Below are 72089 nucleotides of genomic sequence, written 5' to 3'. Positions count from 1 at the left end.
TCAAACTTCAAGCATTATAAACATCAAAAGGGTCATTTAGCAAGGAAGCTTATCTTCTAATAAGTGTTTTATGGTTTGTCTAGAGCCTAAACGTGGTTCAGATTGTCCTCCAGTTTGCTTTTCCCATGGCTCTCCAAAAGCTGATCATATGTTCTGCTCTGAGGGACAGCTGTAGAATTTGATTCTCCCCAAATATCCATAAAATTACCCAGAGTGCAGCTTGACCTCTGTGTTGCTTTACGCTGGTCAGCTCCCTTAGATGGATTTAGGGTCTCCAGGAAGAAACGTAGGGACCCAGCTAGTCTCTTATTGAATCTGGAGCGGGTCCTGCTAGCCACAATACAGGTCAAAACAGGTACAGAACATTTATGTTTCACATTTATTTGCGTTTCTTTTGTCTTTTAGCTTGTTTGTTTTCCAAGCTCTTCCCCCTAATATGCCAATGCCAAAGATACTATCATTCAGGTGATAACATTTAGCAGTTTGACTCTAATCTGTTGTCTTGTCTGTACCAAATGTGTCACAATTCCTCTTGAATGAACTGGAAATAGTGCCATGCAAGTTATTATACGTTTTTTTAAATAAACCACTAATGAATAAACAAGAGAATTATTATACTTTGACCTAAATATACCACAGTACAGATTACAAAGCACTGGACTGGAAAGTTTTTGAGATAATTAATGAGACAAATATAATCAAGCTTTCAAACAAAACGGGATTAATGGTATCCCAGTCTTAAACAAACCTATTTATTTTGTAAAAGCAAGCCAGGCTCATTCATTAAAACCATCTGAACCATTGCACAGTGATTGTGGTTAAAGATATAATTGTTGACTAAAAGCCGTGCATTTCCTTGATAATTCCAAGTTTGGAGCTCTTCTAATTGGGATGTTTTGTACTCTGAGTATGACTGTGGGTCAGTCCAGGGTCAACAGTCCTTCAATTAAACCTTTTTTGTCTGCAGGGCAGCATACCAGTGGTGGACCAGAGCTATAGTTCAAGGGTGTGTTGCTCTTATGCAGCAAGCAAGATGTGCTTTTCTCAATCGTAGTGTCTTTGAACTGTGTCGGGGGAGGAGGCGGCTTGAGTTTGGGGGACTTCAGATTTAATAGCGAGGAAGTGCTTTATGATCTCTCTAATTGAGTCTCGGGAGTGTGTTTGCAGATTCTTATCTGCTCAAAGACGTGGAAAGGACTGTCTGGCTGGTGAAAGAGATGATCTGCTATACCTCTTAGTTGAGACGTGCTGCCACTCATAGCGCATGGCACCATAAAGTGAGACACTGTATTGTCTCAACCTTTCTGTCTCCCACATAATCTGAAACACATCAATGTCAATGGTTCTCCATAAATAAAATTATAATAAATAAATAAAATAAAAAGATAATATTTTTATTGTAACTGTGGTCTTAATTTCAGTGGTTTTATTAATGTTTTGGTTTAATATTTTGATGTATTTGATTATAGAAAATGTCTGAATGGATCAAATTGAATCTCGAGCCAATTTAAATAGTTCCTGTTGGACTTTTTTTGTGGATATCTGGTATTCATGTGCTTCTAAACATCTGAAAATACAACACACTTTAAATATTATCATAAAACAATGTTCTCTGGTCAGTTTATGGCGGTTTCCAACCTCAGGATTAGTCAGTAAAACTTGGAGACTGAGAGGTAGGGGTTGTGAACCTTTATAACAGGCTTATTTGCTATGGTAAACAGAAGAACAAAGACCATCTGCACTACACTACATACAGGCTTTCTTCCACAGAATATGTTCTCATTATTCCAGCTTGAAGTAGTCTATTAAAGCTATACTAAATACAAATGCTTTATATTTGTTTATCTTTTGATTACATGGGATTCATAAAGTTTTAATGTAAAGCACATTTTTCAGAGTTATTGAAGGTGTCACAAACAAAGCAGGCCATCTGCGGAGTGGAAAAATCTTCCTTTGACTTCATTTATTTGTTTGCCCTTAAACCAAACAGTTTGAGCCAAAGACCTGAAAACGATTCATACAAGATTTACAGATTCATTTTTGGCACTTCCATTGACAACTGACCTAGATAGACATTTATAGAGTTAGTTCAATGAAAAAATGTGTCATAGTTTACTCACCCTCATGTTGTTCAAACCCTGATGACTTTTTTGTTCTTCCGAAGCAGCGGCCACATTATAAAGCGTGCATATGCACGGATTGGATCATGGAGCATGTGTATGCAAAAGTCCACGGGAACCTTTATTTCCCTTTCTGTCGGTCTCTCAACGTTGTGTCGAACCGACAGATGGGGTTCGTCCCTGAGAACCAATCGCTTCCGACTTCTTAGAAAAGGCCAATGAAAATTGGCGAATGAAATTTGCATGCCGGACTCCGCCCCCGGATATCCGGGTATAAAAGGGAGAAGGCGTGCCTCATTCATTCACCTTTTGTTGTTTGGAGCCTTCGCTCATGATCAACAGACTTCACTTCAAGTAGCAACTACAAGACTGCCGGCTCTACGACGTGGTGCAGAGGACTGTCCCTTCCTGCAGCGACTTCCCCTGGGCGTCTCGCCGGTTCCAGAAGTGTTCGAGTTTTTTCTCTAAAAGAGCAAATTTCTCCAGCGTGGCATGTCCCGCTGTTCTCGTGGGTGCAACACACTCATCGAGGAGGGGGACAGACACGATGTCTGCTTCCAGTACGCTGGGGCAGATGTTGTGGATACGTCCTGCCCGCACTGCGGGTGGTTGACGATTCAGACGTTGCGTCACGGGTGGCTGTGTTCCCACGGGACTCAGCCACCACCTCGTCTGCTTCCCGTTCCATGACGGCAGGACTACGGCCCTGCCGCCCGCTACGGTGAGCAGCGAGGGTGATATGAGGATTACTGTGAGCGCTAATCCATCAGCCAATGGCTCGTGGACCGTTCGCACCTCGTCTTGCTCTTCTGACCGTTCCCCATGAGACGGTCCCACCGTCTTCTTCCTCAATCACGTATCAGACACGGTACGTGATGATGAGATGTCTGTAGCAGCATCGGAGGGTGACATACTGGCATCAGACTCCGACGATTCCTTGAAGCTCCCTCCCTTGGGGGGTCGAGATCAGGAAGAAGCAGACGTCGAAATGTCAGCCATGCTTTCCCGGGCCGCCGGCATTGGGTTGCGGTGCACCGCACTGCCTCTCCCAACGGATACACGGTACATCGGGCTTGAGAGCGGCTCCAAGCCGCACTCGCCCCCAGTGCCGTGTTCCCCCGGAAGTACATGAGGAACCTAGTACGACCTGGAAAGCCCCCTTCGGCGCGTACACGTCAACTAGTTCCATCACCTTTTCTTCCCTCGATGGTGGGGCAGCTAGAGGATACGTCGATGTCCCCCGGGGCTCGACCTAAACTCCCGTCCAAAGCACGTAGGCTTTTCGGCATCTGAGGTGTCGAGAGCTTACTCTGCTGCGGGCCAAGCTGTCCCCTCTCTCCATGCTATGGCCTTCCTGCAGGCCAATGCGCGGAGAGAGCTCCACGAGGGTAAGACCGACCCAGCGCTTATGCAGGAACTCCGCGGCGTCACCGACCTCGCTCTCGGGTGACCAAGGTGATCTTGGGCCCTAGGTCGGGCGATGTCCACACTTGTGGTCCAGGAGAGACACCTCTGGCTGAACCTTGCACAGGTGAGTACCGCCGAGAAAGTCCGCTTTCTCGATGCACCCATCTCGCAAGGGGGGGCTGTTTGGTGATACTGTCGAGCTCGACAATTAGGGAGCAGACAGAGGATATCAAGTATGTCATCCCCAGCCGCGACTCGACCGCCCTCTGGCCGCCGAGATCCCGTGCACCGTCTGCTTCCCAGCAGCCCTGGTCCTCTTCGAGACATCGAAGAGGAGACCACCACCCCGTCAGCAGCCACGGCGGAAGCCAAAGTGGCCCTCATGTTAACCTTTGACAATTTCAATTGAATAAGTATGATTTGGAACAGCAAATACCTCTCAATAAAAGGTGCAACAGCTGAAAATGCATATCAAAGTAAACACCAAGACATGAGGTCAAAAGAACTGCCAGTAGAGCTCTGCCAGGCACTGCTCCAGGCACTGCTCAACTGCTACCAGGCACTGCTCAACACCTGTACAGTACCATCTCAACAGTAAAGTGTGATGGAAACAGCATCATGATGTGGGGGTGTTTTTCAGATGCAGGGACTGGGGCATTTGTCAGAGTAGAAGAAAAGCTCAATGGCACAAAATACAGAGAGAATGATCATGAAAACCTAGCCCGGAACATTCAGAACCTCGGACAGGGCAGAAGGTTCATTCTCCAACATGACAATGATCCTAAGCACACAGCTAAAACAATGTGGCTTATGGACAACTCTGTCTATGTCCTTGAGTGGCCCAGCTAGTGCTTGGGCTTGAAACTGAACATTTCTGTTTAAACCTGAAAATGTCTGTCTGCTGATGATCTCCATCCAACCTGACAGAGTTTGAGAGGATCTGAGGCAGAAAATGGCCAAATGCAGATGTGTAAAGCTTGTCACATCATACCCAAATGTTAGTGTTATGCATGTTAGTGTCATTTGGCGGCTGAAATGATGGAAGAGCAGTTCTGTGTCGATGTTGGGCCAGTCTATTCTCGAGTTGAAAAGAGCGATAAAAGAGGCAGATTTTGCTGAGAAGGAATTATGATATTCGCAGAATAATGTACCCCCGTAACGTTGATTAAAGTCTGCCATTGTTGCTAAATAAAGATCTAATTCTTCCCTCCTATCTGGAAAGACTTGACACAGGATGTCTCTGTAAACACTGAAAGTGATCATGAATTCACCAAATGACAGGTTGAGTTGCAGTCTAGGATCAGAAGTTTTTAGACTTTTAGACTTTTAACTGCCACGTAGCCGCAGTCGACCATTTTCCTGTCGGCTGCAGGCAAAAATAGTAGTAATGTAGCCAAGTTAATAACCTTACCTTGGATGATATTGTTTCTTAGGAGAGGAGACACTGTGACTGCTGCAGGTGAAACAAATCACCTACCGAAAGATTGTGCTGGGACGGGAGTGGAGAGGGTGAATTGAGGCGTCGCAAGCGGAGCAGGGGCATCTTGGAAAGGTGTCTGGATTATATTAGTAGCTGCTACGGGGGTAGCTGTTGAAGGTATGCTCAGCGGAACGCTTACTCCGAGGGGAGGAGGAAGACCTGTTGAGGATCCGGAGCTCGTCTGGATATTAAATCCTGGGTTGGTGAGAGTGTTTTCAAAATTCGCCATCTTTGATTGGAGGCCTTTAACGGTTTCTGAGATATTTTGGACGACCTGGATTAGCTGATCATTGGCTTTGCTGGTTACTGGTGGAGGGAAGTGAATCCGTGTGGGCTGCGTGTGTCTTTTGGCTGGGCGAGGTGAAGAGGACTTATTGGTCCGCTTCCTTCCGGCTTGTTTTGAATGGGCTGGTGGCGCTGAAGTTGTTGAAGTAGCGTCTGCGGTAGAGGGAGGGTTACCCAGAGTGTTGAAGGCCAAGAGGAGCAGGTCATCTCTGGAAAGACCTGGGTTAGCTGGAATACCTGCGGCCTCGAGTGTGCTGATGATGTTTCCTGATGACCACTGCGCCCATGGAGAATCACGGCATTGGATCCTAGAGCTACGCCTCACATTGATAGGAGACGGGGGGGAAATTCTTCGTCAGAATCTGTATATTCGCAGACGACGTTAGCGTTCTGTGACATTTTTTGGTCTGCAGCTGAGCGCTATCAGTGAAAGTCGGCTGCTTCAACTGCAAACACAAACAGAGGGTAAGTTGCGATCTTATATACTCCAAGTGTTAGAAGATGATTGGTTAGGTGATGATTAGCTAGGTCTATAAGTAGTAAGTGACATAAGATTGAGTCTTCCCGGCAGAACTTGCGATGAAACTTACATTTCTTTAAGTGAATTTTCTTGAGGTATTCTGATTCACATACTTGGACTTTCTCATCCTCAATGAGCCCCTAATTACCCAGGAATTGAATATTTATTAAACTAACACAAACTTATATGTACAGTAGGTTCTGGTGTTCGTGCAATCAGCCGACAGGAAAATCTTTATGGTTCTGTTAAACAAAGCCAGGTCACTGAATGTTAATGCATGAGCACACGCTGCAAGCACATACCTTAACACATAATCAAACTATTAATGAATGGGAGGAAATGAGACCTTTGACCCCTCAATCTTGTTAATGGGCCCCTGAACACAATTTTAACCGTTTGCCAAAAAAGATTCAGAAAGGTTTGGATTGGAGTGCTGATTGAGAGGGTCGCAAACTAAGTTATTCACAAATGTTCGTAAACCAACATTCCATCAAAAACCCACAGGAGGATTGGGTGCTTAAAAACAGGTGTGCATATCAATATATCTTGAATATGGATTTCTGTGTAACATTCTTTGCTGACCTTAGATGAATAATGTGCCAAAGGAGAGAGTAAAGCAGTATCGTCCAAACTGTTTTAGTTTGGCTGAGATTCTAATAGCATTGAACACTAACCCTCCCTCACTCCACAGATTAATTGGATGTCATGGTAAATCAGGTTTGCACAAATTGATGGACTAACAATATTTAGTAAGATTCCTTAAGCACTGATTCTTGTACCTCTCAAGTGATTCTCAATGATTTAGTGAATGCCGTGGATTCCATCATGGTTGATAATGCTTGACAAATGGATTGTGCAGAGTTCTCGGTCATAACCTGGTGATAACAGGGGATGACAGATCAGACATTTTTCTTACTCTATTGGCACGTTTTTTCCCCTGTGTTAAGCATAAACCTCACACAATTTTGTTAGCTTTATTTGCCAATGGGGTTAAAATATATAAATCAATATGTCAATAAATAAATATATCAAGCCGTAACCATAAGAAAAATTTAAATGCTCAAAGTGCTTTTAGAAAGTGCAATTCAAATTTGTAGTAAAATCAAAACAATGTCTATTTGTACTTTATGACACATGATATATACCAAAACAGGAGAGGGGAAAACAGATGCATTGGCCGTGATTGACAGTTTCTCATGGCTCTGTCTGTCAACAGTAATAAAGCTCCTATAGAACTGAAGTGAAATTGACTCCTTTAAGCCTTCCTGGCCGAAGTCTATGTGTAAGATGTCAGCAGAGAGAATAGAGGTCAGGATTAAGTACAGTATACTGACAGTTGAGCTGTCTTCAACCCCTCCGTCTGGCCTCCCTTTATGTGCCCTATAGTGGCCTCGGGCCTGTCTCATCTCCTTGGCCTAATATTTACCCAACTCTGGAACTTTGCCAGCGGACTGATCGTCAAGGAAGAATCCTTGTGTAAAAATCAAACACAATAACCATCGAGAGGGAGTCAGAGACTATAAACCCATACCTGACACACATGCAAACAAACAGACACACAGACACACAGACACACACAATGAGCTGAAACTGACAGGTCAGTGAGACCGAAACCACCACAGAGTGAGTTTGTTCTGAGGTGTCACGAGGAAAAGAGGTATTGGTTACATGAATGACAGTGTGGTTGAGCCCAGGCTTTGGGAAATCCAGCAACTGGCCCTAGAGAAACACGGGGAAGGATGTTGTTTCACTAAATGCTATGGTGTGTCGGGTTTCTCTGTGGTGAGGTATGGACAGGTTGTGCTGTAGAATGGGTGTCTGTGTGGATGTGAAGATGAATGGGGTCTGCATGGCCTAGAGTCAAGGGTTTTTTATAGATGCACAGCGCTGCAAGGGCCAGTGGGTAAGGTAGCCAGTTATGAATGGATCTGAGTAAGACCCCATTAATAAAGAGTTATTAATTACAGACTGTGATAACAGATGATTGAGAGAAACTTACAAAATATTATGGTGAGAAAAATAATCTTATTTTGTCTTAGTCATTTACATTTCTGTGTTGATTTTTTTCTTTGATCATGAAAAAAATAAAACTCTTAAAAATAATTTATAAAATTGTACTGAGTTTAGAAAGATATGACAGAAAAAAATGTGCAGATCTAAGGTGGTGGAGAAATAAATTCATAATAAAATTAAAATTATAAAAAAAATATTTCACAAATCCATAGATTTTAATTTATACGTCATTTTACTGTAAAAACAGGGCACAATTTATAAAAGAATATTGCCTTTTGGTTTTCACCTGTATTTTGAATATTGTACTGCATTGAGTTGTGTGTTAGTGGAAATGTGCTTAAAAGTAATGGATAATGTCCTGGCAGAAAATTAACAGTACATTTCCTGCTGAGCCACTTCCTCAGTACACTTGAACTCTGGACCAAGCTTGTAAAGTTTCAGATCAAATAAATGATTTTGTCATTGAGGAATGTAAGATATTAGAAAAGCATCAATCTCTGTAACAGTGCAATCCTCCATCTTACTGTTAACAGACCCGCAAAACAATCCTTTGCAGATAAAGAGATTGAATTAAATACATCAAACTATAAAAACACAATTACGTACAATTTCCTCTCATGTGTTCACTGGGAAAGAAAAACATTCGCTAGTCTGATTGTGGTTCCTTTCACATACACTGGGTGGTTGAATTGATAATCTTTTGGGAATTTGAGAAAGTTCTCAGTGAACGAATGAGTTAAATGAATGATGTTGTAATGGTTGTAAACTCATACTGTATTACCTCTGTTTATGTTAAATCTATCTATAATGACTAAATCGATGCATCACTTCATTGGGACATAAAAAGCTGAAATGACAAGTTTAGAATATTTTACATCTAGGTTAGATTTCGTATTTCACTTTGTACATATTTGTCTTAACTGTAGGCCACGCATCCATGTCAGAATCTTTTGATTACTTAATAATTCCTTCTACAGAAAGAAAACTGATTATATCAATTCAACAATCTGTTGTGCAACAGAGATTTTTCAGAAATGAAATCATCTACACCAGTAAACTTACCTTTGCATTTTACATGTAATTCTGCACATAATATATGTTAAATTACTTCTGGTTGCCCTCGGTCAAGACTCTTTGGAGGGTTGCATGTTTCACTTAATTGTATAACTGTAATACAGGCAAGGAAGTCATTCCCGCGGTGGAAAAGATTTCATTCACAGCAGCACGTCAAGCATCACAATCGTGTGGTTCTGATTTAGACGTTTAAATGATTTTCTCTTATGGCAACATGTCACGTCTCAGTTCATCACATCTAAGCACGTTCCAATGAGTCACGCAGTCGAATGTCGTAAAACAACCACTTTAGCCCACATGTTCGAGAGGCTCTTGAGGTGCCCTTCAAAAGATGTTCTGGTAAAGAGAGGGCTGTAAATTAATTGTGGTTACAGCTGTGGGGATGACTGAAGACCTGCCGTTTGATCTCTCCCGCAGCATCGAGTGGAACTGGTGGTCGGGTGCCTGACAGCTTATTTTCCTGCATTTGAAAGATATGACAGGAAGTCAGACCGGATTGCTGTTACTTGCAGCGTGGCAATGAAGGAGTTTCTTTTTCTCAGCAGTCAGGACACAATGCCCAGCAATCTCCCTGTGGCGAGGAACATGTATGGAAGGCTGAAAGAAACCAAATGCAGGTCACCCTCCCTCAGTGTTTGAGATGAAGCACAGGGTCCTCTCTCTCTCTTCAATATCTGGCACTTTTTTGGCTCTTGCTACCATGAGCCTTTGATCTCTTTCTCAAAGGACTTCAGACTCTTGCCAACAGAGGGGCATGGAAGCCTATTATAATCAAATCTAATCTAGCCCATCTAACAGCAAAGATGGAGTGATATATTTAGACTGTGGACATAAGTAATGAATTAGTGCAGTGGGGTATGAGGGAAATGCATGGAAAAGAGCTAATCAAGCATTCAGTGTTTTGTCAGGGCTTTAGCGGTGAAGAGATTCACTGAAGTATTGCTTGCTCATTTGAAAATGATTAAGTGGATTCTTATGGTTGGTGTTAAAAAGAGGGAATGTTGTGTGTCAGTGGGTCTTTATATGAACAAAATAATCTGCACAATGCTGCACATTAAAAAACAATAAATAAATCTGAGATTTATTGACACATTTTGGTCATGCAGTTTGCCTTCAAAAGGTCACACCAACAAGGTCGCTGGGAAAAAACTATTCTCTATAAATTTGTCCTTATGTTTACTTGAGAAGAAACATTGCAGGTTTAGGATATTAAGCCATGTTTTTAGAGAAGTCTAACAAAGGTTTGAGAAGTTTATGTTTAAAACAAAAAAACAAACTATTTTGGGGTCTTTATGAACAAAATAATCTGCACAAGGCTGCACATTAAAAAACAATAAATAAATCTGAGATTTATTGACACATTTTGGTCATGCAGCTTGCCTTCAAAAGGTCACACCAACAAGGTCGCTTGGAAAAAACTATTCTGTATAAATTTGTCCTTATTTACTTGAGAAGAAACATTGCAGGTTTAGTATATTAAGCTGTGTTTTTAGAAAAGTCTAACAAAGGTTTGGGAAGTTTATGTTTAAAACAAGAAAACAAACTATTTGCCAAATGAATAAGAACAATGCATTTGTTTTCCCCTTGAATAAAGTTTATTTGTCTTACTCCATTGGCAAAGAGTTGTGTCTTGTTTAATTCACTAAACCTTACTAAATGTTGTTAGATTTGTCTAAAAGCGAGACAATGTCATGCCATTCTGTTTCTCAACTAAATGTGTGTTGTTTTAAGGACATTAGGAAATGAAAATGACGAAAAATATTTTTCACTGTTTCTCAATAAATCTTGATAAATATGTTGTTTGATTTTTGCACAAGCTTGTCTCACAGGAATTTGTGACTATTTTAGCACAATGTGAATCATACAAAAACGTACGATTATTATAAAAAATGAATACCTCCTCTAACCTCACCCTTGACATAACGTTACTACTGCGAAAGCAAATCGTACTAAAACGTGACTGTAATTTTACAAATTCATACGAATGAACCAACAGTTACGAATTCAGATTGTGTTGTTTTTGCAAGCTATGGCATTGTGAAATTGTTTCTCGTGTCCAATGATGGGCTGTTTATTTATTTATCTGCAGTGTGTCTCAGCTTCAGAGCTGCTTTAACTTGCTTTAACACAATGAAATCCCCAGAGCTTTATATTATTCTGCAGGAAACGTGAACATCCCAGAAGTGCTCTGTCAATGTGCAGACGCGATGGTGAAAGACATTCTATTTGTTAGGCGGTGACAGTATCAGTGAGCTCATATCATGTTTGCATATTTGTCTCTGTTTGACAGAGCACACAAAAGGCAGGGGCCTGGGGTTCAATCTTGATGTATTGAGCTTCCCAGACAAGAGGAGTGTGGAGTGACATGTTTCAGACCCCCATACATCACTCTCTTTCTGTCACACATTATGTCGGCCCCTTCTCTCCCTCGCGCTCTCTCTGTCATTTTCTTGATGTCTTTCTATTTCTCCTTTTATCTCAGTTTACAAGGTTTTTTTTCTCTTGGTTGTCTTTTACTTTTAGTTTGTAAATTCTACCTTTTGTCTTTATTTATGCTCAGTCATCCATTCTAAACATTTCTTTCATTTCTGTTCATTTTTCTCAGTTTGTCCATCAGTTGGCGTCATGCTAGCCACCCACTGGATGTTTATATGTCATTTTTATAAATGAGGATTCCAAACATCCCCAAAGGGAAAAGTAGCTAGATTTCTGGCCTCGAAACACACGTTTGGTTTCTATTATATGGGGACTCTCCACTTTATATTGTATCTCCTAAACCTAGCCCTCACAGAAAACTTGCATTTTACCTTTTAAAGTAAAGATAATTTAGTTTGATTTATAAGCTGTCAAACCAAAATTGGGCTCATGATATTTTATATTAATTTATTCTGATAGAAACCTTTATGCATCTTTTTTAAACAATATTTATTATATTTATAAATCCTTTGAAGATTACAATGGTGTTATGTGGATTTCCTATATTGTGCATTTTTGTCATTACAATGCACTCCGAAACACATAGGCACTGTGGGACAGTAGCAGGTGATGAGAAAAATGCTCATTCTCATCCTTAGGCCTTGTGGCCATCTGTGGCCTCCTGAAAAGACTCTGCTGAATAAACAAGTCTCATAGCCTTGTCTTGAAAGCCTCCATTTGTGCTTATATTACGGGCCACCTATATAAAAGCCCTGTAGGGAGTAAACCCTTCTGTCTATTTAACCAGTTTCCCTTAGTAACAGTGTCCAACATACACGGCGTATGGAAATATAACCTCTGACTGCAGGGTGAAATATGATAATATACAGAAAGAAGAAAAAGGCTCTGTTTTTATAAAATAGAGTGGACTAGAAAACGTTTTACAAATAATAAGACCTTCAGATTATCTCAAGTCCTTTCAAACTTTTTTCATGGCTTGAATGGTTGCAAATGTTGACATTCTTATTGACACATTCTAATCTGCTGACACACTTTTTCATCTTGCGTTCCAACAAATGGAATACTTTACCTCAGATTAAACATTGTGTTTGAAACTACAGACGTCTGGTTGCAAAACTCTGTACCCATAATAAACCTGTTTGGCAATAATAGCAAGGCAGGTGATGTCAAGGTTTTGGATTTCTTTGTAAAACTCTTCTTTAAGCAGAACTGCGCTCCCCTTTCAACCCTAACAGATGGGTTCCGGCCTCTGTGGAGCCGAGCCACCTGATGAAACCGAGTTTAAAGACAGGCAACCAGCCGCATCCATGATTCTGCGGGACCTTTTGTGTTGCCCACCAGCATGGGGATGCCACCAACAATCGCCTCACTTCACACTCTACCATCCAAAACGCTTGCAGAACCCAGAATGAATGAAGCAGGAAGTCTTTTCATATATTTATGCAATTAAAAAAACATCAACAGCTATGATTTTTACATACAGCCATTTACATTACAGCCATTTACATATTTGGCAGACTTGCATTGCATTATAATATACATTTGTATACATCTGAATATGCGCAGTCCCCTGGGATCGAACCCATGCCATTGCTATCGCCATTCTCTAACCACTGAGCTACAGGAAAGCATATCCAAACATTAGAGATATCCATAACACTAAAGTGAAGGGGAAGGGAAAATTTAAATAATGCAAAAAATAATGTTTGATCTTTAAAATTCCTATTACAGTAGATATTTTTTTTATTTTTATTTTATAGTCAAATTAAGTCACCATAAAACAGAATCCTTCCTGAAGCATGATATCAAAGAACACGGCTTTTGTATTTTAGATCTATTTTGCACCCAGAAACATGGCCAAAAGGGCAACATTCGCTTAAAATAAAGAAGGGACATTATTTAAAAATCACCATGATGTTCACTTTGTTGTGATATTTAAACTAACTAATATTACCAATATTAAGTAAGATTATTTGAGTGTTTAATATTTTAGCTAATATACATGCATGCAGGAATGACCCTTGTGTTTTTGTGCAAAGAGGACACAGCAGTAACTTACTGCAAGTTAATAGTAATGGAAAAAGCCTTGACTACTATTTATTTGCATTTCTCAGTATAAATAAAACAGACAGGGAGAAAAAAAGTTGTTTTCTTCTTCTTCAGTTTTCGGTCTCTTCAAGTCTGCTTGTATGTGCCCTCACACCACCACCTCGGAGTCATTTAGTCTGGGTCTCACAATGCTGGATGGAGGATGGGGCAGTTTGTGTGCTGAGGAGCGTGTCTTAAAGTTGACCCTCAGTGTCTCTTTTGAAGGAATGTGTGGGTCTGCTGCCCCACTAATCCAACACCTGCCTTTAGTAAACCAAGCCTGAGCCTGACCGCAGACCTCCCAGGTCAGTCGATCCCTCTCTCAACACTCAGGTGAGGTCTGCACAGATGCTGAAGGTCTTGCATTCATTCCTCGAATGAAAGGCTTAGAGGTATATTTTAGCGTAAAGTAAGGAGTATGTTTTCCTGTGGATAGGGTTTTAAGGATGTGTAAAAAATAACACATCAATCACATATTACCGTCATTATTCTAAATGTGGCAGGCAAAACTCTAAAAACAACCGTAAAGCAAAACATATATCATATGGCATGTGTTTTAGCACGGTCTATATGTTTTGTTTTGATAACATATTTCTTCCCCAGGTTCATTTTCAATGACTTTGAATGAGCTGAGCTGACTTACATAATGCTTACTCAAGCAATAATAGCCTTTCAAGAGTGTGCCAACCTACGAGGACTGTTTGAATTACCCCAAATGCGGTTAAACCAAATGTTATCCAACCAGTTCTTGTGGGACTTCATTTTGCACAAGCACATTTTTCACTCACCTCTAGCCATAGCCATTAACTGTTTTCTTTAAGATCCCATCACACCACAGTGTTTCTTCTGTACTCCCTTAGAACACAATTCACACAGTTTTCGGAAATTTAACATGTCTTGGTAGAACATTCAAAACGGTGCTTTAATGTTCCATCTTGATAAGAACTGCTTCGTCAAATTGTAATATCTACACCAATTGGGACATACCCATGCGAACATTTAGTTAACATGATAGGCTTTCTGTCACATAGTGGGATCTCAAAAGGTCAATGATCGTCTGCTAAAGCGAATGAGAGCTTCAGGATGTCACAGATGTCATATTCCCTGCTGTTCATAGCTGTAGGCAGATCTTAAATATGAGAAGGAAAAGAAAAGAGAGAAACCGAGAATATAGAAGGAGATATAATGAGAAGGAGAGCCGTATGTCCAGGTGCTGGGATCTGGTGTTGAGCGTCCACAGACGGCTCGGGGCAGTAGATTTCTCATTGTAACCTCTCACCTGATCTGAGGTTTAGTGTCCGCACAGTATCACTTGAGCATAGTGATTCTCCAGGTTCTAGTACAAGGTCATTCATTACCAGGTTCAACAGTTCAATAGGAAATACATTCATATGCAGAACAAGACTGATTGGTAACCTAGCAGATGATAGTTAAGCATCTATTTAGTCAAAGTTTTGACAGTTTAATGCCACATATTTAATGTTCAATTGTTTACTTATTGACACATCACACAACCCAAAATAAATGATATAAAATGGTTATACGGTTCTGGTCCTCAATTCTGATCGGTTGTGCAATGTTTTAAGCCGTTGTAAAATTTTCAAAAACATACAGCCGACCGCATTATAATGTGGCAATGCAGTAATGCTGTCTTCACCCAAAACGCGAATTGAACATTTTGAGCAAGTATAGTACATTAAAAGTCAACACTGAGGCATGAATAGATGCGAACTAGCGCAGGGCGACACGAGTGATGCGCAAAAAACATTGTGCGACATGGAGTGTGCGAAATTCTTGCTCGAGTTGAAATTTTTCAAGTGCGTGTCATTCGTGTCGGCCATCCCTTCATTAACTTTTTCTGTCATTTACTTGCGCAAATAGTTCAATTTGCATTTGGTGTGAACACAGCATTAGTATAACTGTGCCACTGTATGTTGCTGCATCTTTGTTACTTGGCAACTTTGCTTTGTTGTTTCTGTTTCTGAGGAACTACATTGTTTGGCGGAGCAAGAATATTTTTTACGTTTACACATTTGTCCAAAGCAACTTACATTGCATTATCCTATACATTTGTTTTTGAGTATGTGCAATCCCTAGGATCAAACCCATGACCTTGGCATTGCTAATGCCATGCTCCAACCACTGAGCTACAGGAAAGCCATATTAATTTTATTAATATCGCTACATTTTTTTTGCTGTGTTTTATTTTATGAAACCTTGCTCCATGTACTGCATGGAATAACTTTTATTTAAGTAATAAACACTATGAAGCCTTGGTTTGCATTGATTTCATAACAGCTAAGGGGCTTGCACTTAGCTGTTATAAAATCACTGTAAACCATGGCTTTTTGGGACTTATTGCTTTATTATATTAAAACCTTTTAAAATAGCTTAAAATGCTTACACTGACGCTATTAGCATTAGCATTTCAAATCTGTGACCATGTGGACATTTTAAAAGATTGTCCACAGGGTCAACACAACAACATAACAGTTCGAGATTTTAATTTAGAGCCCTATTCTTATTTAAGTCCCATGTTGTTTTGAATTGAATGTCTCCACACTTCTCACACCCTTTTTCTCTCAAGTCTTTTTTCTTATCACATTGCGTCACTCTGTGTCAGTGATTTAGCAAAGCATTAGAGAGCAGCTCTTAATGGCTTTACATACAATCCCGCACACTTGAGTGATGCCTCACAATCGCCCACTGCTCTAAACATGGATCTCGCCATAGCTAAATGCTGATAAGCAAGCCTGAGATACATAGTCCCTGATAACGAAGTAGAATTGAAACAAAAGTCCCCCCCCCAATTCGCAATGAAGGCAGGAATAGTAGGATTCAAAGAAAAGTGGCATGCCTGTGAAGAACTACTGAACCTGAATAAGCCAGTTTAACTGGCCTTATTGGAGATTTGGCAGTGTGATGTTGAACAAAAGGGAACGTTGTAACGAGATATGTAAAAACCTAAATGTGTAACTGCGTCATTGTTTAAGTATGAAACTTTATTTTTTTAATCAGTTTGGCCTTTATGGCGCTGGGTGTTTCAGTTAAGCGGTTAGGACACCAGGAAGGGCACGACAGGATATGTCGTATCGTATGAACTTTAAACCTTAAATGACTGTAATTCGTGTGAAAGCAGAAGTCTGATTATTTGACATTTGGTCAGGGTGTTATTTAAGGACATGGATGTGGACTGATGCAGATAGGTTTGGCTTGGTTTGGTTTGGTTTATTTCTTATAAAGCACATTTCTGTTGCCACACGGGCAGCCCAAAGTGCTGTACAATACATCAGATAATCATACATACAAAAAAAGAAAAAAAAAAGAAATTAAATGGACAGAGCCAGACAAACTATAGAAAAAGGAAATGCAAAACACCAAGCTCCAATCGTCTAAACACATACAGAAATACATTAAGACAAAACAGATGTTACAGCTCTCCTAAGCCTGTTTAGAGTGCCGCAATACTTTACCGGAGCCTACTTAATCAGGATACAACGACATATTAAGAAAATGCTTAGTCAACGCGGATTTGAAGGCAGAGAGAGATGGGACAGATCGTATCACTAACGGAAGGTTATTCCATAAGCGGGGCCCTGCTATTGAAAATGCCCTGTCCCCCTTCCTTTTTAATCTTGACGGAGGCACCTGGAGCAATAATTTATCGGCCGATCGTAGATTTCTTCCCGGTTTATAGAGGGTAATCAGGTCTGACAAATACACTGGTGCAAGGCCATTAAGAGTTTTAAAAATCATAACTAATACCTTAAAAGTTTGTATTAGGAATGTAAAGAGAAAATGTAGAACTTTATATTGTGAAATTTTTTCATGTCTTGAAAACCTGCTTTGTACCAAATGTTCTTTTATTATATGATATATGATGGTTTGAGCATACAAAATATAATTCGCTCAGTCTTAAATCAATAGCAGTCAATTGGATAGATAAAGAAGCTTACGTGAGTGGATGTCTGTGAGTAAAGATGGCAGATTTACTGTCCATTGCACTACACATTATAAGACCATTTAAATATGAATGAAAACCTTGGCTCATTTAAATCATGCAGGGAGACAAAAAACTCTCACTGTGTGCCGAGTCTCAACACACAAATGTACCGTGTCTTGGAGGCCAGCGCGAGGCATTTCACTCATGCTAAAACTCAGTCGTGTCTTTTTTCTTGCCAAAGGCTCAAGCTCCAGGCCATGAGTCTCCTGTGAACTCTTTCTCGCTACACAACAACAGCGGTCCCCCTACCTATCACTCAAACCCAGACCCCGCCCACACATCTGTTAGGGACATGAGCACCCCCTCGTCACCTTTTTATTGAGGAACAGTGTACGAGCTCAATGCTGTGGTCTGCCGTTTATATTCACTGAAGGCTAAAGGAATAGTTCACTCAAAAAAGGACTTTTTAAAGAAAATCTTGCCCTCACATAAGTGAATGGTGACTGGTGACTACAAAGCACCCTAAAACTATCAAAAATGTGGTTCAAATCACTTGTGGATTATTTACCCAGTCTTCTTAAGTAATACGATAGCCTTGTGTGACAAACAGGCTGACGTTTACGTTGTTATTCACTGATTTTTTCCATTTAGTGACCCAATCATTAAATCTTTACAAGCACATCAACAACAGTACAATTTCAATCAGACGAAAGCTATCATTTTCATGAGTAAAATAAGCATTTCAGTCCGACTGAAATTGTACTGATCTGGTTTTCATTAAACTGACCCAGCAGACCTTAGTAATACAATTGTAGCTCAATTTTTTCCAGCATGTATTCACATTTATTGTATCAAGCAACAATTGGACACGGCAAAAATGGAGGTACTGTGCGCCAGCTCACGATTTTCTTTCAGTTATTGAGTTTTGCAATTGGGTCATGTAGTTCAATGATTTGGTGATTCCCAAAAACATAGTTCCAACATTTGCAAAAGCATCAAAATTGGGTTGTTGGAACAATTGTTGGTTGTTGGTGTTTCCCCTGTAGAAGCATAATTTCTTGTTAGTGTAATGAATGAAATTACAGCTAATGCATGTGCATACTGTATGTACTTAAGTGACCTGAAAGGCCAGACTTAACATTGGGCTTGACTGGGCTACAGCCCATGGGCCCCGCCATTTAGGGGGCCTCGCATGCTCTCGTTTATTTGATTTGTTTAGTAATAAGCCAGTCATTTAACTTTTCATTTAAAGATTTTTCATTGGTCTTCAACAGTACTGCCTTATGTAAGGACCGGTGTCGTTTAATTGGCTAAACAATCTGTCAGTCATGTTGGTGTTTCATGATTGGTTATTGGTGGATCCTATCCGTCACGTTTACAGCTGTTGAAATCTGTCTGCATTAAGACGATGTTATAATGGCTGACAAGACAACCATTTCAGAAAAAGAAATGGTTGTTTTCTTTTTCTGCTAAAAAGAAAACAAAACACTGAGAGACAAGAACGTGAAAGAAAAGCATTTAGTAAAATGTACAGAATTACTAGATTTCTTACACTGTGGCACCACAGCCTGATGTTCAGACAGAGAATCCAGAGGACAACCACCTGCTGGCATACAGTACCTGTCAACACTCCTGTTTTGGCCGGGAGTCTGCCGTTTTTCACACCCTCCCGTTTTGTTATTTCTCCCGTGAAACTCCTGTTTTTCAGGTATTTCCCCCAGAAAGCGGTTGTGACGGGCCGACGGGGGCCGAAAATGCATTGGGGAATGGCCCTGGGGGAACCCCCGGGACACGATCGCGGGTCTCCCGTATTTTGGTATCCAAATGTTGACAGTTGAAACCGAGCTGTGTTAAACATAAGTACTGTTTATGTACTGCTCAAATGGCAATAATGATTTTTAATAGTTTTACATGCTTGTCATGTGCGTTTAAATATTATCTTACGTTTCATATTAGATTTACAGTATATTTTCTAACACACAAAATTAAACATGCAACGTTACCCTACATTTTTGGAATGTACTTACATTAAGTGCAAATATCCCATTTTGATAGTCAGTTTTGACAATATCTATCCATCAAAGAATTTAATGCTGTAGTTAATATTAAACATTCTAGCTAAAATAAATAAAATAAGTTATAGTACAATAAGTTATATAGAATAAGTTCTAGAAAAAAATCTTTAATTAGTTTAACTAAACATCCTTTGAGTCTATTATTGTCTATATTCTCTTGTTCTGAATTAATGTTCTGTTTGAACGTCTTAACGAGAAAATATGGACCCATCTCATTATTATGAAACTATTTTAAGGCATAATAAGACATCCCTCATTATTATGAACACAATTTTAAAGAACATTTTAAAAACTCATTATGAAGATCTGTCATAAAATTCTTCAGATGTAATTGCAATAGAATACTAATATATTTGTAACACTTTACAATGTAGCCTTTGTTAAGATTAGACAAGCATTAGATGTACTTCTGCATTTGTTCATATTTGTTATTTTCAGTATTTACCTAATATTTTTTTAAAACATCGAACATGCACCATGAACTAACATGAACAACTGTATTTGTCACTAACTAACAATAAACAAGATTAATAAGCACTGAAAACTGTATTGCTCATGGTTGGTTTCATGTTAATGCAGGGGTTCCCAAATTTCAGATCCGACAGGTATAATCTCTCAAAATCCACCGATACAGGGAAAACACACACACACACATTTGTTTTTTATTAGTAAGAATGCCTCCATTGTCAAAGCAAGAACTATATGAACATAGAACTATTAGAATTAGAATTTTAAAGTTTTGCTTAATTAATATTAATATAAGAGAGTTGGACTTGTGACCAGAAGGTTGCCGGTTCGATCCTCAGGGCTGGTGGGTAACGACTGAGGTGCCCTTGAGCAAGGCACCTTATCCCTATTTGCTGCAGTGATAGCTTCCGGGTGTACGTGTGTTCATGACTTGCTGTGCGTGTGTTCACTACTCTCTGGATGGGTTAAATGCAGAGGTCACATTTCGGGTATGGGTCACCATATCTGACTAATAGGTCACTTTCACTTAACTTTTCTCACAGGGTGGTTCCCAGCAGGACGCATTAATGACCTTAAAATGCTAATGACCTTTCAGTCTTCACTTTCTCTCCACCTGTAAAGTGATCTCCCAAAAGCGACTTTCAGTTTTGGCTGACTCTCAGTGCTCTCCGTATCAATCTCTTAGATTTTTTTCACATTATAAATCTCCTTTGCTTGATTTATGAATATTGATTAGACCAGTGGTTCTCAAACTTTTTCGTTGTAAGGCCCCCTTTGTGTAGAGTGCATCGCTTTGCGGCACCCCAAATAAAGACTTATAATCTTAAATTTAACATTTTTATTTAAACAAAAACATATTCGGTTATACAATGCTGAAGCATCAATTCTTTTGTCTGGTGGTCTTATATTGAGGTCCACGTTTGATTGCATAAAATATATGATCAATTTCTATATTTCATAAAATGCCACAAAATCTTTGGTCCCCTGGATCCATCTCGGGGTCTCCCCAGAGGCCACGGCCCCCAGTTTGAGAACTACTGGATTAGACCATGACACCCAGTAGTCCTTGCTGGTAAACAAAAGCTAGACATAAAACAGTTTACTATTTGCATGTTCGATTAGCAGTTTGTTTAGTTGGCTTGGCTTCTGCTTGGTCTTGAAGTTGTTTTGTGTGGCTGGATACAATTTTTCACTAGCTTAAACTCTTGACTGCCAGTCTCGAAAACCCATGTGACAAATGACAACATTGACAAAAATACATAAACAACTAGAATTTTACAATGGCCCTTTTCAAGCTGAAATCAACGAAGTGTTTAGTTTTCAGTACAACTGATGGAACAGTGGGCACTAATTTGACAACACAAAGTGGACATATATGCAAATGGGAAGCAATGCGGCAACTACAAATAAGAGTGAAGACAGTTGCACCAATCTGAGATACAGTAGGCAAACTGTGAGCAATGTTCTGTGGGGTTGATGCATTGATGTAATAAAAATCTGATGCATGAAGGAGAGTGACAGAAACTGAGCGAGTTTGATTTATGCATTAATAACCATGTTATTTGAGATTTAGTGTATTATGCACTGTTTTATATGCAAATGCTTTTCTCTGCAGTGTGATTATTTTATCAGAAAGATAATAGATTACTTTTCAAAATAGAATGACATTTTCTGTTTATCATATCTATTTTTTATTTCCTTTCTGATCAAACTTTTAAAAGCTACAGTAAGCTACTGTTCAGCAAGGAACCAACATCTGGCAGCAGTAACACATGCAAATGGCCAATAGCCCATGCACCTTCAGTAATAAATCACTATCAGTGGACTTACTGAAGTTGCTCAGGAAGATCTCAATGGAGATGACAGCTGATCTGACCACAGAATGCTCAGATTCTATAATCAGACCTCAAAATGGCAGTCAAATGTTATTCTCCTCACAGAGGTATTTCTTTTCGCAGTCCAGCTTTTGGTCATTTATACACTCACAAATCTTTTTGATCTAGATCACTCTTATGATTCTTATGATCTATTCTTTCTGTCATTACAGATGTTGACATCACTATACATCTGGATATACTAAGGAGAATGAGAAAGTTCAAAGGATTTAGTCACTCTGCTAGAAAATCCTGCTAAATCTTGTTTCAGAAACATCTTTTTTTTTTATTTTTTCTAGATCCAGCAACAAACCAGCTACCAGCTTAAATTAGTAAAACAGGTTTTTGTAATGTGGTTAGTCACCCAGCTGATGACCAGCAAACCAGCCAATAATCAGCTTTCGTGTTCCAAAACATTATGTTTAGCCCAAGACAATGTTGCAATAGCAGCAAGTTAAACATTTTCCAATTCATTTTGTATAATTTCAAGTGATTGCAGGTGTTTTCCAAGTAGTATGCTTTTCCAAAACACATAAAAGTTAGGGTAGCAAGCTTTGAAATCATGAAAGGGGAAAAGATCACACCCTGCTTTCAGAGCTTTTGTCCATAGCCACGTCTACTTACAGTACGTCTCATTTACTTGTGAGACTACATTATAGTACAAAGCACATAACATTATAATAATAATGAAGCTAAACAACTTATTTAAAGTAATTGTTAGAACTTTTAGAGTGCAAAGAGTTATAAACATGCATATGTTGACAGCCAGGTAGGACATCCTATCATTGAATTTGCACCAACTGCAATGCATGGTTTAAGATTTTATGGTCCTAAAACGTCCAGTAAATATATATTAAAGGGATAATTTACCCCAAAAAAATTAATTCAATTACTTGTTCTGCTGAACAGAAAGGAAAATATTTTGAAGAATGTTAGCAATTTTCAGTTGTGGGACATCATTGATTACCATAGTAGGAAATATTAAGACTGTAGTCAAGAACTGTTTGCTTTCTTACGCTTTCCTCTAATTTTGTGTTCAACAGACAAATTCTACTGCTATGGTAGTGAATGATGTCCCAGGACTGAAAATTGCTAACATTCTTCCTAATATCTTTCTTTGTGTTCAACAGAACAAAGAAATTTATACAGGTTTGGAACAATTTGAGGGTGAGTAAATGGTTGGTTATTGGTTAAATTATTGATTGGGGGTGTAAGGAGATTTTCCCCCGTCTAAAAATCTTTGGGTAAAACATTATTAAAATGTTTGTGTGCATTATGTATCAGTGTTTAACTTCATTTAATTTGTTTTATAAGACAGAATGGGCCTTTATTTTGTATTTACTGGGGACTTTCCAGTGAGAGAACAGAAATAACCATGTGTCTAATTTGAACTCTGACTGTGAGAGACAGAACTAAAGAGGCTATCTTTAAAACATGCCCATTTCAAACACCTGGAACTTCTTCTGAACTACTGTATATGAGAAGCAGAGAAAACGCCTAAAACACTTGGTATGAATTAAAAAACCATTCCCCCTTTTCAGCCGAAGACAATGACATACTGAATGAGCCTGAACCCCCAACCCCCCCCAAAAGTGGGTTTAACCAAAATAAAAATGATGATACTGTTCACACTACAGTCCTCTAGACTGTTATCTAGAAATCTTGTAAATTATGTCTAGGCTATTAAAAACATCTTCGTGGTTCAAAGGTTTGTGCGTACGCGTTTGTAATGCAAAAGAATCATGCACCAGATGATTACAAGATTTATACATCTTTTATTTCAATAGCATATTGTCAAAAATACATCAAAATGCTGATCATACACACTGATGAGTATATAAATATGATTTTATTTACAAATCATGTACAAATGCAGCTAACATTGTTGCTGAAATGCACAACTTATTAAAAAACAACAAGCGTAGCATACAGCATTACATCAATTTACAACAGCTAAGTCTAATCTTGATTTGGACCTGTTTCTCTCCACTTTATATTGTTTGGGTTTTCGATATTCGACTTCCTTTCGCCACAGTCATAGCTTAAATGTGTATGAAACCATGACCTTTAGTCAAAGCATGCTGGAGTCTTGCTGGCTGATGGAGGAAAACCACAGATAAGTGGAGAGAGGGTTTCGAGTCCTTCTGTGGCTCCTTGTGGCTTTGGAACAGGAAGAGACCTTTTCCACCGATTTTACTGACACATACCTCTAGCTATACGGTTACAACAAAGCTAACTCACTTACAAATCAAATCAGTACAAGTGCTTTCTCAATACATCTGGTCATACAAATATACAAAAGGCATAAACATTCCGGCTTATAAAGGAGCACAAACTGTGTGTATATAAAGTTATGTTCCACTATTTTACAAAACATCTAATTCTTCATTGCTCTAAAGAGCAAGACATTCTGAGTTTATTCCGTCCGTGACTGTTTCCAGTTTGTCTCTTTTTATTAAGGGTTGGTGTTAGTCAACACCATTGTGGAATTTTCATAATGGGCCCTGGCTCTCCACAGCAGAGTATTCTGTCTCAGACACATGGGAAGCATCGATAAGCCTTGCAAGTCCAGTTTTGGTTGAATACTTGAATATGAAGGCTTTCATGAGGTCATAGCGGTAATTCTTGTTGATGAAGTTGTAGATGATGGGGTTAACACAGCAGTGAATAAGGGAGAACCATTGGGTGAGATGCAGCGCAGCATAGAGGACATTCTCCAGTGTGCAGTTGAACGGCAGAATGTTGAGCAAGGCTAAAGTATCAAGAAGCAGGGCTCCGTGGTAAGGCAGCCAACACACTATGAACACCACAATGTAGGTGAAGATGAGGCGTCGGCTGATTCGCCGTTCCTGGTCAGCAGCTGGTTGAATGGTACCGGCCAGAAGGACATAGAAGACGGCGATGACGGGGAAGGGGATGGCAAAGCCTAACATAAAAAAGCTCATCTGGATGCCCACCATCCACTCCTTCATACTGTCCATGGGGTACACTGGCTTACATATAGTGCTGTCTGAATGGCTGGACTTCACCGCCTGAAGAAAGTAGGTTTCAGGCAGGGCAGCGATCAGGGCCAGCAGCCAAACGCCAACACAGATCAGATGTCTGGTTCTTCTTTTCTTCTGGCTGGGGCCGTCTCCAAAAAGTGTCACAGACAGGTAGCGATCCACACTCATGCAGGTGAGGAAGAAGATACTGCTGAAGAGGTTGACGCTGAAGATCAGGTGTGTGATTTTGCACATGGCATCTCCAAAGGGCCAATGGCCGAGCTGAAGCAGAGAACTGATGGAGACCGGAAGAGTGGCAACCACGCAGAGGTCAGCGATGGCCAGGTTGAGGATATACAAGTGAGTCTCATAACGGTTCCTCTCAGCTCGCACATTCACCCACACCACCAGAGCATTGGCAGCCAGGCCGATGATGAAGAGGAAGATGTAGAGAATCGAAAGGGCATAGAGCAAGGCTTTCTGGCTGAAGACGCTGTGACACACCTCCCCAACAATGTGGGACACATTATCATCCAGAGTTGAGAAGTTCAGATCACCCAGGACATCCAAAATGTCATTGAAGTCATTCATGTTCACACTCATCTTGGACTGGTGTTCCTATTGGGACACAAGCGTGGTATCCTGAAACGAAAAGACATTCGCTGTTATTACACATCGGCAAGAAAAACACGCAAGGAGACCAATTAAATGCAGAGGGACAGAAATATGCATAACAAAGAAAGTTTATTTATAAAACACACAAAATCTGAAACATCTCAAAAACAACATAGTCCCGTGTCAGAGGGCAGGACCTTCTGTCGTTTAAGGGGATTTTTTTCCTGAAGAGCAAACTTCATAGAGTTATTTCCCAGGGTTACTGTGTAGCTTTATGAGGAACACATTCATATTAACACTTGCAAAAGATGAGAATTATTGACACCTAAATAAAAAATAATTTTCACTGTATAATCAGTTTTAGGGTCAGAATTACAATTAGGATCAAAGTTAGGCGCCCTCTTGCTTTAGTACGCCTCCTCGTGAATTATCAGACAACAGATTGCATAAAGGAAAAAGTAATAGTGCTTCAACGCCCTGCGGCTGTGATAAACCATTGTTGAACATAAGGACTAAATGCCCAACAGCAAAACTGAGATGGTTGAGCAAAACATTGTTGGTGGACCTCTGTGACCCAGTAAAAAGCTAACACGCATCCATGACAAATGGGGGGCAGTTTCGCTATACAAAAACTTCAACCCAACCAACAGGCCACGTGAGGGAGTACAAAGATAAAGAGCAGAATGCACTGCTACTAGAGAAATCATAGAGACTGATGCTGGTTTCAAGTGAGTCAGGTCATAGACAGAGAGAAGGGCAGACGGCTGCTGCTCCCTCTTTGACAGAGGGGTGAAAGATTCTTTTCTCAATATGATATGCTCAGCTTGAGATCTGGATACTGGGCTTTGAACTGCCAGAGGTTGAAGAAAACAGAGAACAGCCACGTTGGTGCAGTGTTGAAGTTTTTCTCAAAAACAGATGCACACACGTTTCTAATCACAAATTTTCGATCTTCAACCCCGAAGGTAGTGTGTGTGATATCTCAGGAAGCGTCAATAAAAACGCTGGCTAGTATTCTTGTAACTAAAACTTGTGCAGTGAAGCAGAAATGATAAACACAGCGAAACTGTTTTCAAGTAAACATGAGGGATATTAAACAAGATATCAGTTTACAAATAGCCTGGCATGAAGTGAAAAAGATACTTCAACCCCGTAGTGTGTTTTGCTAAAGAACCATCAAGCGATTGTGAATTTGCTTATTTTCAATCCAAATCAACCAGCTGTTTTGACCTTGGAACACTGTTAGCGCCTAAGCTTAATATCATTAAAGGGAATATGAGACGATGCACAGCTGCGCTAATGCATCCTGTGATCCCTGGTTTCTGCAAGACGAAGCTTGCTGTGTCTTCTCCAAAACAAAAACAGAGCTGGACAAATTTTACAGCTTTCCACTCTGGCATCCATTTCATATAAAAGAGTTACCAGGTGCATTGAAAGAAATCAGGTGCAATAAAATGTGACAGTCCATTAGAGACGGCCCCAAGTGCCACCGTCATGTCCCCCGCCTTGTTGTAAAACTCTTGCGTTTACACTGCTTAAACACAGCATCTCCCTCACCTGATCTCACGGCCCTAGGCAGCAAGCACACTTGCCCGCACAAAGTGTTTGCTGTGTGGACACAGCGACTCTCCACGCTGTCCCCTTCTCGCACCCTCCTGACCCCACTCTCTCTGTTTCTCTCACTTTAAGTCCCCTGAAACTCAGCATTGTTTCACTCCAAAATTGTTTAGAAAGCATGAAGGAAAGGAATTATCAGTCATGTTTAAAGCATGAAATCTTCTCTGAAAATCACTGAAAGTAATCTAATGGGTTGAAATTAGATTACAATATTTAAAATTTGGATCAATTAATCCTACAGAGCATTATCAACATAATGTATGAACCGAAGAGGCAAAACTGTACAGTTTATAAGTGATCCAGGTGACTGCATGTGGAGCGTTTTAATTAAAAAGGTGAACAATGGTCAATGAAACTGCTCTACAGAACAAATTATTTTACTATTTTCCTAAATAGGCCTACTATAAGTGCACTACTACATATAAAGTATCAAAAATTAATCTACCTAATCCTGCACATTTAAAGTAGCCTACAAGAGTGCATATCTCTGCATATTTACCAATGAAGTGCATTCATTTGGAATTACATCAAGTGTAATCGGGGGTTGGTATTAAAGGGCTAAATCCGCGGGATGGGACGCTAGTAATCCACACCACCAACTGAGAGTGCCTGGGTTTTAAAAGAATGCTTTCAAGTACCTTAACTTCCAACTTTTACTAATAAGAGCAAGTTACGAGGGCTTTATGGTGAAATTCCAGTGTCACATCTTTTCCAAACTTAAAGGCTATTCAAATAAGTTTTGAAAGTTGAAGCTTTAACGGAGCCGATCCGATGCGCGCTTGAAAAGGCTGCATTTAAAATAATAATAAAAACACGATCGCTCACAAAAAAAGACGGAAAAAGAAACTCACACTCTTTTCTGCGCCTTGATTATGAAATGTATTCGTTTGTAATAGGATTCCGAAGCCTGAAGAGAATGTCACAGATCCGAATGTATCCGCACAGATAGTGTAGCTCTCCCTCAGAGGATGGCGTGATTGTCCCTCTGCACTCCGGCTGCACTTGCTGATATATTGCTGCGAGTTACGCCTCCCGAGGCCGATCGGAAAAGTGAATCACTCAAGTTTCTGTCCAGCAACAATGTGAATGGCGGACGTGCGACACATCGGATTTCCACCCCCCTTTTAAATAGCCGTATAAACAAAAACGACGATTCAAAACTCAGAATAAGCTTTTGTGTTTTTGTTTTCGCACGAGAGTTGTTTAGAGGAATCAAAGGTGCACACACATGCGAAACTTTCATTGAGCACTTGTCTTTATACAGTTTGACAGTATGAATTTCTTGTAATGTACAATACTCATGATACTGGGCTATAGTCTGTTACAGTTTACGTTTTCTTTAATGCCTCGGATAAAACTGGATTTATTTAACATTATTGAATACACAACATTAATTTGCTTGCTTATAATAAGCATTTTTGCTTTATAATATTATTAATGAGCATTTCAAATATTTAGACATGCCTTTTTTATTAAAAAAAAACTAGCCTACTGCTCTGACAACCTTTAAACTATGACACAATAAATATAATAATAACAATATAGTTAAAAAGTATTAAATTATGACTGCAGTCAGTATAATAGGTAGGATTTAAAAGATGTTTGTAAAATGTTCAAATATTAATAGAATATTCACAGAAAATGCTGCAAGTGGAAGCAGGTGAAGTTTGTTTTGTTATTTTTCCTGTCTCGAGACAGTTTAATTCTCTTTGCATCCTCTTGGCAATGCCTCAAAGACTAAGTTTTAATTTAGCCATAAGGACGTTCAGCTGTTTGAGTCTTCAGCTAGCCCTATGTTCTGACTAAACACAGTGCCAGTGCTTGTGTGGCAAGCTTAAAAATGTGGAAACTGAAACAATTTAAAGGGAACCTCGATTTGTTTGGAACTATTCATTTTTTTTCATTGTAGAGGCAACTGTATAAAGGAAAGCAAGGAAAGCGTCATTGGACTTCCTTTATAGCATGAGAAAATTGATGGAACAGAGATAAGATGAATGCAACTGAATGTAACCAAAACATTCAGGTGGGAAAATACTGAATCTTTGCCAGCATTATTTTTTGATTGGGTGAATAACAGATTTGTGTACTTAGTGCACGTAAACACATGAAACACCTGCTGGAACAATACACTTAATTTTTTGAGCCAGTCAACACACGGAAACAGGAAATACACATTAAATGTACATACACATGCTAGGACTTTCCATAACAATTCTCACCTTGAGTCTGACCATACAGGATGGAAATTCTTTTTGTGAGAATGCATAGAAATCCAGAAGCTCAAACATTTGGTTTTAGTTAGTGGTTTAGTCAAACCAAGACATGTTCCAAATTAAAGATTGTTAAAATAGACTTTCCATCTTATTACGTTTCCACTAAAGTCTGTTCTTTGTGCCTGACTATATAGCTGGGAGGAAAGGATAGGTTTTCATGAAAAAAAACTGTATTTTTGGATTGAAATGCGTTGATGGTTTAACACAGCCTGTTTATAAAACAAAACATCACTAATTTCTGACAACCTCATTGATGACAGTTTTATTCCATAGGTCATAACATATTAAGCCCGTTGTATCACAGATAGATCATCTGTCTCACATATTAGGGAGAGACAGATCATATAGCACTCTTATAAAAAGCTATTGTCCACGGTAGGACCACCAGGAAGGTAGACGACAAGGACTAATGATGCATCCATTGATAAATACATTTCACAGCGGACTTCAACAGTCTGCGCCTAAATACCTTCCTGCCCACATGCTCCTTTTGACTATTGAATTCAAACCGTGTGTCGCAGATTGCAGATACAAGCGTTGGAGTATAAGTCACTTCTAAAGTTAGAACAATCATTTCTTAACATGCTGCGTCAGAATTCTATTCATACATTGAATGAGCTGAGCTACGCAAGCGCGGCGTCGCGTTGCGTTGCGTTGTGTTGCACAGCGGGATGGCAAACAAGAGCTTGTTAGTAACAGAGGCTTGACATGTCGGATAAGATAAGAAAACGATAAAAATGACTAGTTAGAACTACTGAGAATTGCGTTAGGCGTTGTAGTTGATAGAGTATTGTATTCCGTTTTTAAGACGTTTCTGTCTCCGCAGCGCGCTTATGAGATGAGTTTTATTTAGCAGCTCAGTGAAGAGGCTTTGATCTCGTTGCCATGGCAGCTGTCATAGGCGCAGCTAAAACCGCGGGTGGCTGCAGCCTGTCCAGCGCGACACTTTAGTTCAACTAATTAGAAATTCTTAGCTGATAAAAATAAACTTTAAAAGTCTTACTGCTCGAATGCTGAGGTGATTTGATTTAGGCTGCTCAACACTGAAGCCTCGAATGCTGCGGATGGTGATTTGTTATGGAGGAATTTGTTAGTGTTTTTCCTGATATTCAATCGCAATAGCATACCTTCTAAACTGTAGCCTACATGAACCTATAGCTGTTTTGGAATCACTCCAAGAATGTCGCAAAGGTGAGTAATATCTGCCATTTTACCTTGTGCGCTTTATTGCAAAAGGGGAATGTAGGTGTGATGCCAAAAAACGTTCTAGTGTTTATATTTAAGAAAACCAGTGTAGTGCCTGGGTAAAAGTGTGGAATTTTGTAAGTGAACACAGTAACCACCTGTTTAATTAGAATGATTTAATAACAGAAATATTTTTTTGCATGAGGAAAAAGCAAAACAAGAAATGTGCCGAAGTTCGAAAACAAACGCCTGAGAGAAAGTTCACATTGTATTGCAGTTCCTATGACAACATACAGCCCATTCACTGTTTTTGTCCTCAGATGGGACCCATTCGAATTAACTTTGGTGTGGGTGGACGGGAGTTATTTGTAGTTAACCTACACCTTTTCATAGTGATGCACACATTAAAAGTATTTTGATAAATATTTTATAGATTACGTCAGCAGAGAATTGTTCCTTGCTGTTCATTTGGAAAAAAATACTACTTCTTTCTTCGTTGTCTGGTATATTTAAGATCCTATCCTATATCTTTCAGTGCTACTTCTCTGTTTTTTGTAAATGTTCTTCAACAATCAACAATCACCATTCTAACCTCCACCCACAGCTCCTCCCCAGAACCCCCACCCCTCCACTAACCGTGCCTTCCCCTCCTTTGATTTTGCCATCCCTACAATTTGAGTAGCTCTTGGCAGTGCTAATGCCCAGAGGGGAACAATACTGTATGGCCCTATCAGAATAAGAAAAGAAGGTGGTTTCACCCTCGCCATGAACTCTTTCAACAATCACAAAAGGAGCACCCACACACAAGCGAGTCAAAGAGGTCAGAGGACATCTATGGAATTCATGTGTATTCATCTTTAGAAAATGAAGAGTGAAAAAATAATCTTTGTCAGGGGATTTCTTTCATTATGGGGCTTGATAAGATGACTTTCGGTGAATTTGTTGCTTATGCTGTGGTTTTGCAATAGGTTCACAGCAGTGCTCATATTGACCTGAGGGTCTTGAAATTAATGGATGGGAAAACATTCCCAGAGGGCAGGTGCTCTCAACAGGTGTAATTAGGTCTGTTAACAAGTACTACTGCAGACTTGTCTTGTTAGGTCATGAAAAACTTACATTTCAAATATTTGATGTATTGATATAAAGAAGCAATTCCTTTAAGGTTTTTAGGAAATGTGGAGAAAACGCAATATTTTATTCACATTCTTAAGATAACAGAAGATTAAATAAATAACTGTCAATCACAATCTGATATTTACAAGTGAAATGAAAACAATGGAAATAGAATAGAATTATCTAAAATGCATTCCGTGTCCTTTCCTCCAGTTCGTATGGCCGAATGTGGGCTGCTGCTCAGGGCGCCCTGGAAAACCTTTTGGAGGATGAATATCCCACGATGCAACTCCGTCCTCAAAAGGATCGTCTGCAGGTCTTTCAGACGCTGGCCACTTTCTACCTGCGCTACCTGAAGATATTCCGTTCTCTGGAGGAGGTTTATGATCAGATCTTTCACCCGCAGAAGAGATGTGTGGTGCATCACGTTCTTGAGGGGGTGATGGGGAGACTTGTAGAGCTGAAAAATGAGATGGTGGAGCTGGAGTACTCAGAGTTTCACTACTTTGATGACATTTTGCAGGACTTCAAGATGACGCCTGTGAGTGACATAATAACACTTAATAGAATACATAAGCACAGAATGCTGGAGTTGTTTTTGGTCTCTTCTGGTTGTAGACCCAGAAAGTGTGCCTTGAGGGAACATGAGAGATTTGGCCTTGTGTGAGATTTAAGTGCTCAATGTCAAAGAGGATTTTTGGGAAACTAAGTCTCTTGTTTTTCTCTGAATTTAGTGAAAGCTAATTGGGGTCACTAGTGCACCGGTAATACTCTCTGGCCACTTGCACGTGTGGCCTGAGGGGTATAATGGCTGAAAAGAGTTTATATCTTATTTTAGGAGGATCTTGAGGTGCCTATTCCACATTATTTTGTGAGGGAGAGAATGCGGGCACTCAAGGAGAGAGAAAAGATGCTGGCTCATATTTTGACGTCTGGAGGGCATCAGGAACATAAAACAGTAAGCACTATGGAGCACTATGTCAAACCCATCAAGCAAATATAAAAAAAAGGGTGTACAGTACTTCAGAATCCTCAAAAATGACTTTCAATATATTTAACACAATCACAGCTAATGCATGTAAAATAATATCTTGTTGTGTGGCAAACACAGTGAACGTCTGTATTTGGTTTGGCAGGTGACAGTTCAGTCCATGTCTATGGAGCGAGCCGTGTGGTTGCTGCAGGTCAGCGAGCGAGCTCGGCAGGGAAGACTGAGAGCTCATTTCATGAAGAAGATTCATGAGGAAGAGCAAAGAAGACAAAATGGGGAAAGTTCTATTATGCCGGACCCTGACCTGGCAGCCACATGCATTCAGAAGGTATCAGGCAACACCGGATTTTCAACAGAAAGTTTGTCCCCAGGTTTTCATAAAACTACACATTGAAGGTATACTTCAGAGTATTTAGTTGGAATGTGAGACATTAAAATTTATTTTGTTATAGTTTCAGCAAGGCTATAGATAAATCATAACATTATCGTCATAAACATCATTGGGTAGCATGCATATCAGGGGCGTGTCCAGGATTTTATACATGGGGTGGCAAAGGGGGACAAGAGCACAATGAGGGGTGGCAATACCTACACGTATCAATCTTAATTTTCACAGTTGTATTGTAAGGATTAGGAATATTATAGATTCCTAATTATTGATCCCTATTTTAGTCTGGTTCAGGTCTTTTTTTTAACAGCAAAAAGAGGAAAATCTTTAGCCTACATTAAAAATGCAGAGGGTGATTACCATGATGACTTTTTTCTTTGAACAATAGTTAAGGAATAAATAGTGTTCACATAAATTGTTTAAGGAAAAGGGGAATTCTCCCCTTAGAGGACTTTTACAGTACATGTTGTTTCAAAGCAGTTTTACAAAGGTCACAAAATAGTGCCTTAAAATCTCTCATAATCATATGTGAATTATACATAATTCTTCTTTCATGTCTGTTTCCCAGCACAATTTAATCCAAACTTGTGCTTGTATTGTTGTTTCTGAAAGACAACTGCAGACACTTGAAGTTCATTGCTGATCATAGAACAGTTTTGAAAAGTGAATGTGATCTGAAATCCTTCCAGGCTACATCATATTTATAAAAACAGACACATGTATAAAGAATATGTATGAATATGTACACAAAGGTGCAGTTGAGTAAATAGCTGTTATCTATCGAGATCAGATTGACAGATGTAGTCCTCACCTTCTAGCATGCAACGACTCTTGTCCAGCTGCGCACATTTTATTTATATCAACCGCATGTGATAGTTTTTTCTTGGACAGCTAGTAGGCTACAGACACTTTGTGGCATCATTTGCGTGTCGAATTAGCGGCTAACACACTTTAACGCTACACAACACTAGAACTTTATAGGCTATATGCGATAATGCGCTTTCATACTGAACTCGCCGAGGTAGAGAGAGAGAAAGAGATCGCATTTAGAACTGTCTTTCACTCTATGATAGATAAGATTTGCAGTTAATCCGAGGGTCACACAACACAAGCATCTGAACAGTGCCAACTGCCCCATTATATAAATTTAAGTTGATGCTGCAATACCAGGGCATCATACACAAGGCCCAGTCTGACAACTGCGGCCCAGCCTGTGCCTGAACTCAAACGATGAGGTAAGGCCATCTCTTATCACAGTCATCTGTTGTCACATTTGACGTGAAGTCTTCTCTCAAAGGACTATAAATGTCATGCGATCCCACCCAGGCATAAAAGATATATGTCAGACTCTGCTGTGAGGATAATGTAGGCCATTTGGCAAGAGGAAGGATATTAGCATTGTAGTGCTAAGAGATTGCGAAAAGAAGGAATTCCTGGATTTTAGCTCTTCTTTTTCAATACCATTCTAATCGTGAAATCTGAGCTCGTGTATCCTGACATCTTTTTTAGTAAGTGTTCGCTATGGTTGGTAAACCCAGAGATTGATGTAGCCTGAAAGAGATAGTAGATATGATTTGGAGATCTAAAGTTTTTTTATAATGCAGGTGTGAAGCAGACATTGCTGAGTGAAACGGTACTACATATTAAGTACTTGTACATACGTGAACCTCAACATTGTAGCAAATCAGTAATTCATTTTCTACTGTGTTGGATTGCCGCGTGCGATTACAGGGGGTGTCAGATTTTAGGCTCCTACACTGCAGGGTTGGTTCAGAAAGTCTAATCCTCTAGCTGTAGCTTTTAGTAAAGTAGATTTCTGAAACCTTGGAGACGTAATCCTCTCTATTCAGACAGAGGTTCTTGTTTCAGTTTAGTAAGAAGAAAATCTAATTCTAAAGAAATCTAAAGAACTAATTGAAAGTTCTTGTCTGCATTCTTTGTATATGGACTGTGAGCTGAGCCTTGAGATTGATTTGGCATAATGAACCACCTCACATTCCTCACTGACTTACTGAAAATTTCAATTTATCAGATTTAAATTTAGGATATAAGACTATTGTGAATTTACCTAATGGCTAATTCACACAGATTCAAAAACCAAAGTTTGTCAGACCAGTGTGAATTAGCCTTAAAAGTCTACTGTGACTATAGAATAGTGTTCACCAGATAACACAGAACAGATGAATGTTCTTGATGTCAGAGTGATAATATCGTTTCTGGAATGTGTCCTCAGCCTTTGTTGTTGGTTTCCCCTGCAATGATGATGATGTTTTTCCTCCAACCTGTAGGTGTGGCGAGGGTATCGAGACAGGAAGAAAGTCAACAAGGAACGTCTTGAGGAGATGATATTTCTAGGAATGGTAAACACTAAGATTCTTTGCCAGTGTACTGTTTATGAAAAACAAGTCCTTTCACGAAATGTTCAATTCTAATCATTTCAAATCGTGCTTTTTACATTTTCTAGTACACATGGTTAATTTTTTCTATTATTCTGACGCAAAAAACAACACTGAATTTGTTTGTTCTTGGTGCCCTGTTTGCAGATACCAGCCCAGCAAATGACACCTAGCCCTGCCCATTTGCGTGCCCAGCAGGTGAAAGACAATAGGCACAGGGTGCAAGAGGAACATGAGATTGAGTACCAGAAAGCCCTGGTTAACATTAAAGAGTCTGTGCAGACTGTGGATGGACCAAATATGAAGGAAACCCTGCAAGAACAAATTCGCCAGTGGTTTATTGAGTGTCGGTAAGATTCACAGCAAAAAAACACAAAGCCACAGATACATAAAGAAGGAGTTTAAACTAAACCAAAAAGTTCCATCTAAAGACATCCATTAGATCAATAATAAAAAAATTAAGCAGTAGGTCACTATGTCAGAATCATTGGAATGAATCATTTTAACATAAGTTGCTACCTCTCAGACTTTCCCTTCAGCCAACATCTCCTTCAACTAATCCGCTAATTTTGCTCCACATTCATAAAAGCTTTCACTCCATCCTCGTCCATTCAACCCATTATTTCACCCTAAATGTGAAGTGCATTCCACGCCTGTTTCGTCTCTTCCTTTTGTGCAGAGGTTGGAATGTAAGCAGTCAACGCGATGGTCACTTTTACCCAGGGCTGTTTATGCTATCCTAATGCTTGCGCTGTTAGTCTGTACGCAGCGTAGAGTGAGACTGGGCTGATTAGTGCATTCCAGGCTGATTTACGGCCCACCATCGCATGCTGCTGCCCATTAGCGTGGGGACAACAGTCATAAGTCATCTCAGTTGGACAACACAAGGTGGGGGGGCAAGTTCAGTAGCTTTGTCTCCGTTTAGCGGCCCCTCTCTCCGGCCCCTTCCAGTGACCTTGCTGGGCTCCCACTGGTTGGTCAAGGGATGTGTGCGATACCAGGTCAGGACCCATAAGGTGAAGTATGTTGGTGTGGTTTCCATGTGCTGATTAAGTGGAAGAGGTGAATGTGCGTCACTGAACAGCCAGACATGTGCATTGATGATTGAAGGAAGACAAGCAAACAGGAGACAGGCGCATTGTGGGCTTGTATTATTATTCAATTTTCCATTAAGCTTAAAACAACACACGCTTAAATCGGCACTTGAAATCGAGCTACGGTGAGTTTGCTTAGAGAGCTTAATCTCTCTATCCAAGAATACATGACATATTTGAGTAATCGAATATTTGCACATCTCACTTCTGTGTTTCGGGGCAGCCACATAACATGCACAGGCGCATCACATCAGTTATCGCAGCCTCTGTTAGTCCAGTTTCACAAGAACTGAATTAGCATGATCTCAGTCAGACTAAAGCTTTAAAGTTTACTTGACATAAAAAGTTTTACTTTTCAACTATTGCCTTTTGATGCACTCATAGAGGCGTGAAAGTGATTTATTGCCTATAATGTAGGTTTCCTGTTTCAGAAACCGAAAGGTTAGTATAATAAAATATTTTTAGATTCTAGATTTCTTCTAATCTAGTGCTCAGTTTAGTGAAATACAATCCATCTGTGTTACAGTAGTAGAGCTTCCAGTGTGGGCTACCGCATTGGAGGTGAGGTTCAGTTGTGCTACTGATTAAGTTAAGCTCAGACCGGACACTTTTACCATGTTATTTGAAACCTGTCCCAGGTCCCCTGAGAAGTCAGTGCTGGACCTGGCTAATGTAACCTCCCCATGTGTGAAGTTCATAGTTCAAATATGATTGATTCGTCTTTGTTCACACAGGCTGCTTTATTTATCTACAGTATATGTTCTCACAGACATGAAGTCTGTCTTACCTCATTTTAAAAAATCTGTGATGTAATTGTGTGTCTCGGAAAGCATTCTTATGATTGTATCTTTGTTTTTGGCAGGAAATTTTAAGAAATTCCAAACTAATTTGTAGGTGTCTCTCAGTCACAGGATGTGTCTTTTTTTTTGGTGTTTTTGCCTTTAATTGTACAGCTATTTGTTAGAGAGGACAGGAAGTGAAGTGGGAGAGAGAAGGGAGTGGATTCGGGAAAGGACCACGAGACAGGAATCGAACCCAGGTCGCACGATGCGCAACCGCGCCACATGTCAGAGCACTGCCCACTAGGCTATAGGCTCCGATACAGGACGTGTCTTTTATTCAGGTTTCTGTTTGTATTTCAGAGATGCTACAGGGAAGTTCCCTGACTTTCCAAGCGCTGAGGATGGAGGATCGGCGTCCATATTTGCTCAGAAGACACCAGAACAGGTTAATGCAGTGAAATCAAGATAATCCAAATGTTCATTATACCTATGACTCATTTTAGACTAAAGAGACTAATAAATACTAAAAATCACTATTTGCTGTTCCATAATAATACCTTTCACTTTTAAAATTAAAGTTGACACAAAAGGTTCTTCACTGCGATGCCATAGAAGAACCATTTTTGGCTCTCTAAAGAACCTTTCAGTCACCTTTATTTACTTTTTCAATAGTCTAAAGAACCATTTTCCACTACAAAGAACCTTCGGTGAAACAGAAATGGATTTGAATGATTCTATATTGAACCATTCAGCCAAAAATGGCATAGTTCTTCTATTACATCATGAAGAATCTTTATTTTGAAGTGTTTACCAGATGCAGACCAGCATTCTTTCTTTTATTGTTTGTTTGTAAATGTTTTGAAGGTGGCTGCTGAACTCGCTGCTAAAGAAGCAGAGAGGGAGAAGAAGAAAAAGTCTAAAGGAGAGAAGGACAAAAAAGGGAATGACCGCAAAGAGAAGAAGAAAGAGAAGAAAGGGAAGATGAAAGGAAAAAAGGGGAAAGGAGATGCAGAGGTGGGTCATATCTTGATAAAAAACAGTCACTTCTAGGTTGCACACAAGAAATCAATAAAGGCTTTTTAAGTATCTGTATCTGCAGAATTAAATCAGCTGACTCAGCACTTTAAGTGTCTGAGGTCTCGGGTGACCGCTGTGGTCATGCCCACACACAGTGAAGGACACTTTGGTTAAACTGCATGTAGAGAATTTAAACAGAGAGCTGGTATTTATGGCAAATTGGTTGGTTGTCCCTTTCGGTTTCTCTGTTGAGTGTTTTCATGTTTCTGTGACATTTTACATCCGAACTTAGGCGTGTCCGCACTATTAAGCATATTTGCATTACAGATAGATGAAAGCAGGTTTACAGGCGTTGTTCAGCGTGCCTATCACATCTGTGATGGGGAGTTCACCAATTCACACATTTCCCTGTTCCCAGCTTAGAAGAAATACATTCCTTGAAAATACTCAGTACGCTCATATTATCATGCATAAATAAACATTTAAAAGCATTTAAAAAGCTTAAATATCAATGGTAAATATCAACAGTTGATATTTACTGCTGCCAGGATTCAGTTCAGGGTTAAGATGAGAACCGTGAGGATGTCGTTTGTTAAACTCATCCAATGACACCGGAAATATCTGTGATTTCAGTAAGGCGTTTCTTAAATGTTCCACCAAGGTTTCACTCGATAACCTCTTGCCCTCCCTATTCAGAACTCTTCCTCTCATTACACACGGGGGCAGTTTCTATGTTCTCTGATATGACATCCAAATTCCCGCTCTTCCTATTTGGGTGTGTTGTCAACAAAGTAAATTCAGATATATTTGTTTTAAATTATGATGAAATCAGGAACAAGTAATGTATTAATGCAGAATCTGTCTTTCATGTTAAAGTGTTTTTAGTGCAGTTTTAAATTCTCTATGCTGACCTCTGAGCGTCATATACTGACCGGTGGTTACTGCGAGCCAGTCAAGCGGTCAAAATGCTGACTCACTCTGATTGGCTGCGTTCCGGAGGTTGAGAATGGAGCCTTTGTTCTGCTCCTTCTCCTTCATAAAACCACCTGTAGTCCTGATTGGAGAGCCGAGGCACTGATATGTGCTCACAATGAGGTTGAAGGACCGATCTGACCCTTTTCAAACGATCACATCCTGTCTGAAAGCTAAGCCTTTCAAAAGATTGTTAAGGAATTTTGTCAGGGCTCTTATGTTGGTCTAGTTCAGACCCAACTTAAATTTTCAAGTGCCACTCAAAGGAGGCAGTAACAAATGCATAGTCTGGCAAAAGCATAGTAAGATCTAAAAGAATGTGAATGTTTTGGAGAATAAGGATGTTTTCTAAATATTGTTTAGTAAAAATTTACATTGTTACATGATACCAAATTCAGGTACAGTGTAACAAAAAGTCGGTTTAAAAACTTTAGTTCAAAAGCTACCTTAAAATCTTAAATTAATTTAGATTAATATTTAAAAATGACTTAAAAATTATATTACTTATAAAACAAAATTGGTTAAATTATTATGATGAGTTAAGTAAGGGATAATGTACAGGCAACTGGACATGAATGTGAATTTGAAATATTTTAATAGCTCATTTTTACTGAATGCAGACCTTCCGCGAGGAAAAACTGTTTACATTCGGTTTTAAGGTAAGAAACGACGTTCAAATGTCACGAACATTCAATTTGCTTTAATCATTTGTAAATATAATGTCATATATGCATATTTATATTTAATTTGTCAAAAAAACCTGTCAAAATTATTTGTTGCGTCCGGGTTACCGTGTGTTATTAGTTTTGAGAGGTTGTTATCTGGGAATAACGAACCTGCAAATGTCGCGACTGGCCAATCAGAATCAAGCATTCCAACGAGCCGTGTAATAAAGTAATGGAAAAAACTTGTGTTAACATGACATTGAGTACATTGTTTTTCATAGTGTAGATTGAAATGGACATTATTTTGCTCTATAGGTTCTCTGATAAAATCTGCTGGATTCATTTAAAAGTTCTGTCTCATGCCTCATGAATAATCATAAATCATTGGTCCGTATTTTCCCCGGCACTTAAAGGCCTTTTATATTTTCAGATGGGTTTCTGTCTCTTTTGGGGGTCATTAGATGCTAATGGAGAAATGTGTTTTAAGGAAGACAGCTCATAAAGTATCCCATGTACTGTACATTCGGCCTATTTAAAAAATAGTCCGTTCCTATGCGCACTGTGTGTGCACCTGCCACGTGCAAGCCAAACATTTGCGTGAGTATGAGAGGAGGTTGATTTACTTTTAATGTGCGACCCCTGGTTGAGAGAAAGGAAAACAGGAGATATCATAAATCATGGTCGCAGCATCACGCTCTGCCCCCGCCGAGTATTCACATCATTAAAATGCCAGCGCTGACGGTGACCCCACACCAGAGCAGCTCGCCAGACCGCCGTCCTGGGAAGAGCTTTGATCTGCCCTCAGATAGAATCAGAGTCATGGCAGATTTATCCATAACGTGATTTAAATTGTTTCTGAATACTTTCCTTGTCCACCTTAATAAGTTCATAAATACAGTAAAGCATTGATGTTGTGCTGGATGGCTGATGGAGGATTCATTTTCATACAAACGGACTGTTTTTGCAGGAGGAGGAGCAGGGATGGAAGATGACTCCCAGTAACTTCCTTCCTACGGTAGTCGAGGGAACAAAGCTGTACAATGGTGAGTGGAAGATGTCAGCTAAATGGTGCAGTGCATGCCTGTCCTGAAAAATTAAAGATGAAGTGTGAAATTTTCGGCCAAATGTACTGTCAATGGGTTTGTCTGGAAAATTCCTTTGTCCTGAACAGGGAAACCAAAGGAGTTCGGTTGCTGGCTGCAGTATAGTTTATAAACACCGCCCTCTCCATGTAAACAACTGGGACTATGCCAAACTAAAAAATCCAATTACGCTTCAAATACATTTTTTCCTAAGATGAATTCTGTCAATTTAGATCTTATCATTCTGATGTATGTTCAAGTGTTCGTTTTTCGAATAAGTTTGGTTTTAGTTACTTATAGGGTTTTAGTTACTTATAGAATGTTATAAAAAGGGGGCTGACAACATGAAATGTTTGTTTGTGACTGAGTCACCGGGGAATATAGGCAGGACCTTGATACCTCAACTCCACCCTGCGATCACCACTGTACAGACTCTGGTTCCGAATTACATCATTGGCATGATATGTCAGCGGCCATATCTGGGATATTTTGGCTTCATTTTTTACAGAGGAATTAAATATAGGACGTGTTGTACATCTTTTTTACAGTCTGTGGGTGAGACACAACAACAACATTGTCTCAGCATGAGTTTAGAGATCAACCTGTTTGATCGACCAGCGGGGAAATGTTTAAAACTTCTCAGATGCTTTTATTCAAACCGACTTATAGTTCATTCAAGGTACTGTACATTTTGTCAGTATTTGTGTTTCCTTGCGCTGCTAAGGCAATCCTCTACCAGCTACAGAAACACTTGGAAACAGGGTTATTTTTGCGATTTTTATGTGGAGCTGAAGTAACACCTTATGGCATTTTTCCCCATCAAATGAGTCATTGTCAGTATCTCAATACCATGTCAACAATGTTTGTGTAAGGTCAGTGAATGACATTTCATCACAGTTGTGACGTGATGTGTCTGGTATACATCTACAGAACCAGTAATGATAGGGCCATGTCAGTTCACTTAAAGAGTACACCTTTATCCTTCTCTCTCTAACTGTCTGTCTGTCCGTCTTCTATGACTACAGAGAAGTTTTCCTCCCCTCTCATTAAAACTCTTCTGACGCCACATTGCAGTCGAGCTCCTCCACGTTCTATAATCAACAGCAGTTGTCTGTAAACTCCCTAGCTGCCATGGTTTAATGGCAAGCACCATTTTTACAGCCTTTTAATCTAACAACATTTGTTTGTGAGGTGACGGATGCTCTCCCAAACCTAAAAATCTTAATATGTCACATCAAAATGTTCTCACCAAGCATATTGGTGTAGATAGTTTGGTATAATGCATGTAAAATATATATGGCTCTCTCAGCTAAGGCTGAAAAAGAGATGTTGTTTCAACCTCCCCTTTTATACGAATGGCTTTAACACATCCTATGAACTCTCTATTGGGTCTTATTTTACAATATAGGAGGAGCGTGTGCCTTTGTTTTTAGGAGCACTAACTCAACCTCAACATTGCAGGCAGAACAGCAAATCAATCAGTTCACCCCTGAAACGTCTTGACAAGACAAGCATGTTAATGACTGACACACTACTTCCTGTTTGCATAAGGTTTAAGGTCTCTTAACAGGAAGTGAAAAGACTGGACTGCACTTTTGTGTTTCACTGATCCATGAAGAAAAGGAAGAGACGTAGATGCAAAAACATATTAACATTTATCTGTGTGAGTGTGTACGACTGTTTGTGTCAATTGGGAGCAGTTCAACCAAAGGATTACTGGCAAAAAAACATTTTAGGCATGTCAGTGTACCATTTCCAGGATGGATTGGAAAGTCAACATCCTGCTCTGTTGCTTGTCCGCTGTGATTAGAGAACTTCCACCAACAAACTGCACTGTGCATCACATACCAGAGGGAAATCACCACAGGCAACCCCATTTTAGTTGTGTTCCAATCCATCACAAACATCTCTGGGGTCAACCGCAGACCATCAGATTCCTTTCTCCTCCACACATAAGTGACTCATTTACTTTCTGTTACCTGGGGGAGGTCTGAGGTGTCTTTTAAATTCGCTCTTCTGTCATAATCTGATAAGGAAAACTGTCTTTTAAGTCAGTCACCAGACTCTAAAAGCGTGACTGTCAAACATCAGATATTTACTGCTCCTTTAGCCTATGTATCTGTATCTGTATGTATCTGAGCAGTGTAGAGATCACTGAATATCACATTCATCTCACAGCTGTGCATTTGGCTTTCAGCTCAGTGAAGTCTAGATGAATCTGTCGTGCTACATAGAATATAAAGGTTCCCTGAAGTGCATCATCCTCTGTGTAGCTGCTAAAGCTCTCTTTGTTCTCATCCCCTACATAGACAGTTAATGGACATGAGCTCATCATAAGACACGTGTGATTTTAGCCTCCAGAGTCTTTGATATTTAATCTCACCACTTCCAAAAGTAAACTACAGTAAAACTGTAAAACTTTTACCGTTTGTGCAATGCCAAGTACAGTTTTGTAGTTAGTAATGATACTGTACAATACAATAAAAGACTATTGAAGTGAAAAAGCCCTCAAGCTACAGCAGCTTACATAACGTTGCTGTCCTTTCCAGACCTTGTATGTCCAAATTTGCTGCTTTTTAGGAAATGGAAAAAACACTGTTTTCAATGATACTGTGTTATCAAAGTTGACAAGCAACTTTTTAATAGTTAGATTTTTACAAAACCCAGTGACAAACAAAAAGGGACAATTTACCCAAAAATAAAAATTCTGTCATCATTTATTCACCATTTTTTGTTCTGACAAAGTGAAACAACAAAAGGGCCAGTGTTAAATCAGCACTGCTCAGAGTGCTATGGCCCCACTCTACAGTGTGTTAAAGTAACACTGGTGTGGTGTTGAAGAAACTGAGGTAATTAAGTGATTAATTAAGGGATGATTAATTAATGATGAACACCTGCTGCTAACAAACACAACTACTGAAGAAACGAGAAACACAATGGCTACGTCCGAAATCGCATACTGTGACAGTACGTACTGAATTTGAATAAGTACCTACCTATCGGCCGTTTAAACAGTACGTTCTATATAGTATGAGTGGGAGTAGTATGATACATTTCGGACATACTGCGTCCGCCATGTTTTATGGTAATGTGACCTGTATGCTCTTTGACCTATGACGTATTAACCACAACCTTCACGTGAGCATTGATAAAAACATAATTTAGTCACAAGAAATTCATTTATTGGCACTTACATTAAAAACGGACCTCTGCCTTAAAGTTTTCCGCTATATTTATTTGATTTACTTTTGAAATTTGACCGTTGCTCAGCTCCCGTGGCATCATGGGATAGAGAAGTGTCCATCCGATCCACACTCACGAATCTCGGCGGAAGTAGTAGACCATCCGGGTATTTCTCGCCTACTGTTTTTTTGCATACTGAGGTTTCGGACATACTATTCATGACTCATACTGATTTTCGCCTACTATATAGTATGGAAGTAGGCGATTTCGGACACAGCCAAGAACTACAACTGACGTCCAATCATAACAGTAGGTGAAATCAACTGAAGATAAAGAAGACTTTAAATTTCTCAAGATCTGAGTAAACAACAAACAGGATTAACAGTTTAACTTACTAACCAATGTTTTTTTTTCTGTCAAAGGTTGATGTTGATGTTTAATTGGTCAAAATACGATGCCACAATTATGGTGGTCAGTGTTTGTTTTTGCTGGGCTCTTGACCTTTAACTACATACACTAGATTTTCTCTGCAACAATATATGTGTTGTGGTAAAGCAGTAAAGCTAGCAATTGTTAGTGTGTCTTAACTCTGCAGAACTAAACATGAGAACATCATTTATCATGTGTAAATTTTAAACTGATGAATTGTTTTATTTGGACGCACACAGACATCATGAATCAGCGTATGAATCTCAAAAATGGTGACAAAAGGAAACAAAAAGTTTCATGCTGCAATGCATGTTGGGTAACGCCATAGTAAAAAAACCAGCATGCACTGCGTCATGTATAAATTATCACCACTGTTGATGAATGTAGGAGAAGTGTTGATGTCTTTTCTTCAGCGGCAGTAGTTTTTCATTTTCTGCGCTGTCATTTGTTTAATAGAATTTTGTCTTTTTACAGTTTTGTAATACCTGTGTCTTGGTCAATAATCCAAAGAAAATTATGAATATAAATTATGATGTTCATTCTTATATCTTACAAGCAAAAAGCACTTGTTTTTTGTGAGTGCATTTCTTAAGCTATGCATCAGTGTTTATCATAAAACACTACTACATTTGATTGAAACATTGCTTTAAAACGTAAATGTGCTAAGAGCCCAACTAAAGCAACATTGTTGACATCATTTTTTGACCAATGAAACATCAATATCAATTCTCAACAATGACTTCTGTGGACATCTGACATAAATAATCTGGTTAGTAATAAGTGACGCTGTAATGCTGTTTGTAGAGTGGTTTATTCAACTCTTGAGAGATTCAATGTCTTCTTTTATCTTCAGTTGGTTTCATCTAAAGTTGTGACTGGATTTCAGTTGTAGTTCTTGTTTTTCTCATTCCTTCAGTGATTCTGCTTGTTAACAGCAGGTGTTTGTCTTTAATTGTCTATAGTTTGTCTTAATCATCTCTTAATTAATCACTTAATTATCTCATTATATTTAACACTTCACCCGTGTTACTCTCTGTAGAGTGGTACCATATATACTTGGATACTTGTTGTCCACTGTAGTGTAACTGTAATACTCTGCAATAATTACACTTGGAAACAATTTATCCAAATCAATACAGTAAATTTAGGCTGTACATTTTATCCATTGTGTATTTTTGGGAGTAATGGAATGATCTTGGTATTGATCCTTGTCCTTCTCTACCAACTGAGCCATGAACAGCAATACATGTAATGTAATAGTAGTTAGGGTATTAGTTCAGTGCAGTATAGGTTGAGCTTAATACAATGGAATTACAGTCCAAAACAACAGTGTGATCATTCGACACAGTAGAAGTGCAGTTGTCACTAATGCTATTGAACTATGAGTCTGTTTACTATAGTATTGTTACACTCAAAATACTGCAATTGTTGTTTTGTAGAGGTAATTTTATTTATATATACAGTCATATAAATACCTGTGTTACAAGCAAGTGAGAGGATCTAAAAACATCATGTGATATGCGTGTATGTAAAAATGTATTTGTGTAAATGTATGTCTAAATAAAAAAATGTGTGTTGGGGGAGGGGTACATGTACAAATGCCTTTTTGAGTGGACTAATGTGCAGCAATGGAGCAGCTGTAACCTTGCAGGAAGCAATTATATGCCCAGTCAAAGCCGCTTAATTCTTTTCATTATGATTTTCCTCTAAATGTCACCTTGCTCAGTCCGTGGAGCAAAGGGTTACATTCCTCCGAAACGAAGCTTAAACATATAATGAAAAGCAGAGATCAGAGCTTATACCTCCCAAATATTTGACATGGGTGAGTAAGCATGATCGCCATCTCACTTTGTGTTGCTCGTATTCATTAACTAAACCGTTATCATCAGTGTTGACCTAAAGTAGGTAACAAAGAGGTCTGTCTTTTTCTTCACTATATTATTTTGCATCTATCCTGCCAGAACTGACAAGCACTTTTATGTCACTGTAAATAGTATGATCGGCCATTCTGACCTCCTAAAAATCGTTCCAATCATATAATATGTTTAGCACGCAGAGTTTTGTTTAACACTTAAATCCATGTCTTACATCATGCCTTCGATACAGCTACTTAGAGCCGAGGGTCTTTGCTATACGAGTTAATCGGCAACACACAATGTTTTATCAGCTGTCTGTAATTGAAATACAATCACATTGTGGGTTTATTTCGTTGTAATGAGGCGGAAAGGTGAGCACCACATTTACCCAGAATCAAGCGATAGCCAGCATGATCCCCAGAGCGACAGGCTGTCTTGGGAAACTCGCCCGCACTGTACTTTGAGAACAAATTACAAAGAGGTTACGGAAGTGATTTGTACTCACTCAGGGTAAAATTGAGCCTGTTCGAGCTTGTCTAGTGTTTGTTTCCTGCATCTCGGCGTCACGGCGCACTTGCTGGATGTGACGGATGGATTTAATTTTGGCCTCTTGGCAGTAAGGAGCCATGTTAAGGAAGTGTCTGTTGGAACAACACAGACTGGAACAACCCAAGTTGGCAGACAAAGTGGAGCTCTGCATCTACACACCAGCATACAAATCTTCACAAATGTTACAATGCCTATATCATAAAGTCAGCAGGCCGCTGTGGAGCCCGGTGGAGTAGATACAGCTGAGCACCCTCCAGCCTTGAAGTGTTTTTTCACTCAAGCTCCATATGGTGGGTGGCAAATGTGCTGTATACGCACCACGTTCAATCGGAGCAGATGTGTGTGGCCGCCCAACTCCCACAAAACCCTCTCACAGTGGTTACCAGCTCACGAGAAATGTACAAATTGCGCTGCCTGTCTATTCATCCCCAGTAGCGTCTGTTCTCTCTTTTGTGCTGTGTGGGCTTGGAACACCATCAGAGGTCTCCGGTGCCAATAAAGCAGGTTTAAAAAGGTGACCCCTAGCAGTTGTGTGTTTTCAAGGGAGTTTGGTGAATTTTGTCTTTAAACAAACAGGTCAGACTGTGTGAATGCATCCCTCTGAAGGGCTGAGGCAATTATGTGGATCGTATTGCCCGGGGATGTTTTGAAAATGGGACTTTGAAAAGGAGGCTTTGTGGAGGACAGTTTGACCTCTGACCTTAGACCAGGCTCTCATTTCAAAGTTGGATGCTTATTTTTAGGTTCCACCAGAGTGAGTTTTACCATCAGTGCCCTTTGACCAATGGGTGAACTTGACAGAGCTGGTTTTAAGATGTAATTGTTAGTTAAAAAAATGTACTTGTGGTTTTAAGACATCATACTGTCACACTAGCTGTGGTTGTGTTTATTTCTTTAACCCTCTGTTGTGCAACTCGGTTAATCGAGCACAGCCCTAGCGATGCCAAGATCATCGGTTCCATTCCCAGGGAACGCACAAACTTCCTTTGAATAAAATCATCTGCCAAATGCTTTAATAACACAAAATTAAATGTTATGTAAATAATCGAGACAGAGAGAGAAGAACAACAACTTCAAACTCATTGTGAGGTCAGGCCCTGTCATTCATCCGTGATCCAGTTCCGATAACCCTGGCACACTGCCTCAAGTCGGGACAGGAAGTGGGTGGAAATGGACTTCCTGTCAGGATGTGCCGCGTGAGAGTCTAGCACGGAGGACAATCAGCCACAGCGTTCTCACCCAGACCACAGCACCTGTGCTTCCTCTACACTCCACACTCAGGAGCTACGATTGAGACCCACCAGACCTCTCTCAGAATTGTTTCCTCCTTTACACACAGCGCTGACTGATGTTGTCCTGGCTCTGCTTTGATGCTTTGTGTCCAACTAGAGCATTTTTTCTGCTGATTTAGATGAATGGATTTTCTGTTATGCTACGTATTTTAGTAAATGACCGTTCCCGGTGGTATGATCATATCAGCACTGTTGGTGTAATGTGATTTATCGTTGCAGAGGTTTGGCATAACCGGGATGAGAAACAGAACTTCCTTCAGCGTTTCGATGCTCAGTTGGTGCGAGAGGAGAAGAGATTGGAGGTTGAAGAGGAGCTCAGAGTTCAGGTGGGAGGAAAGAAATCCATACTCATGTTGACTCTGGATCTAGAAACACGTCTTAATTGACTATTTATTGACTATTGTCTATGAGAATGATAAACATTGTCCCAAAGCCTCAGCATTAAAATCAACCCTAAACTCAACCCTAAAATCTGAACAGTTGATCGCAACATTATCCAGGAACATGTTATACTTGGTAATATCACATTTACCTTGAGTTACATTTCCCAAACAACATAACAGTCTATAAAAACACACAATACACATTTGTTCAGTTCAGTCTCCCCACTGGCCCATCGCATCACACCACATTTTTCATTCTCTCATCCTCTGTTTTTATCTCTGTTTCACTGTTTATCTTAGGTGGATGAAATAATGAGGCAGGAACTAAAGAACCTCAAGCTGGTCGTAGACAGGGATAAGGGGAAGAAAAAGAAAAAAGGAAAGAAAAGCAGTAAAAAGGTAAATGCCAGACATGGAAATCTCCTTTGAGATAAACCATTAACTCATTTGAAATGCCCTGCATGAGTGACAGTGCACAGGTGGTTCCTGATGCTGCTGAGGTTATGGATGGCGACCATAAAGCCCTGCATTGTATCTCTTGAAGGTCTGGATCGAGTCAGATCTCGAGATGTTCTCGGCCCCCTGTTTATTCACCTCGTGTGAGGGGCCCTGGGGTCATACAGTGATCTGCCCTCAGGAGCAGGAATGTGGGCTGGATAGAGAATTAGTAAAGACGTCCTGCCCTCGTCAGCTTGTGTTTTGATAGGCCCCTTTTTAACCACCTTCTCTACCACAGCACACACACACGCTGGGCAACATATGACCAAGCAGACTGAGAAACGATAGTCTGGGTAAAATTGTCAAAATATTTAAAAAAAACTAAAATAAAAGCAAAGATTGGTGGATAGATTCTGTTCTGTAGCTCAATATGTATAGAGCATTGCATTAGCATTGTGTTTAAACCTTTCCCTGAACCCACGGAACTCATACTGAAAAAAACATGTATGCACTGTAAGTCACTTTGAATAAAGTGTCTGCCAAATGCATCAATGTATAAACCGGATATACCTATAAATATATAGATATACTTTTTTCTGCAATTAGTCGCTATTGTGTCATCTCCTAAACGCAACATAGATAAAAGTCTCATTGCGTGCCTACACAAGCATTAGATTCCGCCACGTATTTTGCACACTGCTTGAGTTGTGTTACGGTGCGAGATTTTGACAGCTAAAATGCTCACAGACGCTGTCCGTCTGACGTGTGTAATTTATACACAAAGATGTTTTATCATTAATCATCCTGCAAATGCAGGCACACACAAACCCCATTCAGCTCCGCTAGCGTGGGACTGAATTCCAGTTACGGTAATTCATCTCACCAAGTTTGCGCATTGAACTTGATGGAATTTTGAAACGGATTTTCCAGCCACGCAATTTGGGTACTGCAAACTGAAATGTATTCTGTAATAGGGAGGGTTTGTTTTTGAGGAGAACACGTAACACACCCAAACTGAACTAATGTTAGCAAGAGTTCAATAAGTAAGGCTGTCTGTTACAGAGAAATCGGTGTTTTTCTGGGAAAAAGCTGTTTCCATTAGCTGGGTGTTTTCCCATTTTATATCATTTTTTACAGCTAAATGTTTAGAGATTCTCCATTACAAATGTTTTGGGAAAACACAGTGTTCTCTGGCCTTCAGTCACGTGGTTTCAGAAAAAACAAAGGCTGTTGATGACATATTTTGAAGCTTTGTTGTTGTATCTTTTGATGAACCAATGAAGGAGCATGAACAAAATACCTGGCTGCCGGAGCTGATGTTCTGGTTCATTTGTGGTTTGGAAAAGCCCTGAATCATTATCAAGTCTTCAGCAGGATGCATATAAATGGTTGTACTGAAAGTTAAACACACAGATACAAGATAATAAGGACAAAACACAAATGCAAACCCTTAGTGACTACAGTCATTTGTTTGTATTGTCGAGATACCAGATGTTAAAGCTCATACTTTTCATTTTGGTGTAAGAACATTTGTTACATTATGTAGTATGCATTTGGCATGTGCTTCTTTATCCAAAGAGACTTGTAGCGCTGTCAACCTGTTCTATACATTGTTTGTCAGTATATGTGTTTCCAGGGGTTTGAACCCATAAACCTTACACAATGCTCTACCAACTGAGCTGCAGGAATCATCAAATGGTAAAGGGTTTAGTTCAAAGAAATTTAACATTTACTTACCCTCATATGATAATTCACAATTTTACTTTAAAATATTTAAATATTGTGTTTCCAAATTTAATCATTTTAGTAAACCATACAAAGCCACACAAATCTCTAATACTATTCTGAGTCATAATTTTGAAGCCACCCAAACACCTAGTCATTAAATAATTTCCTTGTGTTGCAAAGAAAGTGATACTGGTTTGGATCAACATGATAATGAGAAAACAATGACATAATTTGTATTTTTGCTTGAACAACTCTATTAATATACTGAAACTGGAATTCATATACTGTATATATAGAGAGATAGAGAAAGAGAGAGATTTGTATTTAGACTAATTTCCGTCTCTAATAGAAACCAGAAATTAATATTGTGCTTTGACAAAATATTTATCTGCCCTTGTCCATTGTCATTATATTCTTCTCCAAACAAAACCAAAAACAGATTTTCTAAGCTATTGTACCTCTTCATGCTTTTAGAAGAAGAAGAAAGGAAGGAAGACTGGAAAAAAGAAGAAAAAGGAGAAAGATCTAACAGCTGACAGGTTTGTGAAAATGGGTTGATTATAATGTTTATCTCTTTAGAATATTGTATAGTTTCATCATTGATGAAGAAGCCACTGTATGAAAGAGATAGAATCATATCCTGGCCTTAGTGTGGTAAAGGTTATGAGGGTTCTGTAATATGGAAATTATATTTCTGGAAGGTGCTCCAACATTGTGAGTGTCAGGGTTTGGAGCTCAGGGGGTGACTGGCTGACTTCCATGTGGAGCGTAAGAATCCATGCTTGGCGTTAAACGCTGCTATGTAACTGACGATTGCATTAGATAAACAACATGACTGATCAGTTTATTCGTTGTTTCGTAATGCTCTGTTTTTCTCTCTCTCAAACTGTCTGTTTGTCTCTCTAGGACAATAGAATCCCTTTATGAGGAACTTGTTGTGGAAGGAATCATAATTAGACCAATGAATGTCAAGTTATCAGACTACATAGGTAAATAACAAACGAGGGTCATTCCTGGATTGTTTGTTTCACTCGTTTCATTGTTAGCAGTTATTTCCTAACAAGCAGCAAAGAACAGATCTTGGATTGGCACAAGAAGTCGAAGGCCCAGTAAGAATCCGTTCTCTCTCTGTTGCTTGGCAAAGTCTACTGTCACATGAAAGCAGAGCCATTAGTCCCAGTCAATGGGTGCTGTCACACTTATATGCTCCAAACAGCCTTTAAATTTATTTAGTAAACTTCTCAGTACTCTGGCTGATAATGCTTAGAATGAATATGGACAACTCAAGTGCCTCCACATTTAAAGAGCCATAGCTTTGGTGTGAACATTTACATTGACATTTAGCTGACACGCTTATTCATAAAACTGGTTTCAGAAGCCCAAGGATATAGACTGGTTTTAACGGCAAACATTATTTGATCACATACACGTGTTCAACCCTGAATCACGCCCTCATGCATCTTATGACTCATCACTGGTCCAACTGCACTGCATAGCAACTGCATCATGTTGCTCTTAAATAGCACGAAATACAAACAAAAATCAAGCCTCACTTGATCTTTCTCTGTTACATAAAAATGATTGGTTACAGAGACACACAAGTCAGCCCCCTCAAGTCAGACAATCTTAATTTAGTGTAGTAAGACAGTTATGAAATAAAAGTTGCTTTTCTACTATTGCATAGTATTGCATTGAGAATGTTTATTTTCTTATTTCCTTTTAATATTTTTTCAGTGATTCCAGATGTACTTGTAATTTTTTTAATCTTGGAGTCTGCAATTAGTCAAGTATTTGTTTCTGTTTATTACGATCTTTCAAGAACCGGGTGTGCCATTTCAAATATAGAAACCACATTGGTTCCTACATGTCGGAACAACTTTATCACTCATGGACATTGTTTTTTACTTTCCTTGGAAACTAGAGTCATAACAATTGACATGATGTTGTGGTGGCAAGCGGCCAACGATGATGTGTGTCGTGTCATTTTTCTCAAACACCATTTATACCTAAAGCAGTATTTGTCTCTCCAGGCGAGTACAGTTACCTGGGGACTACCCTGCGGCAAGCAGACATTGAGCCCATGCCATCACTCTCTGACATCAGACAGCTCATTGCACTTTATGGCATCCTGCCTCTGGGTGAGTCTAAACAGCTATGATTTACTAGATTGGCCAAACATTGTAGTCCACTCTGATTCTGAGTCATCATACAAACTCCAAAAAATGGCTCACACACTGGTTTTCTGACATAGCCAGAGCTTTGACTGCGGTTAAATGCGATGGTTTTGACTGACATGTAAGCGAATATTCACAGTTGTTTTACATGGAGTTTAGGGGTGGAGTTAAAATACATATACTATAATAATACAGTAGGTCCTCTCTCCAAACAATCGTAGAGAAAACCTGGAAAATAGCTGAATAAATTTACAGACTCGAAATACAGTATTTCCTGAGGTTACCTAAAAGAAGGTTATCCAAGTGTGGTATTAATATACTTATTTTAAACTCTCTACTTGTATGTAGTTCTCAAAAATATACTTAAAAATACTCTCAAGTACACTTGTCAAACTGAAAAGTATTTTTGGTCTATTTGTACTCAATAATTTGATGGAAGCATACTTAAATGTATAATGAAGTATTCAAAGTGTACTTGGCTGGTAGTTTTGTTTACTCTTGTGGACTATTAGATATTTCTTTTTGAATAGTTTTACATACTGTTTTATAAACGTACATGTTCGAGTTTATATAACAATAAAATATATTATTTAAATGATAAACAATTAGTAACCCATAAGTAATATATTAAGTTCATTTAAAGAACACTTACAATGATACTTGCAGTATAGAAAACTACTAAACAAGAAGTGAACTACAGTATACTTCAAAGTATACTTTCGTAAACTACAAATTGTGCTACAAGTATTGAAGTAGTAAACTATACCTGTAAGTCACTATACCTGTAAGTACACTTGTGTAGTTGCAGTACAAACAAAGACTGTTGTAGTTGTGTAAGTTCACTGTTACACTTAAAGCAAAAAGTATAGGCTACTTTAATGAACTAAAAAATGGGAGCCAATTTATTCCCTAGTGGTATTAAAATAGTACACTTAAAATCAAACAATTAGTACATTGATATTAGAGTCATACTACATATAGTATACTTAAAATATACTTGAACTTTAATAAAGTATGCTTGATAAAATGAACTTGAAGTATACTTATGTTTTGTAATGGTAGCTAGTCAGATTTGTACGTAGTACATCAATAGTAGATATGCATCAGATGGTTAGAAAACAAACTGTGGCTTGACTATGGGTGTGCTTATCTTACGCTGAAACTAGCATACTACTAGCATCATTATAATGAAGTATATGCTCTGCTGGTTTAAGTCTATAAACACCAGTTATCACTCTTAAGAACCTCAAGAGAACTTGAGAGTAGCTCACATCAATTTTTCAGGAGCAGCATGATTAGAGAAACACACAATGTGTGTATCAGTGTGTGTAGAATAGAACACAACCTGTCTGCCCCTCTGAACTGTACTTGACCCTACTAAGCAGCTTTGGGTCTTTTGTAACAGAGCAATGCCTGGTGTCCTGTATCACTTTATCAACACCCACATTCACTATTCCTACCCATTTAATAACCCGACTCGGGCTCAGCGGGATCAACAGAGGGATCAGGCCAGATCATACAGTGCACACACTGCCCTAGTGGGCTGTAACCTTAACAACCCATTGCAGGGAGAATAAGACTCGCGCCCCTCTGTGATTCGTGCCCCCTAGGCAGAGAAGGGTTGCCACATGAACAGAGTTCAGTGCTAAAACAAAGACACATCAGTCAGCGGCAGGAAAACAATCACACGGCTACGTCTCTGAAGATCCCTGTGGAATGAGACAGTGTGAAAGCAAGCTGTGCAAAAATAGATCTCATTATAATCAACAATGCTCTCTACACTGCATTTTTGAATGTATTAGCTTCACTAGAAAGATCTTGTTGACCAGTTTTCGTTGGCTTTTATGGCAGTGTTGCTCGACCGTCTAATTAAGACCGTCTCTTAAGCAGTGTGTCGCTCTCAAATAAAGGTCTTTTCAGATATTCTTCCAGAAGGGTTGCCACTTGATGTCTGTAAAATTTGGGTTCTGTAGCAAATTCAACTGAGAACCACAGATCCAGACCAGCATCAAGTTATCACTAACCAAATTGAAAATGTAACAGTGAAAGAGAACAGAGCGGAAAATAAATACACACGTTCCCACTCTCTGCTGTGTTTGCTCAATTTACAAGACCGACATCTTAGATGTGTTTTTGATGATTGCTCTTCTTTAATGAGTGACTAATGCAAGCCTGAGGTATGTTTCTCTGCGTTCTCACAGAAGAGATCAAGTCTGGCTGGATCGTCCCGCTTGATTTGATTTTCTAACCGGCCCCAATATGTTTGTACAGTACAATTCATAGCTGTTTTCCTAACTATATATCCATGGAAACATAAACACTCCCATCATTATACTTTGAAGACTAAACCTGAGGCATATCAAAGCTTAAAAAGGACAGTGTTCCATATTTAAAGTATGTTTAGAAAAACACCATGTTTTCAATGGGGTTGTAAAATAGTGAACAAGACACTAGACAGCAGTACAGTTCCCTTTCTGCTGGTCTCTCGACATTGTGCCGTAAATCCAGCAGTAGATAACCTCTAGTCAGGGAGATAACGCTTAGCATAAAAAATGCCTCACACGGTTCCTCAGCGCAAAACCTGAATGAATGGGCACACCATCTTCTCTTTATACCCGTATATATGGGGCGGAGATTGGCATGCAGATGCCATTCGTCAAGTTGATTGGTCTTTTGAAATTTACGATCAAAGATGATAGGTTCTCAAGTTCATTCTGTCTCGACACAACGTCTGGTTCCCTCCATCAGGGAACAGAGGTTACAGTCGTAACTGAGACGTTTCGCACAGTGTCACTTATTGTGCTGGTCCGTGGAAAAGTTTTTGCTTGATAAACATCACAGATATTTTGAGGTCAAGTGCACTTCCTTCATAACACAATGGCCCTTTTAACAGTGCTGTTGGGAGAGATTAGGAAGTGTAATTCTATTCTGAATAATCATATTTAACTCTAATACTGTTCGATGGTTGTTTCCATCCGCGTACTTAGACTACACATTGACAGTATGCACTGCAATCCATACTCAGTCCATAATATCTAGAAAGCTGAATGTTTGTTTTGCCTTACTGTAAACATTTTTAAACCAGAAATCAGATTATGACATTTGTCTTGACCGGCATTAAGTCTAAAAAAGACCCAGCGTTGGGTCAAAACAGGACGAACCCAACTGTTAAAATGTTATTGTTTGACTCAATAATAGGTTAAAACAGCACTGCATTTTGGGTTGATAAAAAGCCAACTTAAGTTCATTTGTGTAAGAAAAAGGACAGATACAGTATCATGTGAATCTGGTTGGGTTGTAAATGAACCTATGCTGGGTTTCAACCCAAAATGCTGGGTTGTTTAAACCCATTGTTGAATCAGATATCAAGATTTTATGGGTCACTTTTTGACCCAACGCTGGGTTGAAAAAAACAGTTCTGTGGCACATGCCCCCAGTCATTTTTCTGTTAATATCGCCCCCTGCTGCTTAAAGGTCCTAATGGCTATTCCCATGGCTCATCTAGGAAAGAAATGCCATTTTTATCCAACCCGATCTATGATGCATTCAACACCCCATGATCAATGTATGCGTTCCCTGGGAACTGAACCCATGACCTTGGCATTACTAGCACGCTCATTTAGTTGAGCTACAGGACAATTGTGTTCTCCATGTCTGTTTCTTATCTAAAGGCAGGCTGCACATGCTTCCTTTCAGTTTAGGGTCACTGAAGGAATATGTTGTGTGGTAATAGTGAAAACTGTTGCATATTATAGTGCAGGCAGTGAGGTCGACTCATATGTTTTGTGTGTGGATTAACGCACTCCATGAGAACATAGACGTGATATTGGGCAGCACCTGTCACGAGCAAACCTCCCGTCCGGGCGGATATGCTTGTGCGAGTGTGTGGCCGGATGCTTGCGCGTGCAGTGGTGAACGTATGTTTGTGTACCCTTCTGTTTGTGTGTCTGTGTGTTCTAACAGTCATGCCAGCCCGTTGCTTCCTGAGCTCTTTCCAGTTGGAGTCCTTTACCACGGCATCCATGAGAGGGAACTCTCACCACCTGTGTGTCAGCCCCAGAGAGCTGTTAAACCATTGTTTCTTTATTACGGAGCACCATAAGCCAGAGCAATTAACCTTTGTGCTGAATTCTGACTTCCTAATCAAATGTGGAGTTTGTTGGGTAGATTTCTACAATGCACCCTGTCTTTCAATATAGGTTAATGATTGGGTGGAGAGCATTAGAGTTTTTAAACATCTGGGGACGGTGGGTTCACTTTTTATAAAAACACAGTATTATCCAACAAAAAACGTGTAATATTTTGGTATACGCTGATATAAATTAATGCCAGATACAATCAGTCTAGGTGGTTTTTTGATGTATATGTGGAAATGGACCATAATTCAAGCAGATGACAGAAAAGAATTAAAAGCCACATCAACGGTCATCAGAAAAGCCAAACGGTACATTTGTGACTAAAAAAATATATTTTGAGCTTATTTAGTCAAATTTGGATGTAAACATAATATTTCACTGTACACACACAAAATGACCGCACACAGGCGCCACAAATCTTAACTTTGAATCTCATTGGTTATCGCTGTCGCAAGACACAAAACAACCAATGCGAGTCAAAGTTGAGATTTGTAGACCCTCCAAGTGACCATTTTATGTGTGTCCAGTGTTTTATCAGTTTTTGTAAACTATGAAGTTTTTATCACTCACTCTTCTCTTGGTTTCTGTAGGTTCTCAGTGTGTCCATGAGAGAGGACCACTGATCCGCTCACTGCTGCTTGCTGGCCCTGCAGGTGTGGGGAAAAAGATGTTGGTTCATGCCCTGTGCACAGAGACTGGGGCGAACCTATTCAACCTCTCTGCTACAGCCCTGGCTGGCAAATATCCAGGCAAAAGTGGACTGCAGTATCTCCTGCATGTTGTTTTCAAGGTAAAGCCATCTGAACCTCAAGATTACGAGGGCACGTGAATTTAAAAAATGGAGTGCGCATGTAAGTCACTTATAAAAAACACTTTAGTATTCCATAAAAAATATGATTTTTTGATTTTGATTTCGTGCCATCTTTAAATATCCTGACATGACTTACAAACATAAACAATAATGCAAATGGAAACATAGTCCACCCTGTGTCACAAACATGACATTTCCACCTCTTACAGCATGCTGTACTTAGAAGCATTTCAAGAACTGTTTAGCTCTGTATATAAACAAACTTGGGTGTTTAATTTATAACCCCCCCCAAAGAAATGTATCCCTACATCACCTTTTCCCTTTAGACATGATAGCAAAAAGCGAATATACAACGTATGCAATGCACATGGGCCGGTAAAGCGAACTGTTAAAGGGAACCTCACTCATACACCGTCTCCTCGGTCAGAGGATGAAAAGTGGGATCCCTAAAATTGCTTTAGCATACCCCCTTACAAATGGCTTCTTACACCCAAGCTTTCAGTTATAAATACCAGAGCGTAAAGAGATCATATCAGTGAAGTCCTGTGAAAGGTGTGTAGTTTGCCACAGATGTTGTTTTTTGTGGCCATACTGTATTTGTGTTGTCCCTGTGAGAAAGGGGAACACCGGTTCTGGATGAGGAACTGTGCCTGAGTGCATCTGGCACAGCAGATAAACAAGCCAAGATGAGGCAATTGGACTCTAGGCGTTCAGCATTGTGTTGGACGGCTGTCTTTCAGCACCTCTCCTAATGCATGCTGGGATTAAAACCAGGTGCCAACAGGACTTCCTGTTTGCTGAATCATAAAATAAAATAATAGTTGACTTAAATATTTTAATATGCATTACATTTACATTTAGTCATTTAACAGACACTTTAATCCAAAGCGATTTACAAACGAGGCATAACAATGGAAGCAATCAGTGCAACAAAAGGGCAGCAATGTGTATATAAATTAGTATACAGTATACACACAATTTGTTTTGAGAAAAGGGTGTCGATTATAGCCATTGTTGTTTCTGCTCTGTCCGATATGTGTATGTATGTGAATGAGCTGATGATTGTTTGTTTGTGTTGTGTTGAAGAGACATTGTTGCTGTGTTTTGGCAGGTGGCTCGGCAGCTGCAGCCCTCGGTCATTTGGATAGGAGATGCTGAAAAAACATTTTACAAGAAAGTTCCAAAGTTGGAGAAAGAGGTTTGTCTATACCAGCAGGGTTATGTGAGAACATGTCAGCTTACATTAACACACTCGCTGAATAAACTCAGCATTGCATCCTGTATCTTCTCTCCACTAAACTTTGTATCTTTGATAGCCACCCAATGAATGCAAACTCATTGTTGTCAATGTGAGGAGGTGGCCTCTGCTGCCCTCGCGTGGTTAAGGATGAACATTCACTGTTCCTAAAAGCAAGTTTTTTTTCAGTTTTCCTCATTCATTTAATTTCCAGATGGAACCAAAACGACTGAAAAAAACTCTTCCAAAGGTCCTGAAATCTATTAAGCCAGAAGACCGTGTTTTGGTTGTGGGAACGACTCGTAGACCATTTGATGCAGACATCAAACCTTTCTGCAAAGTTTACAAGAAGATCATTTTGATCCCTAGACCCGATTATGCCTCAAGACTTAGTAAGTAAACATTTGTGTGTGTATGTGTGTGTCCATTTATCTATATTTGAGGAACAATTTGCATTCAAAAGCAAGCAAAACCTGATCAAAACTGAGCCCTTTCGGGATATCCTTATTTGTAAAAACACGAAAAAATGATATTTTTTATCTATTTTGTAAAAAAAAGTTTTATTTTAGGGTTAGTATTTATGACTAGCTGTGTATTAAAACAATATGTAGATAGATGAGTGGTAGAAAGTGTTTTTAAATATGTGCGTCTGCCATTAAAAGCTGTATATGTCTGTCATTGTACCATTTCAACTGAGTGATGTAAAACAGTGAAGTGCCTGTTGTATAATTTATATTAATATAAATTTCTTAAAGGAATAGTTCACCTTCAAACTGAAAATTCTGGCATCATTTACTCACCCTGTTGTCTTTTCAAACGTGTGATTTTCTTTCTTCTGCAAAACACAAAAGAAGATATTTTGGAAAAACGTTGGTAACCAAAAAGTGTTGGTCCCCATTAACTTCTATTGTATGGACACAAAACCAATGCAAGTCAATGGGGACCAATGGTTTACCAACATTTTTCAAAATATCTTCTTTTGTGTTCTGCAGACGAAAGTTATACATTGAAATGACTATTCCTTTAACAATCATCAACAGTTATGTTCTCAATATCTGCAGGGATTGTGAGTTATTGAATGTGCGATTTATGTTTAGCTCTGTGGAAAGAGCTGCTCCAAGCAAGAGGTGCTCAGCTGGGTCCCAAACTGGACCTGAGCTCTTTAGCTAAGGTCACTGATGGTTACACACAGAGTCATATCCTTCAGGCAATCCAAACTGTACTGAGCTCTCACCGCCTGGACCAGCAGACCAAGAAACCTCTCACTGCTGTGGAGTTTATCCCCCCTCTTGCAAGGCAAGATCCTGTTTACAAAGAAGAGGAGGAGACCTTTAAGGTCAGTTGTTTTTTCTTTGTGGTGGGACATGCAAATATGTGCATACCTGTGTGTATTGATTGTATATTCTGTGTTTTATAAGGCATGGTACAGTCGGTCACCTCTGGGCAAAAAACGTGCGAGAGCAGCAAGAGCCAGTGAAGAGGAAGCGGATCTGAAGAAAGGAAAGAAGAAAGGAGGGAAGATCCAGAAGAAAGGAAAGGATGGGAAGGGTAAAATGAAGAAAAAGAAGAAGAAGTGAAGAAGGGCCTTTTTGGATGGAGCTCATGCAATTCAGTTAAATGTTTACATCAATGTTGAAAAGAATAATCGTCTTTCATATCCTGACAGAAAATATGGCAGCGGTTTGTGTTTTGACCAGCAGAGGGCACTAGAACGTCATTCCATGTGGAGTCCAAAGGCAACTACCAAAATGAAATGTTTACTGAGTTGTTTTCCCAAACTATTACATTTTAAAGTCTCCATATATTCTCCATATATTACCATATATTTTCACAGTTAAATATGCAAATACTCTTAAAGGAATAGTTCACTTAAAAATGAAAATGTGCTACATGAAAATGTACTACATCCGTACCATCCCAACCCACAAAGATCGAAAAAATTATGAGGTGAGGTGGTATTGCACATACAGGCATCTTCAGCACAAGACCGCTATCTTAAATAACAAATCAGTTTTTAGTGGAGAGTGCCAACCATATGTAAATATGTAGGTAATTTCTGTGCAATGTAGCAGTACATGTACAGTTACTGAAAGAATATACCTATCTACGCGCATATGCGTCAGTGCTCGTTTCAGAGCGATGCACCTGACAGCAGGGGAGGTTTAACAATACCCGTTTAAATTCATAGTGAGAGAAGCTCATTTTGCACTTAAATGTGATAAAAAATGTGCACTTTTGTTTGCACTGTTCATAAAAATGTTAAACAAAGAACAAAACCTCTCTACATAGGCTACAACTCTACACGCATGATAGCCGAGTTAATCAAAACCTGTACTTTTCATTGCACATTAGGCCTAAATTACCGAGTTTGATAAAAAGTTAAAATTACTAAAAAAGATTGTACACAAATAAGCAAAGTTAGGTAGGCGAATGTAAAGGCTAACCTGTCATAATGACCCATGACCCGTTTTTTTATAATAGACAGTGACCAACAAATAATGTCTCATATTACTACACGAGACCACTCACAGCTATATTGTATTAAAAAATAGAAAACAATAGAACCCTGCCCAAAACACAATAGAAAATGTAATGAATTTATTAGTTGTAATGGGAATTTTGTAATGGTTTTAATGCAAATTAACTAATGGTTTATAATGGTATGGAAGCCATTAGATTTTCTATTGTATTTTGAGCAGAGTTCTATTACTATGTAATAGAATTTAATGTGCAATGAAAAGTACAAGTTTTGATTAACTCAGCTTGTTTTTATAAACACGGCTATTATCACGTATGTAGAGTTGTATGTAGAAGTGTTTTGTGTTCTATGTTTAACATTTGTACAAACAGTGCAAAGAAAAAGCGCAACTTTTTTTCACGTTAAAGTGCAAAACGAGCTTAAACCACTATGTATTTAAACGGGTATTGTTAAACCTCTCCTGCTGTCAGATGCAGCTCTGACACAAGCACTGTACATATGTGCATTCTCCATATTTACATATGGTTGGCACACGCCACTGAAAACTGATGCGTTATTAAAGATGCACTTATGTGAAATACCACCACTGGTCGCCAGAGGCTGCGGCTGAACTTCCAGTGGACTAAAACGCACTTTTCATAAAAATACTTTATTTTTCGTTTTGGTTTAATTGTATATTTATTTGATGCACGTAAAGAAATATTGAGGAAAACAAACCAAAAATATGTCTCAGATTTGTTTTTTATGCTTATGAATACGGTGGAATATGTAAAAAATGATCGGTTTATTTGTTTTTCCGTTTTGAAAAAAATAAAATAAAAGATTATCCGAAGGTACACGGACCGATGAGGATGGCATGAATTTTTGTTTATTTTTGTTAACTAATCCTTTAAATGAAACAAATCAAGACAAAGTGTGCTGTTTCTATTCTCTTTATTATATTAGCATCATAAATTGCATTACTTCGACTGTCCTTTTCCATGGATCTATGACAAAAGTCAGACTAGCTCACTTTCTAAAATTGCAAGAAAAAAGTAAAGTAAGAACATTTGTTTCCAGGTGCCACTAGGTTTGCTGTTGTGTGTTTATTGTAATGAAATTGGTATGTAATGAAATTTCCAAATACTTTTGGGGGCCACAAAAGTCTCTAGAATCTTTATATGGAAACTTAGAGGCCCTTTACACGAGACCATTTTCAACTAAAAGCGGAAAACTTTTCATGCGTTGAGTCGTGCTCTCTGCCAGAAGGGCTGCACTGCGACATCCCTGCCCAGAGTCTCAAGCAGCTGACCCACTTTCTGGTCAGACTCCGCTTCCCGTGGGAGCACATGCCTATTCTAAATTCCTTAATTCTATGTAATGTCTTTCCTGCCCCTCGTCTGTCACACCATCATCGCCCTCTCTGCCTAACCGAGGTTATTCCTGATACCTTCCTCTCACCCCTCTGTGATTTTTTAGTTCGCCTTTTCTTTTTCCCACTCTACTGCTCTGATCTTCCCCCGTCCCCTCCTCCTCCTCACCGGGTTTATGGGGCATGACAAACACACTCACCTCAATGTGCTCTTTGTAGCTTGAGCTCACATCTAATTGAATTCAGGAGTGCGTGTGTGAGTGTCTTCTAAGAACAGCCCTTAAGCTTGGTGATATGTTAAAAGGAGTGTTCCTTTTTTTTACTTGATAATTTAAATAAGCGAATTGTGAACATGTATGTGTCAAAGTGGATTTATATTTGCTCGTCTAATTTGTGAAAATAAAAAGACAAAATCATCCTTTGCTGCAGTTCTTTATACTATTTTTAATGAAATGCCTAGTTTGACTGTGCATTATTCTCATAGGTCATTTCCCCTACACGTCCCCCCTTCAGGAACGCTAATAATTAAACATTATTCAGATTGGATTTGTCATATGCGTCATTTTGTCTCACTGAGACCTGAACGCAGACCTTTCTCGCCCTGTGGCCGTTGCTGTAAAATCAACTCCCTCATTTCAAGGAGCCTCTTAAGCATTGTTTGCAATTACTATTTATTTCCCTGTCCTGTGGCTCCAGGCTTTTCTTATTCAGTCTTTTTCCTAAAGCAAACAGTGACCTCTGAGTTACTGTTTTTAGTGATGCATCTGTGTGGACTGTGTATGCCAGCATCATGCATGCCTCTAAAACTTCAGAAACCCTAGGTTTGGCCCGGGGGATAAAGGGTGAGACAGAGCTATTTAGAAGTTGTTCCTGATTTAATGGAGATTGTTAAAGTGAGCTTTTAAAAAGGCCACATGACAGGAGATATCTGGGGAAATGACCCACAGGAGCAGCCTTCCTGAACTGTCATATTAAATTTATGGATGACCTGACCATCACGGCAAAGTCAGTACCTTTCATGAAGGAAGGTGGATCTTGGAGGATTTGGTTGAGGTCACCAATTGGGCAAGGATGAAGTTCAAACCTGAAAAGTCCAGAAGCCTGGTATTGAGGAAAGGTAGCATTGAGGACCGGTTCCGCTTCAGGATCAAAGATAGCATTATCCCAATGGTCCAAGAGAGACCGGTGAAGAGCTTGGGGAAGTGGTAAAGGGCAGACCTCAATGATAAGCAGAGTGTGAGGGAGATGATTTTTTAAGCGGATACCTGGATGACATCCCTAGAGAAGAGCGGCCTACCCGGCAAGTATAAGGCATGGGGTTATAAACATGGGTTACTCCCTAGTCTGCTCTGGCCTCTGCTTGTATATGAGTTACTTATCTCTACTGTCGAGGGATTGAAGAGGAAAATTAACCCTTATTTGAGGAGGTGGTTGGGTGTACCAAGAAGCTTTTGCTCCTTTGGCTTGTATAGCACAGGCAGCAAGTTGCAGCTGCCACTGACATCAGTGGTTGAGGAGTATAAGGCGACAAAGACATGCCAGGCCATGATGTTGCGAGGCAGCAAGGACGAAAGAGTACACCAGGCAGATATTGTGGTCAAGACAGGTTGTAAATTGTCAGCCAGCAGAGCTTTGGTGGAGGCTGAGGATCGACTGCATCATGCTGACATTGTTGGGACAGTGGCTCAGGGCAGGCATGGATTGGGTTGTTCCACCAGAACGAGCTGGAAAAAAGCTGACTCAAGGAACGTCGCAGCATGGTGCAGACAGAGAGATCCGCAAAGTAGAAGAGGAAAAGTGACCATGAAAAGGCAGGGTAGCTGGACAAGGTGGGAGGACATTCGAGAAAGGGTCCTGATGTGGCAGGACATCTGGACCATGGAAGGCAGTTGGTGTGGAACACGCAAGGAAGAAGGGTAAACAGCTTTCCAACGGGCATCAGTTTATCCAGTTTGTCAGGACAGGAGAGAGTATTGCAGTAGGACTGAGGAGATACGGACAGACCTGAAGAAGCAGCTCAAGTTCCCAGAGGAGATAGCACATACTAGCCTCAGACCAGATATTGTTCTCTGATCTAGGGGCACTAAGCAGGTGGTGTTCATAGAGCTAACAGTGCCCTGGGAGGAGAGAATGGAGGAGGCACATGAGCGGAAGCTCAAAAAATATCAAGGTCTTATCTTTGAGAGCCAGCAAAATGGATGGAAGGCCTGGGGCCTCATTTATAAAATGTTGCATAGAAAGCGTCCTAAATTTGATTTTACGATCATTTCTCAAAGTGCGTACCTGTGATTAATAGAACGAACGTACGCAGAGAAAACGCTTGTACGCCTCAGATGTGAAATCTATCAATAGCAAATGATCGTGAAATTGCACGCAGCTGAACAGTGTCAGATCTCCACCTTTTAACGATGTCTATTAAATGTCATTGACATTATGAAAGAGCACCTGTCAACGTTCAAATCCAATATACGCGGCAGGAATGGCTTATATTTCCAAAAACCTGCAGCACTCGGACAAGCAAGAGTGTGTACGTCTGATTAGACCCTGACGTGGTGCTAAGCACTTTTCCTCATCAAAAACTTTTTATAAATATTAACATTGCCGTGGATTTTTGCGTATGCACACTTTACGATCAAATCTGTTTTATACATGAGGCCCCTGGAAACTACCAGTAGAGTTGGCTGTAGGGGTTTTGCTGGTCAGTCGCTCTGGAGAACCCTTGGATGGTTGGAGATTGAAGGGATGGCTAGGAAACACGTAGGCAATCTCACCGAACAGACAGAAAGAGCATTCCGTTGGATTTGGATTCAGCTGGAGGTGCGATAGCAGAGCCAGTCTGGCACTTCCTTCAAAATATCTTTGTTTGTTCTGCATAAGAAAGAAAGTCACATAGGTTTGAAATGACAAGAGGGTGAGGTAATGATGACAGAATTTGTATTTTTTGGGTGAACTATCACTTTAATATGATACCAATAACCATGATCATTAATATCACGAATAACGGAATATTGTGACACCCCTACTCCAAAATGTTATCATATTTTTTCTATAGCATAAAATTCAGGAAGGGCTGAACTGCATAATGACATAATGTTTCAATTTCTGTGTTTTTAAGATATTTTTCAAAACAATGAGCTGTCATGTAGGTTTTAAACATTAAATATTTTATTTGGTATCAATTACGATTTATCTTGTAATAAAAAATGGTTTGTTTTTTATGGCAGCATTTACCTTTTTGCTGTTTTATTAAATGTTTAGATTCAAAATCAATAATAGGCTCTTTAATGGCGGGATCCTGTGTGACAACTTACCCCATATAGTTTGTTAACAGTAGTCTACCTCCTCTCAGTGGGGAGGAGCTAAGAACCTCTTCAGAACTTTTCAGCGGGGAGGAGCCAAACCAGGCTCACCTTCATTCTGGAATAATTATGGAGAACAGATAGAAAGAACAATTAGCCAGCTGGGTGTTAAAAAACAAAGCAATTAATGTTATGCTAATTAGCCCAACATCATGTAATTCCCTATCATTTGCTAATCATTTGTTAATTAGTCCGACTTTTTAGTGCGGAAAATTAAGAGTGATTAATTTGAACATATTCTAGTATTTTAAAAAAACTACACTGCAGAGCAGCACAGCGTGAGTTTAATTCTGCATTCAACCTGTTTTACATACTGTTTACATAAAGTGGTTTCCCACAGACACAGTATAAATCAGGGTAAATATCTACTGTATAAAACGCAGTAAAACATAATTTGCCCACACTTTGACTGGCCCTGTTGGAGTCAATATTTTTCTTTAATTGACAGAAATTGCACTTGGTAGTGGAACTCACGTTTGAATGGACGTTGGAGAATAAGGGGCATTTTACGCCAGCTGAAAAAAAAATAGAATTAAACTGTATCAAGACAATGGCCTCACTACACTTGAGATTTAGAATCATTACTCCTACAAGGAGTTACCTGGGGAGGAGTGCAAACCTGTTACACCTTTATAAGTACTTTAAAAGGTCAACTAACGTCTGTATGACAGAGCTGTTTATGCTGCAGGCGGCTCAGTCCCACAGTGAGAGTGACAGGGTAGGTAGTGATGTGTACACTGAGGGGCTGTTGAACCAGGTGAGTGAGCTATTAAAGGCCAGGTGTGCTTCATCTCAATTATACTTTTGCCCCGCCGCTTAATGACCAGCCAGTCTGGCCAGGTCTGCGGCTCCAGCAAGAGAATCTGGGAAATCACAGGCCCCGCTGCTGCCGTTTTGAAAAGGGGAGGGGCGGCCCTAACATGACTTGTTTTATGCCCCTGAGAAACAGAAGTGCAAGTGATTATCTGCATAACTCTTTACACAGTCGTGAGTTTTCTTCTTAGCCAGGCCGGCCCAGAGATCCCACCGGGACGGTCCCACGTCATTAGAGCTCTGTCGACTAAAAGCGAGATTAGCATTATAGACTTATTGTGGAGAAGCAAGATTTATAATACAATTTATAATAATGATTTATAAATTGTGCACAGATCAGATTTCGCATGAACCCACAAAGATGAGAATGTAAAGTAACTTGTGTTTTTATGTTTCAAAAAGAGATGGTGATACAGAGGCAAAAGTTCCGCAGCTTTAAATGGATAGTTGAAAATTCTATCATGAATTACTCAACTTCAAGTTGTTTCAAACCTGTACTCATTTCTTTGCTCTGTTGAACACAAAGAAAGATATTTGGGAAAATGTTAGCAACTGAGATTTTTGGGGATCTTTTTTTAAGATATTTTGAAGAAAAACAAACAGTTCTGGGGCACCTTTGTCCATTTTTGACCACCACAGAAATGTCAATTGCTAACATTCTTCCAAATATCTTTCTTTGTGTTCAACCAAACAAAAACATTTACACAGGTTTGTAATTACTTGAGATTGAGTAATTCATGACAGAATTTAAATTTTGGGGAGGAGTATCCCTTAAAGAACTTGACGCATGATCACATTATACATGTGCCTAAAACATGACTTATTACATAAAATTCAATCTTGATATTTTTCAGTCAACCTGCATTTTCCCTAATAACATTCATGCTTTTGGTAGTTCCAATTAAACGCACCTTTTCTCTCACTATAACTCTATCCAGAAGGTCCCGGAGGTTCTGCTTCTGCAAGAGAAGGTCCCACAATCCAAAAGCATATTTTTATATAGTAATATTTTGTTGTTTGGAGTAGAGCACTCCCTTACTCAAGGACAGCGGTTAACGTAAATGGTTGTATAAAACTGACCTGAGTGGTATACAGGACGTCTGAATGTATTCCACCCCTGCGCTCTCTCATGATCAAGATCAGCACACTGTAACCTTGGGGATTTGTTATTATGATCATGGAGAGATTATAGAACCCAATCTGAAACAGTGACCTTGCCAACCACAGCAATTCAGAAACCACACCCTCTTGTCATGATGGCTACATTAGAGAAGCTCATAACATTCCCCTGTGCACACTCACACTCAAATACTTACACAAATGTCTACACACACATTCTCATATGTTTCAAAACAAATGGTTATACAGACACATAACCCGTCCATGTCCCCAGAAATACAGAGATCGAGCTACAACATTTAAATGGTCAAGCTCCTTTGCCTGAAGAGTGGTAAGAGAGTAGATTCATCTGTGATGGAAAATATCACAAAAGATTCCAAAGCCTATAATACATGGAGGGATTTGCTCAGAGACAAAGAATATTTAATGAGATGCTTCTTTTCAAAGTAGGCTATACAAGTCTGCCACATGTGTGCTGGTTTTGTGTGTTTTGCAGAATTGTACAGTAGTAGTGATTGTTACAGGACACATGAACAAGAAGAACTCATTAAAATAGAAGCCCGACCAAACTGTGGTCCTCTCCTCATAATGATGTTGCACTTTACACTTTATCAAACGTCTGTCTGTTCAAGGTTCACTCCACAGTTGACATGCTTTCTCTTAAACAGGTTTTGTATATTCAGTTGAGTGGAAAGATGCAAAGGTGCATTCATACACCAGGGGTTTTTCCTCTTTTTTTAAATAGGCTGAACTGAATTATAGGCTGTTCTTTAAAAACAGCACCAGTTATTCAGACACTACAAAAGACCACATTTTTTATCAAATTTAAAACTTGTTTTTTAACCCTACAGTAGCCTATATATAGCATACTTCCACATTTATTAACAGTGATTTTAAGTTTTTGTGTGTATAGGCTATGTAGTAATCTTGTTGCATTCACGTGCTACAGAGAAACGTCGTCTAGACAAGCCAGTTAAACTAACCGAATTGTAGCATCAAAAGATGTCTGCTATATTTTTAGCTCTCTTATAGTCCCGATAATTAACTGTATAATTGTGCTTTGGTACAGGTCTCTGGTGAAATTGAAACGAAATGTAATTTTGCGACTGTGATGGGAGCACCGCATCTGCGACATTGCCGTCTGGGCAGCTGATCCCGTGAATATCTTTAATTCAGCTTGTTAAAAGCAAGAGTTTGAAGTTTACTCTCACGGTGTGTTTCTCAGAGTCTCAGAGCGAAGGCCGCTGATGCTTTTGAAATGACTATAATCAGGGCACATCTGGATTTCCCTTTCATGGGCGTTTAGAAGATGCTCGTGATTGACATGTCGGGTAGTTTCGCTGCAAGTTGATGGTAGGGTCAAGACAATATGAGCATATTATTTTTAATTTATGGTTTAAAGGTTCTCATTTATATTCGTAATCTAATTCCTCACAGTTCTTTAAAACTTGACTGCATTCATGTGATTCACCATCGTGTTGTTAGACACAACTCGTTTGCCTGTGTGTGGCTGTAAATAGGCTACAGCAGTTGTTGAAATGCCACTAACATTGTAACACTGATATTTTTAGCAATTCAATCTATTTTCTGTGTATGCTCTGTTTTTCAATTACGGAAAGACATTACACATATTTCACATTACACATTATGAAACAATCTTGTACTTTTGGACATGACCTGCAGGCGGCGCTGTGGGTTAACCTGTGGGTGATTACAACAGTAAGTTAACTTCCGTATAGCTACCTAAAATATGTGTGAATATAATTTACTTAATTCAAATGAGACATATTTTATGCCATAACAAACATAATTTACCAGACAAAAAACGGAGATGTACAATTTGTTGTCCGCGCACTTGCATATATCAACATTTTTGGGGCAAGCAAAACTTTTAGAAAACGAGTCGAATATGCTATCGGCAGCAATAGAAACCATAAACGGAAAAAGCTCTTATTTTGAATGCTTGTCTGACTGGACCGGCATATGTATGGGTGGTGTTTTGTCGTTGCCTATTGATTTCCTCCAACAGTGCTGATGTATGAAGTGATTTTGACAAACTAACAATATCAAAATGTTCCCTTTGATGATCAGCAAACCTAAATTCTCTGCATCTCGAAAGAGCTCCAGCGTGTGTGGGGTGCTAATCCTGCGGTATCATTGTGCTTGCCCCTGTTGTTCATCTGTCTCGAACATGCCCCGGGGGTGCAAAGCACTGATGCCTCACCTCATTTCCTCGCTTTAATAAAGCAAGATGAATTGGACCATGGCGCGCACTAGTGTCGTGGTGCGCTCCCTTTATTGCGCAGCACATTAAAATGGAATGATGGCTTGAGTTGTGCTTTATTGTGAGTACCGCTTCTATTTACCAAGCATAACTGGCAATGAAAATGTGCCCTTAGAAACAAATATATCAGTCTGTTAAAGCCAAATGACTTAATCGAGTGGGAGTCTGAGCAGACGTAAGGCATATGCTACAGTGTAGACTTGACTTGCATTAGCAGTCAGCCTGCCATGCAGTTCTTGCATCTGTCTGCATATAGTCTGGAATATAATTCTTGTAGACCATATAGGCATATATTACTGTCCTGAATCGTTCTGATTGGTGGTAAATATCAGTTATAAGTTTTTGATGCAATATTTGAATTACATACAGTAACTGAATGTTTAAAATATTCAGATCACAAAGAAATATCAGCATATATTTTATTTTTAAGACATGTCTAGACAATCTCATACAGATGCAGAGCAGATTTAAACTCATGGCATAGTGTGGATGACATGGGCAGTCCTAAAAGGACCGGTTGACTGAGATAGATCAATCTTTGTGTTTAGCCCTGAGCCTTAGAGAAGACCAACGCACCCCACCAGTCACGCATGGCCAGACCTTGAATAGGTGTGATCTCCCATCATCAGGGGATGATTTAAAGGTTAATCAATTGATTTTAAGTAGATCTTATAATTTGAAATCGAAGGTCGGAGTTTTAATAGCCGTTTGTCTACGACCAAAACAATTTAAGAGCAAATTAAAGCTATATATGAAAGCATTGGAGCCTATGCCCTTTCCTAATACGACTGGATCATAGAGGGAGACGGCGACTCGTGTTTTCATTGGGAGAGGCGAACTGTGCCGAATAAATTATAGTTGACATTTGGATCTTGATGAAAAGGTTGAGCCTGAGACACAGTAACTAAATAATGTTGAATGGTCAAATGCTCCAGGCAACATTTCAAAATCCATTTCCCCTGCAAAACTGCATCGAGTAGCAATAAGACGCCTTTAATTGGTTCGCCCACTGAGTAAACCTTTCTTAGATGCGGGCCATTTCCTCCGGGCTCCCGTTTGTATGCTGCGCAATTTAAAGCATGTAGTCCAGTCTCTTGTTTAACGCTCAGAACTTCTCGCAGTTGTAGTTATTGTCCTGTGCGGTAGGTCTATCAGCGTTTCTGGGCCTTTCTTAATTTAGCCTGTGGTAATGCTCCCCCTTGCTTCTACATAATGGATGATTCTGCACTCCACCATGCAGGAAAGGTTTAATTAAATCATATTCCAATCATAATCCATGTTGTTAATTAAACTACTGGATAATTTATAAGTACAAAAAGAGGGTATTTATTAGCTGCTCTGCGGTGCTGGTTCCATCGCAGGCACCCCCCATCCCCCATCCTTTCCTTGTACTATTGATGCCTTCACATGATTGATAATGGGACGGTGACTGCTGTACTATTTGTCTAATGGTGGTGCAATTAAATCCCCTTGTAAATGACCCATGCCTCATTTCATCCTAATCTATGGAA

General features: G+C 39.5%; 2 protein-coding genes across 4 annotated transcripts; one reads left to right on the top strand and one right to left on the bottom strand.

The window, feature by feature from the left end:
- Window positions 1-23544: 23544 nt before the first annotated feature.
- ackr3b (atypical chemokine receptor 3b) lies at window positions 23545-28009 on the bottom strand. The gene is made up of 2 exons (XM_057337990.1): window positions 27851-28009; window positions 23545-25409 (listed from the first exon to the last, which is right to left on the bottom strand). Exon 2 carries the CDS (start codon window positions 25368-25370, stop codon window positions 24276-24278), a length of 1095 nt encoding a protein of 364 aa, XP_057193973.1. The 5' UTR covers window positions 25371-25409; window positions 27851-28009; the 3' UTR covers window positions 23545-24275.
- Window positions 28010-29944: 1935 nt separating this feature from the next.
- On the top strand, window positions 29945-62038 carry iqca1 (IQ motif containing with AAA domain 1). 3 transcript variants are annotated; one of them, XM_057338996.1, is made up of 20 exons: window positions 29945-30463; window positions 31784-32111; window positions 32409-32528; window positions 32707-32889; window positions 35238-35309; window positions 35493-35695; window positions 37582-37666; window positions 38086-38235; window positions 39831-39869; window positions 40843-40918; window positions 48486-48592; window positions 48950-49048; window positions 51290-51354; window positions 51722-51804; window positions 52846-52953; window positions 57716-57915; window positions 59048-59134; window positions 59388-59565; window positions 60271-60509; window positions 60592-62038. In XM_057338996.1, exons 1-20 carry the CDS (start codon window positions 30453-30455, stop codon window positions 60748-60750), a joined length of 2592 nt encoding a protein of 863 aa, XP_057194979.1. In that variant the 5' UTR covers window positions 29945-30452; the 3' UTR covers window positions 60751-62038. The 3 variants fall into 3 exon arrangements, with proteins under 3 accessions (XP_057194979.1, XP_057194980.1, XP_057194981.1); XM_057338997.1 differs by lacking the exon at window positions 39831-39869; XM_057338998.1 differs by lacking the exon at window positions 60592-62038 and having other exon boundaries at window positions 60235-60344.
- The last annotated feature ends 10051 nt before the right edge of the window (window positions 62039-72089 follow it).

This window comes from Triplophysa rosa, linkage group LG7, assembly GCF_024868665.1.
Source record: "Triplophysa rosa linkage group LG7, Trosa_1v2, whole genome shotgun sequence".
Classification (NCBI taxonomy): domain Eukaryota; kingdom Metazoa; phylum Chordata; class Actinopteri; order Cypriniformes; family Nemacheilidae; genus Triplophysa; species Triplophysa rosa.
Note: the sequence above shows the minus strand (reverse complement) of the source record. Positions and strands in the feature narration are given on the sequence as shown.

What these genes read in the sequence shown, in the direction of transcription:
- iqca1 (XM_057338996.1), top strand. An exon ending in CAGTGGTTTATTGAGTGTCG is followed by an intron (nt 35,696 to 37,581) that starts GTAAGATTCACA and finishes TTTGTATTTCAG; the next exon opens with AGATGCTACAGGGAAGTTCC. An exon ending in CAAGTTATCAGACTACATAG is followed by an intron (nt 51,805 to 52,845) that starts GTAAATAACAAA and finishes TTGTCTCTCCAG; the next exon opens with GCGAGTACAGTTACCTGGGG.
- ackr3b (XM_057337990.1), bottom strand. Translation starts at nt 25,370, where the DNA reads ATGAGTGTGAACATGAATGACTTCAATGACATTTTGGATGTCCTGGGT.